This window comes from Carassius auratus, unplaced genomic scaffold (assembly GCF_003368295.1).
Source record: "Carassius auratus strain Wakin unplaced genomic scaffold, ASM336829v1 scaf_tig00020865, whole genome shotgun sequence".
Lineage (NCBI taxonomy): Eukaryota > Metazoa > Chordata > Actinopteri > Cypriniformes > Cyprinidae > Carassius > Carassius auratus.
Window position 1 is genome coordinate 1 of NW_020525065.1, and position 58,220 is coordinate 58,220.

Consider the following 58,220-nt stretch of genomic DNA (forward strand, 5'->3'; position numbering starts at 1 on the left):
ATGGAGCCAGGCCAGGACCCATATAGTCTGTATGCCTTCAATCAAAGAGAGAGCGAAAGAATCCCCAGCAACAGAGCGCTTAGAGACACCCGACATTACAGGTAAGTCCTGTGTGTGTGTGTGTGTGTGTGTGTGATCTATATATAATATCCACACAGTTCATATTAAATTAATGAAGGTGCATCTATGAGTTCTTGAAAACTTTTCGAAACTGATGAAAGGTGTACTGAGATAAAAAAGTAAGGTTTAAATTTCATGAGCAACAGTTTTATGAGTGGTTCATGGCTGGGTAGTGAGTGCTTCTCAGGTTCTCTAAGGTCGACATGCTATACTAGATCATGAAGCATTTACACTATTATAAATAAAAGTTTGGGTTCTGTAAGATTTTTAAAATAAGAGGATGCATTTATTTGATCAAAGATATAATAAAACAGATATATTGCAAAATATTATTACAGTTGAATATTTTAACATTTCATAACTTACTGACCCCAAACTTTGAAATGGTAGAATAAGTTTTTGGTAGAATTATTCAATCATTTTGAAATTGCTCTGCTGTATTATCAGGTTTTAGTTCTAATTCAGTGATTGCACAGACAAAACTATATTTATTTTTCTGTACTTTTGCCACAACAACATTTTTCTCACTCTCTGCCATATGCAATAGCCAGCAAATCAAAACTAACTAAAAAAAAAGAGGTTGATTGGTGCTGTTTCAGAAATTCAGGAGATAGAATTGTTTGTTAACATGCTTTCATTTGCATTGGAAATTGAGCTTCTTTATGACTGCTGTATGTGATATTTGGCAGCTCTCGGTGGCAACATGACCTTGTGGTATTTGTAGCTCATGAAATTAGACTGCTCCTGGCCACAGTACATTTTCACTCTCTGCAGCACTCTGGGAGGTCACTCACTCATTAGTGCATGTCACTTTCGTCAGTCAGAGTGCCACATTTCGATTTGCATCTATTTCTGGATTCTTTTCGTGTTTATCATGTTTACAGCTGATATTAACATCCATCTCGGTTAATCAGATCGCATGTGCTCAGCAGTGACAGATTTTCTCAGGTTTGCACCCCATGTGACCACTTGTGAACAGATTTCTTTGAAGGGAATGTGTCATGTTGATAAAGTGCAAAAAAAACAAACACATTGTACCTTACAAAAATACGTAACTTTTTAAACTCACTTCTAATGTTATGCTTACAGGGATTCCCAGGTACTGTATTTTCATGAATTGAATGGGCTTTTCTAAGTTATTCTTTCAAAGCTACACTTAACCAAAAGTTTAAATCTCTTTGTTTTATTGCAATGGATGGGTTGATAGATGAGTAGGCAAATCCAAGTATAAACAGTGTCCAAAGTCTCCTGTATACACATCTGATGAATCTTTTATTTGCATTCCCTAAATAAACAGAACTTTGATCAAACCTTTTTCAGCATCATAGTCTGAGTTCATTTAGTCTGAGTCATTTACCTTTATATTAAGTTTATAGTATTTATTAGGTTAGGCCCAGATGAAGCAGAGAATTGCAGATGTATTTCACAATGTGGGTCCACAGACCCACTCTTTTGTCAACAGAGAAAATTTATTGATGAATGTGCCTTGTCAACTAACACCTAAACATGGGTTATTCTCAGTTGCACAGTCTCCAAAAAATATGCAGGTATGTGTCAGGTTTATGAGAAATCATCTAGAGAGCTTTCGGGGCCTCTATAGTGGTGCAGTACTATTCTCTGTAAAATAATTCATGCAGGGGCTTGGAGACAGTAGAGAGAATCTCCGATAAAAGGTGAGGAGGCGGCTCATTATGCAGACCCAGTGCTCTAATGCTATACTCTCTTTCTCTCTCTCTTTCTTTCCCTGTGTTGACTATTTTCTATGTAGCTTTCGTTTCTTCCTTCCTCTTACGTGACTCAAATGCCTTTGTAATTACAGTAGGAACACCACACTCATTGTTCATGCTGTTGTTGACCAGTAGCAATATTGAAATTTCCAGGGAAATGCAATCAAAGTGCCAGCGTTACCTCTTAATTAACTTAAGCTGAAATTGAACAAAGGATAATTCTACAGTTCCAGCAGGAACCACTGTTTCACTGTGGCTTTGGACGTCAGTATAGATGCAAGGTATTTGTTAGTGTTGACTGTATTTGGTCAATAAATATAACCTTGCCAGATTTATGTTCTCGTTTAACAAGCTTCTCGGATCTTGCTGCATTTTCTCATATAGCATGATCAGATTAGAGTATATTAAGCAACCTAACACGAGTTATGCTTCTGCACTGAACATTTGCACTCAGTTTACAAATTCCTTTAGTTGTCTTCAGGCAAGCTTAGTTCTATCAATGTGGAGAAGGCAAAAATTGCTACATCTCAGACTAAGCTGGCAGAGCATTCTATCAAATGCAGAATGAGACTTTGACAGCCATCTGTGGCAAGACCCTGGTCCTTTCACTTACCCTGTTGCCTGAACCTCATTTTGCTACAGAGAAAAGAGCCACCAGCAGAGGAAATTAGCATGAACCTCAATTCAGAAGGACTTCCATTCCTCAAGGACTAATAACAGATAAGCTCAGGTGCCAGGAGCTTTGCAAATGTTGTTCATTAAAGCTGCCATTTATTCAATTCAAAAAGAGGCTTCCGAGTCACCATGATGAAACACCAATGAGGTGGTGGACTATAACCATAGCCAAGATGGTTTTTAGTTTTTAAGATTAGTAAAACACAATACACTATTCACTGAAGGTGAAGATTCTGTAAAGTGCACTTACGTTTTTACAGTCTACTTGGCACCTTCTTCCAGAAAAACAGGATATTTTCAGGATGTCCAGTTACAAGTTATTGCTGGTCTTTGAATCCTCAAATGATTGGTCATATAGATGCTATAATATACCACAGCACTGGAACTGTGGTTTTTCAGGTACTCTTTCTGCTTTTTATGAAATCATTAAATGATTCATTCTGTTGATTTGTTCAAAACACTGGTTTGTTCAGGAATAAATAAAACAATTTTGAGGGGGAATGAATGAAGGTGGGGCCGTTGCTTGTCATCTTGTCATATGACACACAGCAGCCATATATTTGTATAGCTGATACAGGCTTATGTATATTTATTAATTTACTTTTTTGGGGTGTAATATTCCCAAACATGCTAACTACATTATGAGATATCTCTATTCTCAAATATGTGTAATTAAATGCATTTTGCACTTTTATAGATTATGTTGGTTGATATATAATGCACGATGGGCAGCGCTTTAATACAGAAAGATGATTAAACTGAACAGTTTTAATTAATTGACCTTGTCACACACACACACACACATACAGTGGTGTTCAGTATGGTCACTGTTCGTCAGTATCTGTTATTCAAGAAACTTCTAAAAAATGTAAAAAACGATTTATGAAAAAATCCTCAGAAACTATTTGCAAGAAAATCAAATAGGTCTACAGTTTTTTTTTCATTGTATCAATTAAAAATGTGTATGTACTGTATAAATACAGAATGCAGTAAAAGGGACGTGGAGGGGGTATTGGCACAGTGGTTAACCAGAAAAATTTAAAAATGGCACGTAATGCCAAAAATGTTGCCAACCCCCTGGTGTAATCCATTAACTACGCATAAAAACCCAAGTACCAGATATGGGTGTCAAGCCATAAAATATTTTTAATACAACTGGCTTTTATGTTTAATGTGAATTTAATGAAAACATTGTAATTTACTAATTATAACACTTTAATTTTACAGAAAGAACATTTACAGTATCAAAGAACATTTGAAGTAATCTTAAAAACTCTCATTATAATCACTAAAGCGGTTTACTACTTACATCGTTCACACATCTGGACTTTGTTGTTTCTAATGAGAGAATTCGTCAGAGAGCAAAATTCCTTCAGTGAGCAAATGAACAAAACACTGGCATTTCAGCAATGACTCATCTGATTGCCTCTCATTGGTCATTGCATTCATAAGCTCAACAGAATCCTGTGTGATTGGTTATAATGTGAAAGTGACATGACATTCAGCCAAGTATGGTGACCCATATTCAGAATTTGTGCTCTGCATTTAACCCATCCATAGTCCACACACACAGCAGTGAACAGCCATGTATGCTGCGGCGCCCAGGGAGCAGTTGGGGGTTTGGTGCCTTGCTCAAGGGCACCTAAGTTGTGGTATTGCCAGTCCGAGACTCAAACCCACAACCCTAGGGTTAGGAGTCAAACTCTAACCACTAGGCCACGACTTCTCCATGTGCAGTGCTGTCAAAACGTGTCTGTCTCTGGCTTTGCGCAAGCCGGTTTGAATTTAGCAGCTGATGCTGTGCCGCACTGCACATTCTAATCTCGCAGGTGTGATTGCATTAAATAAAAAAATATTATTCAGCTATGTTTTGCCTTTTGGAAAAAGAAAGAAATTATTTTTTAGTTTGTTATAATTAGCGATATGTTCTTCCTTCTTCAACACCTTTATGATTTGGATTTTGGCTTCATATTAGAGAAGCATCACTCTTTCTCCACCCTGTATCTTCTCCCACTGCTGAGGGATGATGGTCATGTGGCATTCCTGAGAGGAAGTGCCTCAGATCATCAGCAGTAGCCAATTAATCAGTGCACTCACACCAGCATCCTTCCAAATCAAGCACAGGCCCTTTAAAAAACCGAAGATCTCATGCTCATTATCAACTCGAGAATCCATGATCTTTCCAGTTTTCCCTCTTGTTTCCTGTTAGGTCTCCAGTGCCTTATCAATAAAATGGACAAAACTGCTTATTTTTTTGAGGTCTTTGGATATTTTGGGCCATCTACTGCATGTGAGCGTGTTTAATTTTCATTGTAGCTAAAGCTTAACGAAAGACATGCTGCCTCCTGGGCCTTTCAGGCTTGCCAAGGTTGAAACAGTGTCACTCGGTTCCCTAGAGCTCTTAGACATCCTATTGTGTGTATAACAAAAGCAGCACAGGAATGACGTTTGCATCTCCGCAGAGAATCTGAGACATGAATACATATTTTTGAGATAAACTTCCTTGTCGGGTCCTATCATTGTTCTGTGTATTATTAACAATAAAACATATGCATAGCAATTACTCAGTAGAGCACATATTTAATTAGCTTTTACTGCCTTTTCCTATTTGTCATATGCAGTATTTCTATTGGTGAGGCCATATGCTGTGATTTTTGTCCAGCAGTACCAATCTCAAGGAAAGTGAGTTGGATACATCATAATGAGAAACACTAAGACCACATTCCCAATTCCCAATTTTCTCAGGGACGCATCCATCATTTTGGCGAAATATCAAGTACACAATAATATGCTTCCCCTCTCCCAGATGTTGTTTTCTGACAGAAACTCTAATGATGCTCTGTGTTTTGCTGTTTAAAGCATCCCCCTATCTCAAAAGACCTTGGGCTATAGCTGCATTGAGCGATGGATCCCGCTCCCAGGCTGCCTTCAGTAGAGGCTTCAAACAGCATATAAAGCTGTGAACACAGCCCTTAGCTCATAAAGTGTGTTTAAGGCTGATCTATCTGTATTCATGAATAAGCAAAGTAGGAATATATATGTACTTGATTCCAAAGCAAATTTATCATGACTGTTTAACCCCCAAAAGTTTTGTCATGAAACATAAATAAATCTGCACTTTACAGTATATGTGTTCCTCCACCCGAGCGCTGATTCTCATTAAACCATTTAAAAGGCTCTGCTGTCTAATGATTGGTGAAATCTATATCACGTTATTTTACAGTTTAACTCAATATTTAAATTATCCATTAGAGTTCTAAATTGCACTCTGCTAATGCAGTAAACAGTCAATTTCAGTCAGTTTACACTTTTTCAATAGCAGGCTTTCCAGACAAATTGGCTCTGTTTCAAAACCATGTGAACTGCCTACGTAAGCAGCATCACAAAACATCATTCACAAGGTCCGTGATGCGAAGCTAGGCAGCATAACTTGGATAAATAATTTACAGTTTTGCCCCAATATTTGTGTATGTTTTGTATTTTATGCTTATTAGAGTTTGATTGTGAGTTTAGTTACATATTAACGGTAAACCTTTTTTGAAAGAAACTTAGCGTCCAGTATCCTCTATGTGGTTTGCGTCAGAAAGACTATTTGTAAGACTGCCTGTGTAGGCAGCAGACAGCAAGGCAGCTTACCAGGTTGGAATAAAGCCATTAATTAAGCAAGCCATATTGAGCCCAAAATTAAATATACATTCACTTAGGTGATTATGATGTTAGTATGCTGCTTCTAATATAACTAATTTAAGAAGGTTTGAATATTGGGTTTACATGAGACTATCATAAATGTTCGGTTTAGTAATGAAAATTGTAGTTTAGAGATGTTCACAGATGTATGTGCTTGTGTAAATGTCATGCTCTATTATGTTTAATGTTTACAAAAGCCATAAAAATAGAACAACGACTGTCCATTTGTTTTTAAGTGCCATTGATTCTGGAAATGTTTTTCCCATTCCCATTCCTAAGAAGTCTAATATAAGGAGCCCTCAGTGATGAACCAAAACAGTATTTCCAAGATTAAAGGGTTACTCCACACCAAAATGAAAATTGTTAAATCACTTACCCGATGTTGTTTCAAAACCGTAAAAGCTTTGTTTATCTTCAGAACACAATTTGAGATATTTTGGATGAAAACCGGGAGGCTTGTGACTGTCCCATTGACTCCCAAGTAAATTACACTGTCAAGGCCCATGTATGAAAGACGTCATCAGAATAGTCCATCTGCCATCAGTGGTTTGATATGAATTTAATGAAGCAATTTGATTGATGACAAAATTTGGGGTGGAGTAACCCTTTAATCAAAACCTTTTAAATTAACAAACTGATGGAAATTACTTGTCACGTGAAGCAATTTTGTGGGATGTGAATCATTCATTCATTCATTCAATCATTCACTTTAATTAAAACATAAATGTTAAATTATGAAAGTACAGTATAAAAGCTATTAATTTTAAATATTGTTTTACAAATAGAACATTTTTAAATGTTTCGTTTACATAACTTCACTCTCTCTTACAATGAGCATGGCATGACAATGGGTGGCCAAAGCATAACAATGTCTTTCATAAAAAAATAAAAAATAATAAAAAAGTACAGTATATTAACTGAAATGACAATTTTAACAACCATTTCTAAAATAGGCCTGTTTCTAGAGATCATCTTGCACCCCATCTTGAAGGTCAGATGTATTTCTCTCCATCTGTGTGAAAATGAAAAAGATAGTTGAAGAACAAATGTGTGTATAGATTGGGAGCATCCCATACTGTCTGAATGTGAACACAAGCTCCCTACAAAGGCTATCCTCTGTCTGTTTTTACTTTCTGTAAGCTGTTCTTACACCAAGGCCAAATGGCTCGGTGGGTAACCTGTTTTTTCCAATTCCAGTAGTCGTTACTAGGGTTGGGTTCCGGGTACCTATGTAACCAGTATGTACTAGAACTGAAACAGAATGCGGTGCCTCATTTCAGTGCCACTTAAATACCTAAGCGATCGATTAAAATATTTTTCCTGGCTCTCCAATATGGACGTAAGAAGCATGGGCATTGCTAGGCCATTTTTAGCGGGGCTATAGCAATTACAGCAAGACTTTGTCTCCTCTATATCTTTTAATGCACTCTACAATCCGTAGACCGTGGTGGAGTAATGTGAGCAGACTCAAACAGAAATAGAAGATAGAAGAAGGTGTGTGATTATCAATAGATTGTTATAATATCTGTATCTGGGCAGAACTTTGTCATAAATACAGTTTACAAAAGGTCACAAGGAATAATTTGGTTTCCCATCTACTGTAAAGTTTTCTCTGTGTTCACCCCTCATCACACTACAGCTGTTTCCTCCAGCAAAAATTTAGCCCTTAACACATAGGAATGTATACTTTATAAAACGATCATGTTGCTGTTTTCATTAGAAAATTTAATATTTAACATAAAGCATATGTGGCATACCATACAGTCATTCACAGAACTAATTAAAGGTGGGGTAAGCGATTTTTCAAAAACGCTTGTAGCCAATCAACAGTAATGGGCATGTCTACTCATGATGTGGAGGATAGAGTGTTCAGTGCACAGGACAGACATTAGCCGAACCAAGAAGGAAGAGATAGAGATGGCAGATAAAAAACAAAAGAGGAAAACGTCTGAGGAACAAAAGAAGACTTAAAGCAGTAAGGCAAGAAGTAGGACCCGTGTAAATATCGGAATATCGGAACAGATTTCGTGAGTAACACGATGTCTGCGCCGCAACAGCTAAAGCCTGTCTAAGTACACTGGACCCGACAAAGTGACCGTTGAAAATAATTACATTTTTTTTGTCAATATGTCATAAATAGAACGCAGCAGCAGTTTTCTGTCTGGGATTTGTCGTGTAGTGCCATGACGCATCCAGTGTAGACCATATGTATATGTGATGGATGGATGTATCTACATTGTAGACAGCATCACTGATTAAAATGAGTTCAATAGTATTTTGTCACGCCGCCCCATTCGCGTCCAGTTTAGACATGGTGTAACATTGGTTGTCACCTTTATCAATCAATCACCTTTATTTATATAGTGCTTTAAACAAAATACATTGCGTCAAAGCACTGAACAACATTCATTTGGAAAACAGTGTCTCAATAATGCAAAATGATAGTTAAAGGCAGTTCATCATTGAATTCAGTTATGTCATCTCTGTTTAGTTTAAATAGTGTCTGTTTTTATTTGCAATCAAGTCAATGATACAGGTTGTATTAAATATTGTTTTTTATAAATAATGACTCGGATCGTGAAATATATTTATCAGCCTTAGAGTAAGGGAAGCACAACTCTGGAAAGGAGAGCATCCGAGGAGCATGTGAATGCTACAGTATGTTTATTTATTTTAAATATTTTAAATTTTCTTTAAAGGGGGGGTGAAATTCTATTTCATGCATACTGAGTTTTTTACACTGTTAAAGAGTTGGATTCCCATGCTAAACATGGACAAAGTTTCAAAAATTAAGTTGTACGTTTGAAGGAGTATTTCTGTTCCAAAAATACTACTTCCGGTTTGTCACAAGTTTCGGAAAGTTTTTTTCGAGTATGGCTCTGTGTGACGTTAGATGGAGCGGAATTTCCTTGTATGGGTCCTAAGGGCGCGTCTGCCGGAAGAGCGCGCGCTCCCGTATAGCAGAGCACTGAGAGCACAACAGGCATTCCCTGATCGGAGCGAGAGCGTCGCGAAATGTCACAAAAGGAGTGTGTTTTTGGTTGTCAGGGCAAGAGAACCCTGCACAGATTACCAAAAGAGAAACAGCATTAAGGGACCAGTGGATGGAGTTTATTTTTACAGAGAATCAACGGAGTTGTGCAAGTGTTTGTGTTTGTTCCCCTGCATTTCGAAGATGCTTGTTTTACAAACAAGGTGGTCCAGTTTGACGCCGGATTTGCACATCGTTTATTTCTTAAGGATAATGCAATCTCAACGAAAAAGGGTCACGTTCGTGTGTTGGAACCGCAGGCGGTGAGTAATACTGCTTCAAATATCTCTGTGTTGTTAACTTAGCTATCGGCGCGTAAGCACATCAAGTAAACAACATGCGATGTTGTCATCAAACTGCACTTTCCACATGTACAGCTTAAAAAAAAAAAGACGACAAAGTGGAACTTTGTCATTTTCCAAAACCGCTAAAATATATACAGTTTCAGTACATACCACATAGAGACTGACTGCTGATGCTGCTCTTGTTCAATTTCAGCCTCTGGATCTGATTCTGGTTCATAAATATACGCTGAATCTGACTGTTAGCCATGGTTTGTTTTGGTTGGTTTTGTCCTCATGGTGTCACAGCTTCCAGACGCGCTCAACAAAGCTTACTGGCGCTCGTGATTATTTAGCTCCGCCCACACGTCATGCCTCCAGCCACTCGTGTTTTTCCGGGAAAAATCGGTACAGACTATCTTTCTCTTATGAATATAATAAAACTAAAGACTTTTTGGAGTTATGAAGGATGCAGTACTACTCTATAGGTACTCAAGATTAACAGGATATTGAGTGAAAACGAGCATTTCACCCCCCCTTTAAAGTTATCCATCGTTAACTTTTTTTTTTTTTTAAGTATCGGTTCAGGCACCGTTTAGGCACTGGTACCATTTTAAAAATAAGGATTTGGCACCGATATCGTAAAAAAAAAAACAATCGATACCCAACCCTAGTCGTTACAGTAGTTTTATGTTTTAGGCCGGAAAGCTATGTATTCTTTATTACATAATGCTGAATTGGTCATTTTGATCTTTCGTTTTTTCTTGTCCACTGACACTCTTTACAACCAAAATATAGAGTCTCTAGTATTTCTGAGGTGGAGCACTGCAGGGCAATGGTTGGTGTTTACCGCAAGTCAGAATGTTCATCCTCAAAACAAAGTGCTTTTTACTGGCCCACTCCTTCTGCTGTTGGGGTGAAGCAAAAATGCTATTTATTTTTAATCAGATTCTCCATTATTGATGCTTTCACTCCTCTGGGTTCTGCCTGCTGTCCTTTCCATTCTAACCACATGTTCCCTCTTCCTCCACACAGCGGGGTGCTGTTGGCCTGTTAACACAGGCAACATCTCTCTTAACCATGGCCCATATTTTATGTTGTTTATACTTATGTACTCACTGGATACTAAAGTACCTCAAAAACGCTCGCTTTACACATTTCAGCAGTTGCTGTTGTTCAGCATATGCTAAGAGATGACTTGAACTCCAACAGATTTGATTATTAAGTAGGTGTAAATTCAGCAAAGGTTTTGCCACACATTAAAGTTGATGCTTAATTAGTACCACAGAGTCTCATTATTTTGACTCCCTTCTGTCTCTCCCAGGTGTACAACACTGCACTATGACCCCGACCTGCCATCCACTACCATAGTGATCACGTTTCACAATGAGGCACGATCTACCCTGCTGCGCACAGTTCGGAGGTAAGACTTAAATCCATCAGTTTCATTCTCATAGGCTGCCGCTATGCATATTTTTTCCTTTTCCTTTTGTGTCACAAAAAAAAAATATGTAGCTTTTAGCCCCGATTGAGCTACATAAACCTGGGTACTATTATTTCCTTATTCCTTATTATTGCCTTATTCACTTTCAGACAAAATGTGAAAAATTACACCTTTAGGGATATGACTGGTTGTCACTGAGGTAGTATTCTCTAAGGAATTACTTTGTACGTTATTTATCCATGAAAGGTTCATAGTAGTACCTTAAAGGTACATATTATTATTCTAATTTGCGCCTTTTAATGTAGATAAGGTACAAAGTAGTGACCCAGAGGTACAATTATTTGCATATTTTATTTCTGACAGTGTTGCTGCAGATGTTTTTCCCCTTTCAATGTTAAAAAACCCACTTCACTTTCAGTCTTGACCTTTGACTTACTGTAGGTTGATAGAGCACCAAGTAAGTCTTGGTGTAGCTCTAGGGCAAGGCACATGTCGATATAGCTTAGAAAAGGCCACACAAGACTAAGTGTACATTTTAATCATCAGTTCCTAAACCATTACTTCATATATACATAAAAGTGAAGCCTGTTTTTAGGACTAAACACATGTGTACCATATAGTATATTCTGTATAGGAAAATTAAGCCAATTTTTTTTAATCACTTGATTTTTTTATTGGATTAAGACATTATTATCCCCATCTTCTAATCATCACAATGCATAATAATAATACTAATAGTAATAATAATGATACATTTAAATTACAAAATTAAATTTTACTTTTAACTTATATTTTTAGGTTTGTCTTAAATTTGTGCTGAAAGATTTAAATTTATTATTTCAATAATGAGAAACTGAGTTTATGGATTTGCATGAAAATAATGACTCAATGTGAAATCATCTCAGTGTTCACATGACTAGGCTTCATTTTCTTAATGGTTGTTAATATTAGGGCTGGGTGTTGCCAAATACCCAATGATACAATACATATCACAATGTCACAATTCTGAGTTTACTCTTTTTTTAGATGACTTGCTGTTATATGAATTGAGCTGTACAAAGGATAAAAATTAACATATGAATAAAAAATATATTGATTTATGCATCTGAAGTGTCAGTGCAATATTGATGCATTTTCTGTATTCTAACTATAATATGAAAATTCAAATATAACTTCTTTTTAAATCATATGTTTTTGTTAGACAAAGTCAAAAACTGTTTATGGAGCATTAACAGTATCCAGGTGCAGTTTGGCTCCTGAGGCTGCAGTTAAGGGATGTGTTGTGAGGTGTTTCGCCCTGGAGGGTGTGGAATCTAATGCCGCGTTTCCACCGAAATTACCCGGAACATTTGTACCAGGAACTTTTTTTCCCAGGAACTTTTTTCCCCCCAGACCTGTTGCTTTCTGCGTTTCCACCGCGGTGTAAAGTACCGGGTAGATTAGGCAAATAGACTGGTGACGTAGGTCTGCGCGCGTTTCTCAATACAAAGTACCACTGATTAAAAAAAAAAAAAAGTACGCTGATTTTGGACGTGCATCCTCAGTAGTTGGTTCAGACTTTGTGCATTCCTCTTGGGAGTGTGATGTCCGCGACGACGCAAGTCCCGTAAATCTATAAACAGCAGCATAACTATATACTATATATATATATGATAACTTCAGTCAGCTGGTCTTGGCTACTGCAATTTTCCCTACTGTATATTTACAATAAAACCAAATATGATATCAAATACCACTGCCTCCTTTCGTTTTCATTTAAGCATAATAACAACTGCAGAAATGTACTTAGTTCAGGGAAATGTGTATATGCAGCCATTACAATGAAACGAAATATTATATAAATTTGCCTTTTTTATTTTCATTTTAACATATAGATAAATTGAATACAGACCAAAGAAAACCTGTTAGATTTACCCCGCAGCTGAATTATATTTTATGTTTAACCACTAAAGACACATCGGAGCCAGCGGGGCATATCAGAAGGTCTATCCCAGGAGAGGCTGCTCTCTGCGGATACATGAGGACTGAGCTCCCGCTGATTGAGTGGAGCTCACCGTCTACGAGATCGGCGAAACACATTTTTAAATAGGCGCTGTCTTTATAAATAAACCATAGATTTGAGTTTTAGACAACTACATTCTCGCCTGAAATACTTTTAAAATTACATTTCATGACACAATAACAGTAATATTTGAAAATTATCCGAATAAATGGTGGTTGAACTCAACCAATGCTGCGTGAACTCAGATCGCTTTGGCTACTGCAATTTTCCCCTCAGTATATTTACAATAAAACGAAATAGGATATAAAATACCACTGCCTCCTTTCATTTTCATTTAAACATAATAACAGCTGCAGAAATGTACTTAATTCAGGGATAAGTGTAACGTTATATACAGCCATTACAATGAAAGAAATATTATATAGACTTGCCTTTTTATTTTCATTTTTACATATAGATAAATTGAATACAGACCAAAGAAAACCTGTTAGATTTACCCCGCAGCTGAATTATATGTTATGTTTAACCACTAAAGACACATCAGAGCCAGCGGGGCATATCAGAAGGTCTATCCCAGGAGAGGCTGCTCTCTGCGGATACATGAGGACTGAGCTCCCGCTGATCGAGTGGAGCTCGTCCTCTACGAGATCGGCGAAACACATTTTTAAATAGGCGCTGTCTTTATAAATAAACAACATATTTGAGTTTCAAACAACTACATTCTCGCCTGAAATACTTTTAAAATTTCATTTCATGACACAATAACAGTAATATTTTGAAAATGTTGATCCGAATAAATGGTGGTTGAACTCAACCAATGCTGCGTGAACTCAACCAATCAGCATGTTTAGCGCCAAAGTCCCGCCCCCGAAAGTTCCGGAACTTTAAAAAAGTACCACCTCGCCAGCAGGGACTTTCTGAGGGGCATTTTTTTACCCGGAACTTTTATTTAGTTCCTGGTTCCTGCGGTGGAAACACACCAAGTACCGGACCAAGTCCCTAGTTCCTGGGTAAAGTTCCTGCGGTGGAAACGCGGCTTAAACTACTCTCATCACACATTAGTCAAGGCAGCTCCCGTACACAGCATAAATGACTTCTGCCCTGCTTTAACCCTGAACCTTTGTTAAAGTTACCAACCATTTATCATCAGCTCTGATAATAACGTCAAAATATCCTGTTGACGGACCAGATATGCTCAGACATCTTGATGGCAAAGCAGTATTAAACCTTTTCTTTCTTTAACCTTTTTCCTATGTGGGGCTTCTCTATCTCTCATACACATGAACGCACACAAACATCTCTTCACATGAATGCTCTCATAGACTAAGCATTTACACAGAGTGGGTTTGAAGTGTAGGCCCCAGGCAGTTTTTGATGGGTGTTGCTGCTGACAGAGGTTATTACTACAGGGGAGTCCTAAGAGGTGGAAGAGAACTTTCTGGAGCATTTCCTGGTTTCCTCAGTCTCTCCTTGAGGCTACTTATCAAGCAAAGGAAAGCGAGTGAGAAAGATGTGAGAGGAGGTATGCGGAGAGGCTGTTTGCTTTCCTTAACCCCTCAGGTATAGAGAGGTCTGGACAGACCTTGGTGACGTCCATGCAACAAAGGCTCTTTTTCCTCCTGTCTGAAGATGAGCAATTCCTAATGTAAACTAAAAAAAGCAGTTCAGGAAATGGATAAGAAAGGACTTGAATTGATTTGCCAGAATGGCCTTGAAGAAACTTTTAACATTCTTGTGTCAGTGAGATGGATGGCAAGCTGCTATGTTGCATTATTTGCATCCGAAGGCAGCAAAGAGTTTATGCGAACTTACTATATAAATTGTTGTTGAATAATTATTTATTCAGAATGATTAATTTATTGATGTTTTTATTGTATAGCTGCTGTAACCATTTTATAAAATCAATTAAGGAGGAGACACTTTATATCTTTCAAGATTTCAAAATCTTTCAAGCAATAAATTACTTGGGTCATATATCTTTTTTTTTCTTCCACTTATCCATTTAAATTGCCATTTTTACAACTTTCGAATTAAATGGCCTTTTTGGGAATCAGAGGGATGTTTTGAGTTTTGAATGTTACAGTATATTTTTAATTTTAGCTTTTAAGAATCTCATGTAATTGTTGTATTTAATCTCATGGTTTGATACACTTTGTGTTATATAAATTGCTTTTGTCCCTCTTGTGTAGATTTGGATAAAAATGTCTGAAAAATGCATACATGTAAACTGCTTTAACATAGTAAATTCTTTCATTGACTTTTAGCCACACAATTTAGGGCCACATTTTCTGTTTTCTTACCTGGTTTTATGTTTCGGATAGACTTCAATGTTTTAGATGGGCATCAAAGCCAATGCGCTACCCTGCTCCTGCAAAGCCACCAACAAAACCAAAAATCAATAGACTGACATTCACTTACACAGTCAGTACAGCATTGACGGGGAACAGCAGCAGAAATTGGTGTTAAAAGTGCTTTGATTTGTAATTAGTCTTTGAGCAGGTGTAAAACGATAAGAGGGACAGTATTCCAAATGAATACTTCAATCAAAATAAATCAGCGTGCAAAGTAACTGTCACTTGAAAGCAAAAAAAAAAAAAAACATCTCAATGAAAAGTCTGAAAAGCCTTTATTTCCAAGTAGTATATTTTCCCTGTTTGAGAGAAGCAAGGTAAGCCTGAAGAAGGTTGATTGATTAAAACGTTGAAAATACAATTTTGTGATGATGCAGGAGCTTATGTTGGATGTGTACTGTACTTTCTATAGGCATGATATTTTCTATTTCTGCTTGTGGGAAGAAATTTATTTTTTTTGAGGTGATTGAGGGAAATATGAGGATCCTACAGCTCTGTAGAGATGCAAAGTGAATTTGAATTGTGCTAGTGTTTACTTGTGTATGTGTGAGTGTTTGTATCTGTGCGCATGTGCTGTACAGGGGAGAACTGTGATGAATGTGTCGTACTGACTCAGACATGTGGAAGCATACCTGTGAGCGTGAGTGCAATGCAATCAGTCACCTAGTGTGAGGACAAAGAAAAGAGGTTTAGAGGAGGTCTGTGCTCTTCAGCTCCACAGCAATGCAGCCCCAGTGTCTCTTTCCATACCTGGCTAACAACATAACTGCTTAATTATCTCTGGGCTTTTTGTAAGCACATTTTTTGTGGTACTGTTTTACAGTATTATGCATTATACTGTTTAATAGATTGAAGATAGTCAAAGTATAACAAATTAATTATTAGTAATTAAACTTTATTAAATTTTGGTAGCTAGTAAGACTTCCTCCCCAGAAACAGATCTCACATGATGTTAAATTGAATGTGAATAGTGACCCATAAAGAACAAATTATGGGTCATGTTCTAACAGTTTTTATTATGTTCCTCTTCAGTGTGTTGAATCGGACTCCTGTGCATCTGATTCATGAAATCATACTGGTAGACGACTTCAGCGAAGATCGTGAGTACTGAGCATTATAGCATTTTTTGAAAATATTTTTTTTATATTTAAAAAAAAAAATACATTTGTATATTTTTTTTACTTTCAGCAAATGACTGCCTTCTTCTCACCAAGTTGCCCAAAGTAAAGTGTCTTCGCAATAAACGCAGAGAAGGTAGGCCAGTGATGATGTCTCTGTCACTCTCTCCCTATCCCTATAAATTAAATATTTTGTTTTGGGCTGGCAACATGCCTGTTTGTAATACCATCCAGACTCTAAAAGCAGCTGTTTGCTTTTCGCCCGTGTGCTGGTGAGTGTTTTAACAGCAGGTGGTGCGTTACTCGGAGGGTGATGGTGAACAGACTGTGAGGAAGATTACTGCACATTGACTGAAACTCTGGCCAGTGTTTCACTCTTCCTTACATGTACCGGTTTTACAGGTGGAAAATAGAGCAGATACACCACACACTCATACTGTCATCCGTATCTTTCCGTTCGGATGAACAGATATATTGAATCTGGAGGGTGACGGAGCATGGATTAGTTTGCAAACAGCTCGCATACACAGATTTACACTCGTGATAAAAAATAAACGTTTAAAAATCCATTTGTAAGCAGAGCATTTTGGTGTGCGTCTAACCGAAAACATTGGTCTTAAACCGTTATAGCAAATATTGATTTTGCCACTGCTGTACAGCCTGTGGCAGATTTTATGCTGGCCATTGTTTGGAATGGCTGTCCAAGCCCTTAGAGAATGACGTTGGCTAAAATGGCCACTTAATATTCAATGAAATCCCATTAGTATGGTTTAACAACATTATGGATGTTAAAAGGTTTAGTCATCTTTATGGCTGGTTACCTTTTAGGTCATTAAGCAGGTCAAGCTTTACATAAATTTCCATGTCCAATTTGGATTTAAATTTCTCATTTAGTTTATTAGCACTATGCTTTGAATGGCACTGGGTCGTAATGCGTTCAAACGTTAATAACTACATTTTCATAAATACTTGAAGGTAATAAAAGTAAGGCTTTCTCCTTCAAAACCCACAGTCAGAATGGAAGAATACAACTCTCCACTGTGTTATGGATGGATGCATGATTACTATTTGTACTGTATATTATTGTGGTATTTATAAAAAAATTGAATATTTTGAGCTTTTTCATTTCGTTTTAGATAAAAACACTGGTTCTGAGGGTTTTGCTAGGTGGTCAAAAGTCCCCTATGAAAGTCTGTATGATATGCTGCTCCTTAGATAAGGCTTGAATCCTTCCCTCATTTTAAGTCTGTTGAATTAATTTACTAATTTCATCATCTGCCAGATGAAGTCCAATCACTTAGAAAAGTAATAGCACAGCTCTTCTAAATAAGCTGCAAATAAGCTAATCAGTCATGTCCCTAGCTAGCTATGCACAAAAGTTTAATATCAGGGCTTAAACCAAAGTACGAGCAAGCAGCCTTAACAATGGTAACATTAATAAGAATGATAATGTAATATTCAGTCACCACAAGTTCTTATTAGTAATGATCATCCAGTCGCTGCCCCCTCCCTGTTTATTCCAGTGCTCCGAGGTTCCATTACACACTGTCACACATTGTCGCTTAGACAGCATTGATTAATGCATAAAACCCCTGTGCAGCCAACTCTGTACAAGAGAAAATTGTTAAAAGGTTTAAGGCATTTAAACCCTATTGTCGTCCCGGAGCTACAAACAGGGTGTGCAGTTCTGCTATGTTAACTCTATTAGCTGTAGGTGAATGTAATCTCTGCCATTCACTCACTCTCTCACTCTCTCTTTCATTGTCTGTCTTTCTCGCTCTCTCTTTCCTTCTCCATCTGCCCAGCGCATACACAGAGGGGCCACACTAGCCCAAAATGCATGCACACACAAACACAGCCTGCTCTCAACAACTCTGTAGAGGGTGCGCTCACCCATCTGGAAAATACAGCCTTATTGAGGATGAAATGGGATTTTTAATTGGCTGAAGTTGGCGTGCAGTGTGAAACTTTGCACGAGTCTTGCACGTTTACAATTATTATGCGTCCTCAGTCAGGCTCTACCGATTTAACAGCCTTGCCTTCATGGAAAAGCTTCTTGCTCTGATTCGATAATAACCATAAGGCTTTAATTGTCCCTTCAACTAATCAGATTTAAATGGCTCTTCTCGTGTCTTTTTCTGTGAATGAGATTGTTGAGATGAGAATATTTGTCAGTTTAACAGGCTTCTCAACAGATGTAATGTGCAGCTCTGATGGACAGTGAGTTCTTCAGTGTCCCTGATCTATGTGTGTATGTGTGTGTGTGTGTGTGTGTGTCAAAGGACTGATCCGGTCCAGGGTTCGAGGGGCGGAAGCTGCAGGAGCCGGGATCCTGACCTTTCTGGACAGTCACTGTGAGGTCAACAAAGATTGGCTGCCTCCACTGCTGCAGAGGGTCAAAGAGGTACAATTTTATACTTGTTCATATTGTGTCAATAGCCTATTGAGCATTTCTACCTGTGCAAGTGTCTTCTTTTTCAGTTCGTTTTCAATAGAAGAGAGTCAGCAGGCAGAACGGAGGCGGCACTGAATGCAGAACCAGTTACCTAGCACATGCATGAATATCCTGATGCTTTGTACTGTTTGCTAGTAGAACTGTTATTTGATGTATTTTAGCAGCATATTTCAACAACAAAAACTTTAAATATTGTGTGCATATAAAACTGCTAGCAGCACATATCACAAAAAATTAAAATATTTTTTTCACCACAAAAAAATGGTGACTGTATTCAAAATCATTGCATACATTTACTCAAAACTGATTTTTGTTCTTAGCCAGAACAAATTTCACAAAATTGCATTTTTTTAAATGCATTTCATAAGCAATTTAAAGTAGTTTGAAGTATTCATCTCTTTTAGCAGGACGGTATTGTGAGGCATGAGAGAGTTGAGTGAAGAGGTCAGAGTGTCTGGTGTATTAATGTTGGATGAGAGTGTGTGCACATTAGTAACACAGATAATCCCAACGCTCGCTGATTTTCCACCTCCTTTGTTGTGAAATCAAGCTGAACAGACAGAGAGTCGAGCCGTTCACATTCCTTTTTTAAATCTCTTGTTCTTTTGTCTCATTTTGTAATATTTTCATTTTTCAGGACCCGACCTGTGTCGCCAGCCCTGTGATTGACATCATTAATATGGACACATTTGCCTATGTCGCTGCTTCCTCTGACTTGCGAGGAGGTAAAAGCTGCAATTATAATCCTTCATTCACTGTCCCACCAATGACATCAAGGGGCGCCGGTCACAGTCCCCAATCAGCGGTGTCAGACAGAAACAAATCTAACAATTAGCTGAGATGAAAGCCTTGGCCTATCATTGGCAGTACTCTGCAGTGTATAGTTATGACTTATAAAAATTAAAGTTACATGAAATTAAAGCAAAAAAAAAAAACTTCATTGATCTTCTCTCTTTCTTTTTCTCTTTCTCTATCTCTGCTGCAGGCTTTGACTGGAGTTTACATTTTAAATGGGAGCAACTATCAGCCGAAAAGCGATCCCAGAGAGCTGACCCTACAGAGCCTATTAAGTAGGTGAAGAGAAGCAGAAGGGCTTTTATTAGAACTATTCTGCTAAATGAGGACAGGTTTGGTCCAGCACCTACTGGGCTTTGAGCACCATGTTTAAAATCTACAGATAATTTTGAAATTATTTGTTTACAATCCAGTTTACTTTCTGGGGGAAAAAAGGTTTAAAAGGAGGTTTAGTAACAACATGAAATGGCATTCACATTTAACTTCTGTCAAATTAAGGGAAACTGGATTTCTATGTCTGAAATTGTGATTAATTTTATTTATGTGATATTTATTTATCACAATAACTATTGTTTGTATTTAGACTTGGGAACTTGAACAAATTGCTAACCATAGTATTAAACTAGCACAATGGTTCTCAATTACAATGAAAAAAAACATTTGTTTAGGAAACAGTTTCACTCAGAAATTCCTAGAAAACCTCACAATTAACTACCAAGAAATGGTGATCAACTAACCATAAGATTTTACAGTAGAAAGCCTGAAATAGTATTTTTTGTAAAAACATAATCCAATAAGCTTCAGAAGAATTCCAAGGGGGCCTCAGCATGACTTAAATGTATTTAAACTTAATTATGTTATTTAGAATTGATATATTAAAATTCTATATTATTATTAATTTATTAAAACTCGTTTCTAAATTAAAATGCTACAAAGATACACAAATTCACTGCAGTGCCCATATCTAGGTTTCAGAATATCATAGAAACTTGGAGGTGATCTCTATTTACTAACTTAAGCCGGTAGCAAGAAGTTACCTGGAGACACCCTAGCAACCACAAAGCAACATGCTGAAACTATAGTAACACCCTGGCGAAAACCCACAGCTTGGTTTTATTATTATAATTATGTAGTATTGAATCTAAATTTTATGAAGTCATTAATTTCAGATTAATTTCAATTTGATGATTATTGCGCTGTGGTTGGTGAGAATTGGCTTGGTCTTAAATACACAGGCAGTGAGAAGACTGGAGCCTCTTTTACACAGTGTGGGGGAGTTTTACAAAGGCAAGAATCAATCATTTTCTCCAGGAAATATAAAAATCTACTTGGTTAATATTGTTTTCCTCCCTCGTGCAGCCTTGGTAACACAAAAAAAGAAGAGCTTTAGATGTGGAGAAATTTACTACATTTTGATTAAAACATTTATTTTTTTAAGAATAGCATGCACTGATCAATCATTTCCAGTTGGAACGGGCATTTATTAGAAGCGTAAATAGTATTTTAATTTCATGTTGTCTTTAAAGGAGAAAGGGTATCTGAAGTATTGATTTCTACTGGGAAGTTCAGCATGGTTGATCATTAAGAATTGAATTATTATATCATAATTAAAATTTTTAGTTGCTATTAATTTCTTTAATCAGTTTTATTTATTTTATTATAAACAAAATAACATCAACATTTAAATCCTGGTTGTTTTTTCTCCTCTTTCATTGTCTTTCTCTCTCTCTCTCTCTCTTCTTGTTATGGTGTAATTCACACTGTGCCTTGCGCTCTCAGAGGCTGTTGTAATGAAGGCTGTTAATAGCTCAGATAAGCAGGCAGTCAGGCTGAGAGAGGCTCAGATCCCGTCTGCTCCTGTGGGTGCTGTGCACCGGCCTGGGTCTCTCGCAGCCCATCCACCAACAGATGCAGAATAGATCAGTGGCAACTGAGTCACTGAAAGCTGTGTGTATGTGTGGACGCAGATGGAAAGCAGTGGTATGAATTTCAGGATGATATGTGAGAAGGACAGCACAACCATGACCGCTGACTGACAGCCAGTTTTTTCCCTGACTGGCAATAGTTTATGTATATTTGTGACGTAATATAAAAAAATTAAACTTTTGTGAATTCTGAAATATATAGAGGAGTCTAGGATTGGATCATTATTGAAAATAATTAATGTTTCTGGCATTTTATATGATTTCCAACAATTATTTTTACCTGAACTACTGTCTGCAGTGTGTTGCTTTACATTTTTTAAACTGCCCCTATTATGGGTAATGAAAGGTTCCTATTTTGGTTTTGGGAGTCAGGTTGACATGCATGCAAGGTCAAAAAACACTTTCATTATCTTAAAATATGCATTTATATTTTCCTTTTTTGCTCAATGACTCCCAAACGATTAGTTTAAAGAACATTTTTTCCAAACCCCTCCTTTGTGTGACGCTAAACTGTTGTGATTGGTCTGATGACCCAGTCTGTCATGATTGGTCTACTGCGTGCAGCGTATGTCAATAACAGAATGCCCATCACCATTACTTAACCCACAGCTCGATGGTAAACACCCAAACAGCCATGGTACTGTATGTGTTAATTTAATGCCTACATGCTATATAAAAGTAGTAATTTATATTTAAAAAATCTTATTGACTTTTTAATAGAGTGTAATTATTTAAACAGAATAAATTATTCCAAATACAGCAGGAGTGTGCAGTTAAAATCCAGAGTGGGTTTGATGATGCTAAAAGTAGTTCCTATATGAGCGTCCCATAAGATAGTTATTATGTGGTGTTTGAAAAAGCAAATATTGATATTGCTCATACTTGGTATTCATATCTGTTCAAACTCGTAACCATTCCCACATGTTTGTGCTATGGACAACTCAAATAATGCCACTTGTGCACTATTATATAGGAGATGTGAACAGTTTTTTTAAGCGATCTGATGACAATTGGTACATACTGTGAAATTTCAGTAGCCCCTCAAAATCAATCCAGGTTGTGGAGATGGTAGGTTTAGGGATATGTAATTTGGGAGGCGTTGGATCTGGATCTTGTGTTCTGCAGTGAGGACCATCTCTCAAATCTGGCAATAACATACATTTGATTTATTTCCATACCTTTGTCCTAGAAATTATTTGAAGCAATTGTAGAAGCTTTTGGGCTTTGTTTCTGCCTTCTAAAACGAGATGAGAACAGATTTGTGAAGAGTAAATGAATCTGAAATGAAAGTATGTGAGCCGCCCTGAGAAGCAGCAGATGAAACAATGTGTCCTACCACTTCACAATGAGAGATTACGGCTGATGAAATTCAAATGCTTCGATAATACCACAGCCGTTTCCTCCAGTGTCCTTAATGTTTGAAGCAGCTCTCTGGGTACAGTGATTTTGAAGGGCAAACTGAGCTTCATCCAGAGAATGAGAACTGGGCTGTACTGTTTCCACACACACTCGCTTCAGTGGCCTTTTATTCTCTTTCCTCATTCCAAGAATCTTCACCGAACCCCATTCAAAAGGAAATGTTTTCAAACATCTATCCTGAGTGACAGCAGTATTTTAAGCAGTCACCTGGATTGAGGTGTTTAGTGTCAAGACTTAATGTTCACTCTTTTTTCATTCTTTCAACCCTCAGAACGCCCATCATAGCAGGAGGACTTTTTGTGATTGACAGATCCTGGTTCAATCGCTTGGGAAAATATGACACAGCCATGGACATCTGGGGAGGGGAGAACTTTGGTGAGTTATTACTATGCATGAGAGCACCTGTCTGACAGCACATAAGCCTCAATCACTTTCCTTCCTCGATCAAGCTCTGACAGAGGATACTTAGAGTTGTTGTTTCATCACGGAAAGGAAATGGCACACAATGACATTTGAACTTAGAAATAGCTCTGGAAGCAATTTTCTCAAACCATATTTTGGTGCCTTTATTTAACTGGTATATTTTTTTCTTGGCTCTATAAAATTCTTAAGAGCAATGCACTGTGGAGGAATTGGAGGGTTCTCTCTGCACTGGGTTATACCATCATTAACCATGCATATGTGACAGAATTAGACTGGAGCAGGGCTTGTTTATTCAGACTTAAGTAGGCTACTGTGCTCATAATTGCAAATGAGCATTGGGCAGTAGCATATTTAGACAGGAGATTTCAACTGTATGATCTAATTCTTGGCGTAAGAGTGAAGCTGTATCCTGGAGGGCTCCTTTAAATTACATATACACATGTCAGCAAGTTATATTACTTTACATGACATACCATTCACATACATTTCTGCAATATTAGCTACTGTTTGGGGTCAATAAGATTTTATTAAAATAAATTAATACTTTCAATTAGCAATAATGCATTAAGTTGATCAGAAATTAAGGGAAATACATTTAAAATGGTACAAAATAGTTTTATTTTAAATAAATGTTGTTCTTTTAAAATGTATCACAGTTGTATCCAAAAAATATTGATAATATACTTTATAAGAAATGAGCATATTAGAATGATTTCTGAAGATCATTTGACACTTAAAACTGGAGTAATGATGCTGAAAAATAAATAATAATAGTAGCAATAATAAGTCAAATAAATGCAGTCTTGGTAGGTAAATAAATACATTTTACTGACTTTAAATGTTTGCTAGTGTATGCTCTCTACAGCCATAATGCTATTAAAATACCGTATAGCCCACCGTGATTGGTGTTTATTGTGTTGTGTTTTAGAGATTTCTTTTAGAGTATGGATGTGTGGAGGAAGCCTGGAAATCATTCCCTGTAGCAGGGTCGGCCACGTCTTCCGCAAGAAACATCCTTACATCTTCCCGGAGGGCAATGCCAACACCTACATAAAGTAAGAGTCCTGAGAAGTGCACATACTTATTATAATAATTCATATCCAGCATATCCAGCTGTGTTTTTTAAAATATATTCCTGCTGATAAAGGATGTAACACTTTTTATCAACATCAGAAGACCTTGTTTTGTCCTTGGGGGTTGCTAACCTGTAAATTTGAATATGTTAATCATTTTTATTTTAATCTCTGTTCGGATGTTTTTCTGTGTTATTTGTTGGATTTTCTTGCCAAAGATAGAGATAATACTCCAACTTCTGCCTGGAAGAAAATCTGCAGTGTAAAATTTGTTTGCTTTTATCACGTTTCGCCTCCAGGGAAAAACCTCAGCATGAAACCGAATGAAATATTAAGGGCATAGCACAACATTCTTTCTGAATCTGAATTGCTATGCAGTGTGCTCAGTCAACAAAATCTGTTTCCTCGTATAGTTCAGAGGCGCTAATGAATAATTGCTGAAAGCTTTGGCTGGCTTTACTAGATAATCTTAAAAATGGTGTCTTTTTACATCTGTTAGCAGAGTTATGTTAGATATATACAGTATAGAAATCAGATATGGTTCATATATGTATAGTTTTTTGTGTATAACCTGCAATAAAATGTCTTGACGAACCTAGATGTGCAGTGCATGACACCAGTTTTCATAAAAGAAAAAGTGACTGTATATATAGTGTATATATCACCTTCACTCCCTCTTTAAATCCATAAAAGCCATAGAATGTGGCAGCGAGTTTTCTGCTCCGATTTTCTCAGAATTACAGTTGCAAGTGTATAATACCTGTCTGTACACAACTTTTTACTGATGAAATGGCAGGTCATCCAAATGATCTTCTTTAGGCTGAAGTGTGAATTTAGTATGAGACACTTTCAGTGCTCACATTCAGTGCTCTTTCTGTTTCAGGAACACCAGAAGGACTGCTGAGGTTTGGATGGATGAGTTCAAACTGTTCTACTACTCAGCTCGACCGGCTGCCAGGGGAAAATCCTACGGAGAGTGAGTGACTGATAGCATGTGTGTGTTTATGTGCATCTATAATGGGGAGGCATTAGGGAAAAGATTCATCTCTTATTCCACTCATTCTCTTCCTCTCTTATCAGCATTCACGGCAGGCAAGAGCTCCGCAAGAGTCTCAAGTGCAAATCCTTCAAGTGGTATCTGGACAATGTCTATCCAGAGCTCAAGTGAGTTGAGGAGTCAGTGTGGTGTGGGTATTTGAGTGTCTGCGGTTGGTGATTGATAATTATAAAGTGCCATGTTGTTTAGTATGGCAGTATAAGGCCCCTCTGTGTCTAAAGCTGTTTTGTTGTGCACTAGTTGCTTTCATCTGTCTCGAGGGAAAGATTTTCCACCCACTATGGCAGATTTCATATACTTTCAGTATTTTTGCCCTTAAAAGACAACAGTTTTTTTATGCCATTGTCGTTAATACGGGATCTAAATTAGTTAATGTTGATGCACTTTTAACTAAACATTTAACTAAACTTTATTTCTAAAAAAATATTTAAATATTGAGATTTTGCTCTTGTAATGTAAGATTAAAGTGGTTTTCAATGATGTTTCATTTGAGTCTTAATTTGAACAATTAAATTTTTTATGCTTCCTTTTATCCTTCATTTAATAAAAGTAGACACCAATGAGAGTTGAAATCGAGTATATAGAAATAAAATGAACATATACCATATATATTGGTTTTAGTATCTGATGAGAAATATTGTCCCAGACTGTGCTCAGATTTGCCAAAGTCTTCAATTAAAAGTCAGTAGACTCAAGCGATTTTTAATCATTTGCATTGGAAACTGCCGAGATATTTAAGGACCTAATTTGTATTATTTCCCCTCTCTTTTTTTGTGGGGTATTTATTATCTTATGATAATAAAGTCTGTGCTGTTTCATTCACTAAATCTAGAGTTCCTGATGATTCCGATGGTAAGTCTGGTGTGATCCGGCAGAGACAGAACTGTCTAGAATCTCGTATAGTCGAGGGTCAGGATCTCCCAGTGCTCACCCTCGCACCCTGCAGCATCACCAAAGACGAACCAGCAGCCAACCAGGTACAAAACTATCTGACATAATATTAGAAAAACCATGCTTGAAGTATTAATTGATCAGCTCATTTAATTTTGGTACCACCATTGCTGGAAGAAATAGCACTGTCTGTATTATCCACGTCTATTTGGAATTCACAAAACTTGCATTCACAAAACTATCTGTCTGTCACCTCACTTTCACTTTTCACTTTTTTACACCGTAGAAGTCAAATTATAACAATTTACAACATATCTTGCCTTTAAGCACTGCACTCAAACATTTGGTGAAAATCAAAGTAGGAGCAAAGGTAGTGTGTATTTTTATTCTCACGCCAGGAATCAGTGACATCTTGCAGGGTTAGGCTGCGACTCTGAGATGCTAGATTACATTAAATACTATGCAACCAGGGGCATGTTGAAAGGGCAGCTTTTACAGCAGGGTGATAAAATATAATTCAGGTCACATTTGTGCACTCCTGTGTAATTATATTAAACAAAGAGGTGCCCTCTGGTCTCTGAGCAGCTAATCTGCCCTACTGTCACCCTTCATGGCTCCCTCACCTGCACATGAGCCTGGAAGAAAAAACACAATTGTGCGTCATTCGGAATTGAATCATGAATGGCTATTAAAGTCCATTCAGTTGCTGGATTTTAATTTGAGCTAGCAAACAAGATACAGAATTGAAATGTGAATTTTTATGGTACTATTTACTATTATTAATAGTATTTAAAGAAATAGTATGAAAGTGCAGTGAAATTAAAATAAATTAACATAACTTCAGTTCTGCCACTAGGAATTATCAGTTAAAAATGAATGGGATGTTTTACAAGGAACAATAAATTCTGTAAAATTATCAATGTATGATATTTAAATTTAGATGGATGGATGGATGGATTGATAGATAGACCAAACAAAATAAACAAAACACTTGTTTTTGCCCCCATTTTTCATGAGCTGAACTCAAGGATCTAAAAATTTTTCTATGTACACAAAAGGCCTATTTCTTTCAAATATTGTTCACAAATCAATCTAAATCTGTGTTAGTGAGCACTTCTCCTTTGCTGAGATAATCCATCTACCTCATAGGTGTGGTATATCAAGATGCTTATTAAATAAATACATTTATACATTTAGCAGACGCTTTTATCCAAAGTGTAATTTATTTATATGGCATACTATTTTTATTCTCACTGGTAAAGCTTTTTTAACACCAAATTTAAAAACTAAAACAAATATTGAAAGCTGATTAAGAAACATCTTATTGAATGTGTGTTGATTGTCTTTAATTTCACATGGTTACAGTTAATCTTTTAATTTGAGGCCAGTTCTATGTTGTTTTCAAATTCAAAAACAAAAGCTAAATGTTGATGTCTGTACCATCTATGTTTGTATTGAATGTAGGCCACTTGCTGTGCAGTTTCTGCCGTTAATTTCAGATGGTTATGGTTATTGTTTTCAATAGCCAAAAGCCAGTTTGGCTTATTAAATACCAAATAAACATCTTGTTTATGCATACTTTCCTTCTTTCTTGTTTGTTGTTTAAAGAAAAAAAAATTGGATATCGGAATCTGAATCGGCCAGTTTGCTTATAAAAAAATCGGTATCGGAATCAGCCATGAAAAATCATGATCGTGCATCCCTAATATTTATGATATTTTTTATATGCTGTGATGGAAAAACAAAAATAAATTCTTAAATTCTTAAACTGAAAATATGGTTCAGCTAAAGCCACCAACTACTAGTCATAAAAACTTCACGACCCTCATTCTACTCAGAAAATATTTATTTAACTGAGTCTCTCTCTTGTTCCTCGTAAATGTTTTCTGCATTTTTCAGATGTTTGTTCTCTAAATGATGAAGCCCAGAGATGAATGTAGAAAGTAGATTTGGGGCCGGAACACCACAAAAGTGATTTCAGAGCTCTTAAGTGTGTTCATAACACCACAAGAGCATGTTTCCCTGCTGCCTGCTGTGCGTGACCTTGTTAAGCGTCTGTAAGACTCACCAGATGGGAAGCGGTTCATCAGCATGGCTCACAAAAGTACATTTTCACACTGCCCTCATGCGTCATTCTCTCCCAACGTGTCTCAGAACTGCAAATGAGACCACCTTCTCAAAGGAATGAAAAAAAGTGTCTTTTTTCCTCCAACATCTCTCTCTCTCTTGCTCTGTGTTTACCATTTAAGTAGAGATGACATACTAGAACAGACATCTTTAAATGAACAAGTCTGTAAATGCTCTACAGTAGCTTGTTTCCTAATCTAGTTTTCTAATAAATATGCCATTGTATAATATAAATATTGTTGGCTCCGTGATGAATTGCTTATGTTCCGCTATTAAAAAATCGCTTTGAATAAGTGTCTGGTAAATGCAGAAGTGTAATGTAAATGCTAAATGCTAAATCTATGAAAGATTTTTTTAAGCTAAATATTGACAAATTAATGAAAAAATGTGACTCATTAGAAGACTTCATTAAAGACATTTCGTTTGCCATTTTAAAGGTTAATTTGGTATCATTCCAATCTGTCTTATAACATTTAAAGGAAAATTTTGCTGAAAATTTTGTCACCCTCAGGCCATCCAAGATGTAAATAAGTTTGTTTCTTCATCAGAACAGATTTGGAGAAATGTACAATTTTATTGCTTTGCTCACCAAACTTTGTTATACATTAGTTCAGTACCAGAAAAGCCTGTTTTTTCCCCACACAGGAGTGGATCTACACCCATGGACAGCAAATTCGCCAGCAGCAGCACTGTCTGTCCGTCTCAACCACTTTTCCTGCCTCCCAGATCCTGCTCGTGCCGTGCAACATCAGCGACGGCAAGCAGGTAACTCCACTGACGAGAACACAGGAGACATACGTGACAGACCATAAATCAGGCCACACTTAGAAAGCTTCTGGAGGAACACACTGACATCAGCTCTATGAGTATCAGTCCCAGCGTTAGACAGCCCCTCAGGAGAGGCTTTACTCTCAGGCCGATGTCAGCGTTTCCATACTTCACATTAGTCATGTCAGTGTCGGATGTGCAGCATACTGTAGCATCAGAAAACATTCACTTTGTTTGTTGTGCAGGGAGGCGTACGTATAAGTAGATATATGTGAAGTATAAATGTGTACTATACTTTACATGCAAGATAGTTTATGCTGTCCACAGCTAATGTGCACTTACACATTTGCTCATATGCCCTGTGTTACTGCAGCGTTGGCAGAAATCTGGCACTCACCTGGAGCACCTGGCGTCTCGTTTCTGCGTGGACAGCGAGATGGCTCTGGACGGCATCGAGAGCAGTAAAATGCTGGTGATCAGCCCATGTGAACTGTCAGCGCACACTCAGCGATGGGAGATGCCTTTCTCGTGATCCTTCCTCCTTGGCCTCTCCTCACCTTTCAGAGCTCAGCTGGAGTCAAAGATGGATAGAGAGGCAGTGAGAGTGAGTGTGTACCTCCAGGAGGGGCTACATCTGTGTCCTGCTGTTCTGCTATGTCCACTCCCTTTGTCTCTTCGGCACACCCCAGGTATGCTGGGATTGCAGGATGTTCTGATTCAATGACATGACCTCATTACTGCAGCTATATTAATGCTACATTCTACATTATGGGTTTGTCTGATAAAAAAACAAGTGCTGTCAAGTACTGGAGGTAACTCTTAAGCAAAACAAACTCGAGTGAGCTTTACAGATAATCAAGCAAATACTAAAAGGTGAATGAAGTATGTCATTTTCTAATGGTAATAATGCTTCCTATCCCAGTTTAATATGAGTCAACTAAAAGTGAACTGCTTGTTGGCTGATTCCCCTAAAGACAATGTGACTGTCAAAACATTGCTCTGTTTGTTTGAGCATCTTAAACAGGGCAGCATTTCCAAAAAGCATTGTAAACCTAAGTAGTAGACTGTAGAAATGCACCAATGGTCTGTATGATCAACTGAGACTCACAAGGCTTCTGGGCAGTGTCATTACAGTGAACAAAAACTATTAAACATGGTTTTTATTCATTGACATAAAACAGAATATGCAAACAAATAAGTAAAAATGTAAATTACTGATATTTAAGTGAAATAATTCAAACATAAAAAAACCATACTAAAATAACACTGCTTCTTTGAAACGCAGCCCAGTCTGAAATAGCAACAGTGGCTCAACCATTGGGCAGGGTATAATTTTTTCATAATAATAATAATCATTTTTTTTTTCTAAATGAGTAAAATTTTAACAAAATAAATGCCATTATTGTTTTATTGTCATAATTATATTTAGCTGCAAAGAAATGATAAATTTCACCTATATTTACTGTAATATGTGTTGGATAATTTTTGTAAGTATATTTAAGCATGTACTTCTAATAAAACATTTTTTTTTACAAATTAAATACTTTTTTTAATTACAGTAGTTACTTTTGTATGGAAGCCCATTTCTGCCACTGAATAAAAAAGACAAAGGTAATTGCGAGATCTGAACTTGCAATTTAGAGAAAAAAAAGTCTGAATTGTGAGATAAAAAGCAACAATAACCTTAATTTATGTATTTATTTTTTCAAGTGGCAGAAGCAAGCTTCCATACATTCGTGCTTTATCTTTGAGCTGTAACTTTTTCTCTCATTAGTTGGCTGAGACTCCTCTTCCAAAACATCAGTGTTGAGTTTGGCATTTTGGTGTTTTTTTGCTGTGTTTGTCCTTCTGACAGTCTTGCAGTGTAGATAACGTCATCGATTATAATGGGGGTGGCCTAGTTTTGTTGCTTTTTTGCATCATGTCACCCGCTTGCAGTATAGACACTTTGTTGCACACAATGGACAAAACTTGACTGCAATGTGGAGAAGGAGGAGAGTTACTTAAAAAGCAGCTCAGGTATTATGTTATATTATACGTGTAAGAAATATCACATAATCTTGCTTATTATGCCCAAAATGTGCAACATGCATAATTTGTAATGTGTTATTCCCAATTATTTTTTCGTTCAAATCTAGTCTGAGGTTGGAAAAAAATTCATCCATAAATGTATAGCTTATACTGTATATAAAAATGCAATGTTTAAAAAAGGCATCTCAGTAGACAGTAGTGAAAACCAAATCAGACAGTATTTTTAATGTTTTGAACACACCCTCTATCTTATATTTCAAAAACTGATATTCCTCATACTAAAGTTTGACATACCTGTACATGCATAATAACCTACCCTGTCTGCCTGTATGTGCTTTGGCCGATCTTCTCTTCTGTCTTCCTCCCTAGGTTCCCCAGAGTGTCAATCATACTGATGCTCTCCAGAACAGAGTTTGGCAGCTGGACGCACACAAACTTGTGGAACACACACCAAATGTGACACACCAACTCACACTGGAGAACAGCGCACAACCTTTTCATTTGTTTCGCTTGAATTTACCCCAATACGAAGCACTTGTGAGATAGATCTGCTAGCACATCAACATACAATAAATACCCTATTTTTTCTTAATGGCCTGCTGCTTGCGTTTATTCCTTGTCGTCTGGTTGCATAAGTAAACAATGATCAAAGTATACTTAAGGTAGTTGTTTACATGGTCGTCAAAATTAGATGAATCCCAAACGAATCGCACAGCCAGCCTGCTTTAATTAGCATGTCAGCACAGCCTCATTAGTCCATAATATAATGGCATATCTGCTGCATGCAGTTGCAGAGAGCAAACTTCTGTTCTGCAAGCGAATGAGCTCGAGATGGGCAGGGGTGGTTTGTTCTCATGAGCTCTGCGGTTGCTGCTGGCAAGTGGAGAACTGAGACTGTTTGCCTAGAGGATCTAAATAAAGCACAGCCACATCGCCACACATGCCCGGGCGACAGGACAGGGAGGATCCAATTACCACTTCCTCAGTCTGTCCTCCTCTTCTCATTAGAAGGCTGAGCTCTGCAGGAGCTGGGAGAATACTGAGACTCAGACGTGGTGCAGCTCAGATGCCCTTATCACTTGCTGTAGTCTGGCTGCCTGCACCCGGCAATTACATCCAATTAGGTTCTGGTGTTTTCTTACATAGCCCTTCCTGATGCTGCAGTGATTTTGCCACCAGTTTTTCGTGCTGAACTCCTCGGCACTGCAGAGTTTGAACCTAATAGCTTTGAAGAATAAACCACTGGGTCGTTATTTGATTCCTGATATTGTAAAAGTGTGTGCTCTGAATAGTCTGCACGAGTCTCCACATGCCTACTTTGTTTTAGTGAGGATGAGTCATTATGAGGGAAGATCAAGATGAGAAGGGTGAGAGCAGTAAGATTTGTCTCAGACGTGTTATCTAATGATATGTGTAGGAGACCTGCACTAGTCAACACAATGCAGAGGAGTCTATTTTTAGGGAATCTCGGAATCCTGGTGGTTAAGGATGCTGTGTCACAACAGAAGAGCTTCTTTATGTTTTAAAAAACATTATATCAGATCTCTTTCAGCGGCACCGTAACCGTGATGCTTTAAAGCTGAAGTGTGTCATTCTTTTGATGTAAGTACTTCTTATTCTAGTGTGGTAATTATAGGCCATTCAAATGTTGATTTCTTTTAAATGTGTAATCGCTGTGGTTCTGTGGAGGCACTATCAAAATGTTTGTCATTAGCTCACAATCATCTCAGTACAGCAACATTGGCTCAACCAACAGAGTGCAACAGCTGGGTTCCAAGAGTAAAAGTCCCATTCATTTTGATTGATTAAAAAAAAAAAAAAAAAAAAGATTAAATAAATACAGATATACTGTGCACTACACGGTTGTTAATCAACTGTATATTATTTTGTTGAAGGTGTCTCTCCACACTATTTTACCTTCTTTTTTTAAATAATTGTCTTAAAAGCAGATGTCCTGGTGGAAAAACTACACTACACATGGCTCTGCAAAGAAATCACTTTTCAGACACTTGAAAATTTTAGCACCCACTCCCATGAATCACTGCAAGTGATATAATCGAGACAAAAGTCTCTTTGCTCAAAAAATACTTAAATATTTGAGTGTGTGTATGTGTGTGTGTATACAGTATATATATATATATATATATATATATATATATATATATATATATATATATATATATATATACATATACACACACACAAACACACAATTTGTAACAAATGTAAAACATTTTGATATTGATCAATCATTTTTACTTTGATTATGTCAAAGCTGTAAAGTACATGGTCTTGTACCTTTGCCTTTTGTCTAATTTTAGTTTTTTATAATGTTGTGATCCACCTTGTAGCTGGTTAATTTGGTTCTTGGTTTGTAGCTGTATAACTAAGACTTAAAAATCCCTCTGGGAAAAATACTTCACATAAAAAGTGGGTGGGCACTCTTAGTGCAGGTTAGGGGTCTTTTTTTATCCAAGAACAGAAGGAAGCAGTGTGTTCAGAAAATTGTTTATTATCTGGCATGCTTGATTCCACATGACCAACTCGAACCCATTCGCTTTGAGCTTTAATTAAGGTTGAGTGGATTCCTATTGAAATGACTGCATTTCACCTGCTAAAATCTCTCACCAGCATGAGTCTTAAGCATAGATATGACTGTAATATGTTGCTGGACCAATTGTTCTGTACATTGTAGTGAACTATTTTTCTTAGCATGAGCTTTAAGATAATTACACACGTCATGTCTCAAAATGTCCAGTGTGTTAAGCTTTAAACTTTTCATGGCAGAAAGAGGAAACACTGCATCACCGGAGGGCTGGAAACTGCAGCCCTGCATTAGCCTGATAAAGACAAATTCAGTGTCTCTCTGATGCTAAAGAGAGAGAGCAGCCCCTGTCACGACCTTGAGCATCACTCACCCAAGGTGGATTAACTTCCACTGTATTGAAGGAAAGGGGCTTGGGTCCAGATAGAGAAACATATTAACCAGCTTTATTGTGTCTCGGTGGACAACAATTACTCCAGCCTTGGCATCGCATGAAAATGAAATGTAATCACTGAAAAGCAGCAGCAGGTGTTTCATTCCTCTTGTAAGTTCACACTAATCGACAGAACGGCTTTTGTCTCCGTGTGCATCCCTCTGTCTTAGAGAGATTTTCTTGTCTTGAAGACTCATCACTATCCAGCTCTCAGAATGGCTATCAAGGGGCCACTAGCAAGCTGCCGCTGTGGGTTATCACAGCCAGTGACCAAATATCTCAAAACTACAGCCCCTAACACTTATACTACACCGATGAGTGCTTCACATCACACAATATAAAGAACACAATGCAGTGCTCTTCTGGAGTTGTGAATAGAGATTAATTTTAGTTTGTTTCGTTTTGGTATTTTGGTTTTTAATGCAGGGCTGCAAAAATGGCTTGTCTCGTAACAGCTACATAATATAGTTAGTGCTTCTAAATAAAATGTAGAGTTCCGTAAATGAAAGGGAAACTAGCTTTTTAACACAACACATTTCATTCATTTACCGGAGTCTGAAAAACATATTTTTAGGTCACTTTCAGATCATGCTCGCTTTTCAAGATGGCTATATTCAAAATCAAAACAGACACCTAGAAATGAAGCTATGCCAGCTGTTCTGGGACTAATATAGTTCAATGCTGATAGAAGGGCGAAAAACATTTCCAAAGTCATCTGTATTTTTAAGAGAAAACACTAGGATGATCCCTTGGCAGATTGTGAAGAGAAAACTGCTCTCAAATAGAAGCCAGGCCAAGACCCCTACAGTCAGTCTGCCCTTCCTCAGTCATGGAGAAAGAGAGAGTGAAAGGATCCACAGCAACAGAGCACTTAAACACTCCACTAAAGAGCGCACAGCCTCTGGACACATTGCCATTTTAAATCCCACTAAAGTAATTGTTGGCTATTTAAGACTGTTGTCCTTAAGTAAATACCATTTGAAACCCATTTACATGATTTGAAATGCATATGTAAGGGGCATAAATGTGTAGTCATACAGTATATGAAATAATGATATGAGAAATTATTTTACAATTTTACCTGTATAATGTTCCTGCAATAAGAATTTTTTTCTTTGCATTATCAAAAATGCTTTCTGTATGAAATCCCCCTTACATCTGAATTTTGAGAGGTGATTAGCCCCTAAGTTCTAATATTTGTTGTGGTTTCAAATGGTAACGTTAATGCAACGCTGCAAAGCCTGACATGAAATAACTAAACTGGAAAATCAAATAATAGTAAATTGAATAGAATAATATATAAATATTTCTATCCACCTTTCTTCTTGCCATAAAAATGGGCATGGCCATTTGTAAATTCTACGGGTCTAGCTTCCGGTCTCATCTGCGTCCATCTATTTTTAGCTGTAGGCTACTAAACAGTTGGTTTTGCTGCTTGATATTGCTGCTTATCATATTATTTGAATGTTTTATTTTAATTATGAACACACTGCTTTGTTGTGCAAACAGTTTTCACGTTTAATGCACGTTTTTATTATTCTCGTTGTTTACCTATAGTGACTAATGAACTGGAAGACTCACCCATTACTTTCGTGTTCAAGAAAAGGGTGGATATATCAGTAAGATCTTTATAGACTACCTACATAAAATGCTTACAAATATTTGTCACTTTTATGGTCAAAGATCTGTAGTTTTCATTGTGGGGGCAAAACAAATAATGCAATGCAATACAATGAATAAAATATGATGCAGTGGGCTTTATAGGGTTAAATGCTCGATTTGTCTTTCCAAAAGCCTCTGCAGGATCATAGAGTTCTCTGTTTTTCCCAGTAAACAGTTTGTATTAAAATAAAGCCTCCCCTGCCACCACTGTCAGCGCAGGCTTCTGTGCACTTGAGGGGGAGGACACAAAAGATTCTCTTCTGGGTTTGTGTGTAAGCCTAACCCCGCTGACTCCACAATGCTAGTCGCTCAAGAGGTCAACAGCAGAAGATCCACGGTTCAACTTTTGCTTCTGCTATGTTCAGCTCTGCCAGCACCCACATCTCCCATCAGTCCACATCATTCAAAAGATCAGGAACAGTGGGGCCAGTATCGATTTTCTCTGTTATTGCTAAGTTCATGTCTAGGAGTTTGGCAGTGCTTGTTATGTGCTGGCCCCTTTGTCAACTGCATAACCCCCCTGATATTTCTCTGTGATATTGGAGGGAGGACGGTGAAATTGCACTGCCAGAGAAAGGTCAAGAAAATTACCGCCGCAAGAAAATGTAAGATCCTGCCAAAAAAGACCAAGATGAGGCGGGGATGAATTGCTGTCAGGAGATGAAGAATTGAAGAAGGCCTTTGTTCTTCGCCCCTTCTTGCTGATCAATTCGCTCATGTTCAAGAGCGCATGGTTCCCCATCATTGATTTTGCCCCAAACTGTCAGTCACTCTGAAGAGGTTAACGATTATCTTCTGTAAAAGGATAGTTGAACTAAAAAAAGAATTTAGCATATGCATCATAAAAACATGGATCCATCGTGAATCAATGGTTCAGGCTGGTGGTGTAATAGTGTGGAGTATATTTTGGGGAACTGTTTTCTATGTTAATATATTTTAAAATGTAATTCATACCTGTGATGGAAAACTGAATTTGTACCCATTACTCCAGTCTTTAGTGTCACATGATCCTTGAGAAATCATGCTGATTTGGTGTTCAGTTTTGGAAACAGTTTCTTTAAGTTCTCTGTAATGGAAGGTGACCTCTGCAGAGAATGCTGCTTAATGCAAAAAGATGGCAGTATCATTACTATTTTGTGTTTTAACTGATATTGTGTTTAGGGTGTTGTGCAATGCCTAATTTACACCTGAACATGTTAACATAATGAGAATGAAAAAGATGCATTTTAATGATTCGCACCAGCTTCTTTTCCTGCTTGCTAAATGAAATTAGTTATCCGCACAATGCCAAACTCTAGAGAAAAAAATCCCTCCCCATTCCCCATCAGTGCTCCCTCTAGAATGAAATTAATACTGTCTTGATTCACCCTTGCATTACCTCTCTCTCCTTTTCAGCTCTCGCCACCAAATTTGACTTTGCTTGATGCCTGAGCCGCAGTGAATCTTCCATGCTTGAAGCTTTTCCCCTTGCATGACTGGCTGTATATGTATCTTGCGCTTTTGACATCAGGTAATCTTGTTTTGCGGCAGACACGGCGTGTTGTGACATTTTATTGCGCAGACATGGTATTTCAGATGTGCAGCTGAGCGTAAGCCTTTTCTCTCTCGCTCTGTGTTTTCATCGCTCTGCCTCTCGGTCAGCCATCGATCTCCATTTGGCTGCTGTGGTTTAGTAATTACACAGCAAGCACAGGGGCACTAAATGAGTTGATTGCGCTCTGATGCCTCCTGGGTCCCTCCGACTAATGCGGTTTTCATGCGGCCTGATGTTTAACTGCTTAGGAACCAAGTCAAACAAATAAATCATTTCATAATTGCATTATATGATAAGTTAATTTATCAACACCTACACATGGAAATTTTGCTTGCTCAGTAGAGGCCTTCTAATAGAACGCAAATACACAAAGGGTAAGATTACATACAGTAAGATTACAAAGACGTGTCCAGTTGGTATAAAGCTTTTGGGGCAATAGTAATTTTTTATCAGCTTTTCTCTTTTATAAATTGCCCTTATGTGACATTCTTCTGTAGAAAATAAAATTACAGTACATAATTTGGGAAATGTCTTTGTGTTTTCCCCCCATGCAATAGAATTCAGTGGTAAATAAAGCTGTTTGATCAGTACTATTTCTTCAAAATATCTTCTTTTTTTTGTTGGCACTTATAGCCTCATGGCATATAGCGCCATTGCGCTTTGGGCAACCCAAGTCCCAGTTTGCAGTCCTTTCTAAATTCTGTACCCCCCTCTCTATCCCACTTCATTTTCTTCCCACTTCTTATATACTGTCGTCTCTTAATAAAAAGCAAAAATGTCATAGAAGAAAAAAAACATACAGTTTGGAATGAGGCTGCATAATTTATGACAGAATTTGTATTATTTGAACTCTCCAATAAGGATCTAGTAGAAGCCTCCACCAATAGAAATTAATTTATTAAATATATACACACACACATTATGAATATACACTCTTATATTTTAAATTTAATAACAATTATATACCTTTTCTCTTTTAACAATTGTTTATGTATGACTTTTTTTCTACTGTTGATCATAAAAGTAGATATTTTGGTAATTTTTTCTATGTTTTCAGAAATGTAATTTATTTATATTTGGGGGGTGAACTAATAAGGATCCTGCTGAAGCTTCTGCCAACTGGTTGCATGGACCTTTTTTTTCAATATTGGAAAAGTAGCCAAACCAGACAAAGAGACTCCAGAATAAACCTGCACAAGAATGTTCTGTAACAAGAACTGTTCTTTCCTAATACCACCAGTAGACAGTGTGAACATGTACAGTACATTGTACACAGTACACATGAGACACTGACCTGTCAGATATGAAAGCTTTTTTTCTGCTTTGGTGCTTTGTGTTCACTGCAAACATGCGACGTCTACAAGCACCTCAGATCACAGCTGCTGTTCAACACTGTGTGTCAAACTACACATCTACCTTCTCTTCTTTTTATGTGCAGCTGCTCCAGCACATCTCACAGGACCTGAGGAGCTGGAGCTGATGTGGATGAAAAAATAAAGACAAAATTTAATAATTCAATAATGTGGTGGAACAGTGCAACATGGATTTTTTTATTTATTTATTTTTTGTATAAGAAATGTAAAAGTGTAAGCATCATTAACTGCAGGTCTTCACCTTCTTCACGAATGCTGATTCTGTCTTCTACCGTTGCATTGTTGGTGAAAATGTTCTTCGATTTTAATTAGACCATAAATTATGTCTCATCCATTTAATGACATCCAAATGTCCTTCACGGCCCCTGTAAAATCTTCTATTTGAAATCTATACACTGCCGAGAGGCTCTTTTAAGATCCCGCTAACGATGAGACCTGAGCTGGGTTCAAATTAAACTAGACAATCTTAATAACATTTGTCACCTCTCACAGCACACAATGGGCAGACAGAGACACAATGGCTGAATAAATAGTGTCCGCCTAACTACTGTCTGCTTGACATTGAGGACTGTTCTTTCATTTAGCCCAGTCTGTCAGGTCCATCACATCAGCCGCTGCTTCACTCCTGCATTATTTAGACCCGCTCCATGAGTGCTGGCTGGCCATTTGGGCTCTCGCAGTTCTTCGCTCTTCTCTCATGCTGCAAAATAATGCAAATACAAAGATTTTCATTTACAAACGAATAAATTATTAATACTTATAATAATTTAAAATTCAAAATGTTGGGATAATTTTTACTGTTGTTTGAATAAGTCTTTTATGTTCATTTAGGATGCCTTTAAAAACAATTTGTCTCCCTTTTAAAATAACGGTTTTCTATTTTAATATATTTAAAATATGATTTATCATTGTGATGCAGTGCTGAATTTTAGTCAACTATTACCCCAGTCTCCAGTGTCACATGATCCTTCAGAAATAATTCTAATATGTTGATGTATTATCAATGTTGTGTGATTTACAATCAACCTGTGATACATTTTTCAAGATTCATTGATGAACAAAAAGTTTCAAATGAACAGCATTTATTTAAAATAGAAATTTTCTGTAACAATCTTTAACAATCTTTTCTAAACAAGTCTTTACTATCATTTTTTAGCTCAAAATAGTTATTTTTTTAATAGATGTTGCTCTAAATTTCTATTTTTCAAAACATCTTTAAACGTACAGTAGAAGCTCTGTTTTTCCTTGCTTGCTGCTTGTTTATTTCACCACAATATGCTATTCACGGCTTCAGATTTTAATGAGATGTCATGATTCCATTATAAAGACTTTTAGCTTTAAGCGTCTCCTCTGAGATATTGTGACCTGAATTTCTGAGCCAGTGCTCACCTGTGATCTTTTAATAGCTTAATGCATGAAAGAATGTGAGCCACGTAAAGGAATCGGAAAAGATCTGTGAGCCATTCTCGGTGTGGTGCGCCTCATCTGATGTCGCTCCCAAGGGTTTGGGGGGGGGGAGTCTCAAGCGACCCCCAGCTGTGCGTGTGGAAAGAGTGTGCTATCACATCAGTAGAACAGAGGATGTGTTCCTTCACTCCACCCGTTTAGAAACTAGGACGCATGTATCTCAAAAGAGCCCACCAGTGGCACCACAGCACTGTTGTCTGTAGTGTCTCCAGGGTTTTCTCTTATATCTGACATCATCTTGGTGCACTTTGCTGCTTGGCATCAGTCAGTCTGCTGGTTTGATCTACCAGACAGCTGTTTCTGTCTCTTGTTGCTTCTTCAATATTAAATGTTAAGCCTACTGCTCACTTGGGTGCAAACACAGTTATTTAGTATATGAAACATAACTAATATATATATATATATACTAGTATATAAATAAAATACATTGATAAAATGGAATATCTAATAATTTTAATTAGAATAGTTATTAATATATTTTTTTACAAATGAATGAATGCATCCATTTATTGTATTCTAATGTTCTCAAAAAATGCAAAAATCTGTTATCTTCATCAGGAGGCCTAAACTAAATATAGAAGGAGATTCATTTAAATGCATCTATGATTGGAAAATTGCGATAATTGTGAAGTTGTCAAAAAGGAAAGGAATATCATCATGTGGAGATACATTCAGAATGCAACAAAAAAAAATATAGCTCTTCATTATTCATGAGATTATGATCATTTATGCAACATATATATTGAGGAAGTGAGAGCAGTATGACACTAATTGTATCTCATTTGATAAAATGGAAACTTGATCCATTTCTTTTCTAGATATAATCTATGTTAAGATGATAATGTTATAGGATAATGTTAATCTAATGTTTAAATTACATATATATAACATCTTATGGCATTCGAAAATTTTGCATTTATTTATAATATTGAAAATTTACATTGCACATGTGTATATGTGTTTCCTGGAAATCAAATTCATGACTTTTGTGCTGCTATAGTACATTTTTGCATTTACATTAAAAGTGTCCCGTCATTTTAGTAGAAAGGAAATTCTGGTCTGAATAATTTACTAAATGACACCATCTAAAGTATATATATATATATATATATATATATGAAAGTCGTGACATTTGCCAAGTACGCTAACCCATACTCAGAATTGGTGCTCTGCATTTAACCCATCCAAGTGCACACACAGCAGTGAGAAGTGAACACGCTTTGAACACACACCCAGAGCAGTGGGCAGATATATATCCAGCTGACCGGGGAGTAACTGGGGGTTCAGTGCCTTGCTCAAGGGAACTTCAGTCATGGGTATTGAGGGTGGAAGAGAGCACTTTTCATTCACTTCCTCCCACTTACAACTCTTGTCAGCACCAAGGCTCAAACCAGCAACCTCTGGGTAACTAGTCCAAGTCTCTAACCATTAGGCCACAGCTGCCCCAAATATATGCCTATATATATATATATATACGTATTAAAGTCTTTTTCTTGGATAGTGAACATCTGCACTTCTCATCTGTGCTGTGTCTATTCAAAATGACTGACAGTTTGCAGTTCTATCGCTGTAAATTTTAATGACACTCCTTGTCAAAAATAAAAATAAATAATCTCTTTTCAACATATGTCTGTGTGACAAATTTCCCTCTATTTTGCACCTTTTGGCAGGTGATTCATGACTGCCTGCATGCAAGTGGATTTTAATTAAAAACTGCCTCGACCCGAGCGCCAGTGGAGCTGTTGTTCTTGAGAATATGAGTGTACACAACATCTAAAACATGTTGACAGCTGCTTGCTGAGGACTAGAACATTAATAAGGTTGTCTAGCTGTCTTGGCCACCATCTCAACATTGAGGGTCTAAAGTTTTCCCACCATGACAGCTTATCTCAACTTGAATTCTGCGGTAACTGCGAACACATTCAAACACAGCTCACCTTAAATTGGACGGAGAGTGGATTTGAAGAGAAGGCCTTGGGCATTGTTTGATGGGTGTTAGTCTTGACAGTAACTATTACTACACAGCTAAAGGTGCGAGAGAACATTCTCGTAGAGTCGGTACACACTTTCTGTCGGCTTCAAGCTGCTGCTGGCTAAGGATCATGGCAGAGGACAAAGAGAGGGGTGGGAAGGTGAAGTTTATTGAAGGTTAAGATTTGAAAGGCCATTTTATTTCTGGTTTGAAAAACAAAGCTAGTGAATTCATTAAACAGTTGCTTCTTTTTTCTTTTTTTAAATCTATTCAGGCTGAAAACAAAGTTCGATCAGCATGTAAAAATGGCTTTTGCATGCTAATAAATAGAACTAATATTAACTTTGAAAGGCAAGCCTACAACAGTTTGATTTCATAAAGGAATATTTCACCCAACAATAAACATTTGCTGATTTGCATTGAGTTTATTCACCCTCAGGGCATCCTAGATGCAGATGATTTTCTGATCAATTGACCAGATTTGGGGAAATTTAGCATTACATCACTTGCTAACCAGTGGATCCTCTGCAATGAATGGGTGTGAGTTCAAAAACCTGAAGAAACATCCCAATGATCCACAAGTAATCCGCACATTAAACCGTCACTTCTGGCCAAAAGAGAAGTCCATCATCCAGTAATCCTTACTGTAAAATCATATCAAAATCCACTGGACATATTGGTTTTTGAACCATTTTGGACTGTTATCGGTTGTACATCATGCTTGATCTACATATTTCTTTCCTGATTCAGACCAGAGGTGAGACTGTTTTAATGGAGAAAGCAAAATTATCGATAGTTGACTCATATTTAAGATGGAAACAATGGTTTGAAGTTTAAAAAACAAGAAAAAAGGTCATGTGGATTATAGTGATGTTTTTATAAACTGTTTGGACCCTCATTCCGACGGCACCCATTCACCGCAGGGGATCCGTTGGTGAGCAAGTGATGTAATGCTGAATTTCTCTAAATCTATTGCAATGAAGAAACAAATTCATCTTGGATAGCCTGAGGGTGAGTAAATTGAGTGAACTGTTCCATTAATAATCAAATCCTGTTTTATCCTTCCTTGTTTAATGAATGTGTGAAAAGTGCTATGAGTCACACTGTGTACTCCCACATTTTAAAGAAGACACGAAGAAAACAAAAAGACTAATTGTTTCCTCTGTTGCTATCTTTATCATCTTTAAGGCTATGATCATTTTTCTTGTTTTCTGTGAAAACAAAAGGATGGGCTAAAATGACATCCAGTTGGCAAACTGAGCTGCAAAAAAAATGACATTCTTCAGTTGAGTGCTTCAGAGGGGTTCAGAGACATTATGCTTCCACCCACTCTAATTGTGTTGCACTCACAAGCTGTCCGACTATTAGACTTAACTAGCTCAGGCTTATTATGCGGCTCCCAGGAATACTGAATTCTGATTGGTCAGTCGGGCTAAAGATATATATATATGTTTTATCTCACTTTGTCTCCCATTTAAAAGACTGAGTCAGTTTCAAACATGGTTATTCTGCTGCACTGGTGGACCACTGAGATTTGTCCATTAATTTAATTAAATTTACAACAGAGGGGAAAGAAAATGCAATCTGCATGGTCTGTGGTCACAGCTTGAAAAGATTAATGGCTTCCAAGACATAAAAATAATCTAATAATAACCTTACTTTCTTGGGAAAGAATGTTCTTATCCTTGTAGCTCAAATGAAATAATGCAATCTGTGGCTTCTAGCATTTCCAAACAGGGCCCTGGCAGTGCGCCTGTTGTAATGTTGTTATGGTTCTCCTAAGCAGCTGCTAGCTTGTGAAGTGATCTTACAGCAGGTTGGATTTTGTTTTGGAGAGATAACAACAGTCTGTGGTGATGACTGCGGTGTGTTGGCAACAGATGCCGTCAAGTCCAGTGTATTCACAAGATGCATTAAGTCTTCTGGACAGAAGAAAGTCGCAGGGTTTCGGAGGATGGACATTGTTTAATTTGCTGTGCAGAAGTGGCGGTTTGGTTGCGACGGCTTTTGTCTGTCTGTATCAAATATTTATCCAGCATCGCTCAGAAGCTCTTCATAAAAACCAGTTTAAAGTAAACGGTCAGTAAAAGATTGAGAAGATCTCATTAAACGTGGAGCCAGCTGTCTCTGATGATAGTGTCTGCCTCCTGTGCAGCCCAGCAGAATTAGGTCTTAATGAGTATGTAGATTGCTGTATGTAGAGGTGTCCATAAAAAGTCTTTGAAGTTTCCTGCAGAGAGCTCACCAGCAGAATTAATCAGATGAACTTCACGCAACCTTCTGCATTGCTGAGAAAAGGAGGAGGAAAAATAACATTGCACTGTGCCCTAACAGTTTAACCAGTACATACTTTCATCAGAAACGAGAACAGTCTGGGGAAAACTGATGCCGTTCTTATTACTAATTTTCTTCGTTTGTTATGAATGTTTTTCGTGATTATCTCAGTCTTCCAGCTATTAGAGGCATTCAAAATATGTTAGCATATGAATCATTCGACATGGATATAATGTATTGTAAGCATTACAGTGATTCTACCACATATAAAGTATTAAATAAGGTCTACTTTCTTTCCGACAAAAAACATCAACAGGGCTTATACAGTAAAAAAAAAAAAAAAAAAAAAAAAAAAATATATATATATATATATATATATATATATATATATATATATATATATATATATATATATATATATATTTACTGTATAAGCCCTTTTGATGTTTTTTTGTATATACACACACATACAGTATATATATATACAGTACAGACCAAAAGTTTGGACACACCTTCTCATTCAAAGAGTTTTCCTTATTTTCATGACTATGAAAATTGTAGATTCACACTGAAGGCATCAAAACTATGAATTAACACATGTGGAATTGTATATGGAATTATATACATAACAAAAAAGTGTGAAACTGAAAATATGTCATATCACTCCCCCATCACTCTCCTTCTTGGTCAAACAGCCCTTGATGCCTTCAGTGTGAATCTACAATTTTCACAGTCATGAAAATAAAGAAAACTCTTTGAATGAGAAGGTGTGTCCAAACTTTTGGTCTGTACTGTATATATATATATATATAGTAGCCAAATTTATTGGATAAAAAGTAACAAAAAAGTTTTGTTTTATCTTTCCCTCAAAATAAAGAAAAAACACCGGTAATTATTATTATTATTATTTTTTTTTTAATTTAAATTTACAATTTCAAATATTTTTTAAGGATAAAATACCAAATCAACAGATATGAGAAAATTATGATGCTGTATATTTGATTTGATAGAGTCAGTCAAGAAGGCCAAGATCTATAAAATCTAGATAGTTTATTAAACATTATGGGATTTAATCTTGGGAAATACACTGAAAACTGAAAAAAAAAAAAAAAAAAAAAACGGAATTTTTCTTCAGAGACTGGCAAGTTTCGCAAACAATTCCAAAGAAATGTTAAGTAACACATTGATTCAAATGAGAAATTTTGAATTCGAATTAATTGAACAGTAGGCTATATTCTTGTAAAACATATTCCAATAGATTTTTACCATGCAAATACACTTTCTTTTAGGACAAACAACATGGTAACAATATGGTACTCTCTTATATTCAACTTAGCTTCAACATCTTCACTCTGAAAGGAGAATGCAGGATGCTTCAATGTGTGCCTGGCACTGCTAAGCAAATTAGCGGTCGTGATGAGTGGCAGTTAGTGGGAACATAACACAGTAATTCATGCTATTTTGTTGTGTTACCTCATAGTAGGAGGATCAGTCTGTTACTGGCACTGTCTGGCCAGATTAGACCTCTTAAACCTCATCTGATAGAGCAGAGCATGTACTGCTACACAAAGTCACAGTGTGCAGGGGAAGGGGAAGTCACTCAACCAAATAATAAAGTGTTATTGAGGGTGAAATGGGAATTTTAATTAGCTGGAGTCAAAAGTGCCATGTGGAACTTTAACAATGGTTGTGCACTTTCACAATGACACCACGTCCTCTGTCAAGCCCTGTTGATGTGACTGCTCAGCCCAAACGTACGTCCTTCAGCCATGAAATGCTTTAATAGGGTAAAATCCCTTTATATTGCAGATGCTACTCCCCTAAAAGTCTAGTTTTACTAATGACTGATTTGTCATTTAGCTGACACTTTCAACTAAAGTGACATACAGTATAAGGATTGTCATGGATAGTGGACATGGCAGGTTAGTGACAAGGACAGGGACAAAACTGCATGCAGAGTACAGATGTGCTTCATCGTTGACAAATGACAGAAGACATTTCCAAGGTACGTTTTGTTACTTTGTGTTATAAATTATCCTGCTCCTTTCCAAAATTACAAAATATGTAATACAAAAAGGCAATGCGAGTAAATACTACATTTTATAATTCTACACTGGAGTTTTATCGATCACATGTATGTGTTTTTTTATACTTGAACTGATGTCTGATGTGTTAATGTGTGTGTCATTGTGCCATGCAAGGCATATGAAGAGAGAGACATCAGAAATGAGATGAATGAGATCTATAAAGTACACAAGCTCATGTTCGTCTTGTTGACCCATGCGGATCATCCTCGTGCTCATTGATTTTCTACTCTTTAGTTGTGAAATCAAGCTGAACAGACCTGAGGCAATCTGACCAGCCCTGTAATAACCAAGGTTACATTCAGAGTCACTTCAGAGTCACTGTGAGGTCATGTGAGACAGATTTGATGCAATGACCCATATCACATCATCTAAATTAGGTGCAATTAAATACAGCAGCAATCTGAAGTGCTTGTATTGAACTACACAATTTAAGGTTACAGCATCAACTACAATACAATACTGCTTGCACAATCAATGTGAAGTAAAGGAACTGTTTTTGTTCAATTTGTAGCTTGAACCAGTTACAACAACACTAGTCAAAATAGCTCAAACCTTTGAATTTTTAATAGCAGCTATTTCATGTCCCCATAATTTCCCGTGCTTAATTAAATTATTAAAATGCAAGGACTTATGAGTTTCCCCTACAGCCTTGAACATTTATTAAATTATTAAAACTTACAATTTTTATTATTTTGAAGCCAAAAAAGGTTTATGGAAGGCACATACACGAATTCTTATTTTTTTAAATAAATGGCTGCAACACTACTAACAATAATTCAAAAATTTCCAATTCTACTTATGACAGATCAAATTAATGTTGTCTTAATGTATTAAAGAGTTAAGTTCTTTCTTCTCCAGTTTCTTGTTGTTTAGCGGTCTTCCTCTGGCCCCGTCAACATAAACCCGTGTCTCAAAAATAAATCCTGCTCTTCATACTGTCTGAAAGAGACAATCTCGCCATCTATTCAGACGCTCAACAGTGCTCATAAAGAAATGTCAGAGTCAATAGGGATAATAGCTCTTGCCCAGCTTAGATTGATCAGTTTAATTATTCATGCAGCTATAGCTCATGACATGAAAAAGATGTGGTGTCAATAGAGCTTCATTGATCCACTGAGCTTCTTAGCTGCTGACTGCAGCAGAAACATTATTGTGCAAGACTGGTGCATTGTACCTACTGTGCTTTAATGCATCGGTATGAATCCATACACTTCATCTGACTTTTTAATGTGTTTTGGGACTGGTACAATACAGATTGAAAGTGTGCAAATGGATTTCCCCTTTTTTGATATGGATGTTCATTATTCTCTGAATGCAGGCAAAATTATTGGCTTTGATTGCTTTATTATGCTGTTAGAAATAGCCTCAAATACATGCATGCATTCTCCTGAGCTCATAATGGGCCACTTTAAGGCAATATTCATTCTTTAGCTGTACTTGATAAATCTATGCAGGAATTCAAAACCATTATCCTGCACAGCCCACTCTGAACTTTTAAAGAGAGATACTGTACAGCAACTTTGTCAAAGTGAGTTATTAGGACCTGTGTATATTACATCCTATACTAGCACTACTGCAGTTTTAAATTCAGATTTGCAAGCCTATCATGGCGGAAAAGCAGTTACTGCAGACAATAATAGCACATAGTGACACATTCATGCTTTCAATACTGAATCGGCCAGGAAGAAACTCTCTCTCTCTTATTGTAGGTGCATATGCAGAGAAAAGCATGAAAGAAAGAGACCTGAGCCCATCTGTGCTGTGCAGCTTTATTATTTTGAGCTTCTGTCCATAACATATGTTAGGCAAAATGATAGATTAGGGACTATTTATAAAGCAACAATAATTCTTAAACATAGCAGCTAAAACATTGTACAGTGTTTTTTTTTCCTGAGGGGGTGGGGGGGGGGTAGTTAACCCAAAATTTTTTAATCTGGCATCATTTACTCACCTTGATGTCATTCCAAGCCCAAGGCTTTCTTCTATGAAACTAGAATTAAAAGTAGTTTTGAATATGCGGGTATCTTTTTTGCATGCAATAATAATTAATGGGGACTGCCATTTTTAAATAAACATATTGTAACCACCATATCTTTGTAGACATCAGATATTATCTGCAGATGAAATCAAACCTGAGGGGTGTTTTATCTTAAAGATTTCACAAAACAAAAATAGCCCATTACAATGTACAAACCAACTGACCTATAAGCAAGATGAAGACAGTAATATTGAAGTTTCTCAGATCATTATTTGAGATGCAAGTTGCCACCAGGTGTTTTTTTTTTTTGTTTTGTTTTTTTTTTTTTTTTTTTTTTTGCTGGATGTTGCGCTTGACCAATATAATCAAGTATTCCAGACAGAATATCAATAATCCTTTATGTCATTAAAATATTTTCATTTCTAGGCTGTTAACCGAGGCGACCGAATCACTGAGTCGTTCAGGTGAACAGGGAATCAATGCGATTCGTAAATGAATCATTCACACACCTAAATGAATCAATAATTTTAAGAACTGGATAAACTGATTAATTCATCAAAAATTACTGTTTTGTTTATGAACTGTGAACGGTGGGCTAGAACACGCTATTCAGTAAAACTAGTTAAAAATGTGAGCTAGTTTCAAAAACTAGGCTACTTATATATTAGTACGTTATTGTATTGCTCCAGAAGATTTATTCTTCTGGTTAAGTCAATTCTTCAACGGTTCACCTTTTAAACACAAACAGTGTTAAGTGTTATGCATACTACATTCTTTAACAATTCACCTTTTAAACAGAATTGAATTCAGGTCTCCAGCATATCATTTCTACTGCTGCACACAATTTCTGGCCTTTTTTTATCATGATTATCTGGTCACCTCATGAGCCAACTGATTATTTTGAACATCACCTTCTCTATTCTCAATTAGAATGTCATCCATCACGGCTGTAGCACCAAAGTCCCACTCCAGTCAAAGCGGTGACAAAGAGCTGAACTGTGGGAAGAGTGCCTGTGAGTGTCTGACAGAAGGAATCACTCCGCATGAGTGCACCTGACTGGCAGGACGTCACCCTTAATCTCTTTACTGACAAAACTCCTTGAGTTTTTGAACAACAGCTCATTTGAATCATGCTTCATCTCCTATTGAAGGCATAAAAACAGTTGTGTTGATATTTAAGAGCTAAAATTGTTTATGTAAAACTTTGTATTCCTCGGTGAGATTGCTAGGATTTATGTAGCTCCTCTATTATTTACAGGTGTTTCATCTCTCTCAGTTAAAGCTGTCTTGTTCTGTGTCAGATAAATTAATGTGCCATTCAAGCCTCATTCATTCCCACATTTCACATTTTCTTGAAAGCGGCCTTTTTGCAGATATTAGTAACGACCCATCTAACAGGGAACATTCTCAGAATTTCGGCCAAAACTTTTAGAACTTTGGTTTATGAAATATGTTTTACGTTGGACTTTGTTCACATAAAAGTATACAAAATGATCAAATGGAATGTTTTGTTCTCATTACCAAGAAAAAATGCTTTGATGCTTTGAACATTCAGAGAACATTCTGACTTCATAACTTGACTAAAATGTTCTTAGAAGATATTTTTGTTAGCTGCAAAAGACCAAACACATCTTAATTTAAATAGCCATGAAGGGTGACCTTTACAGTCCAAGGCTTGAATGCATTTCAGAATGACTCATGTCTTCATGCATAGGAAGTGAATCTCCACTAGAACCAGAATAAGTAATTTCTGCAGTTATTAGACTGAAAATGCCTTCATATAAAAACTGGAATCTCATTAACCGCTAAAGAAGCACAATGAGATTATAATGTAACCATCTAAAATGGAATTGAGAATTTTGCATAATAAAATCAGCATTATTTCTAAGATTGTGAAAGTCACAGAAAATCAGAGGCACAAATCATGCAGCAGCAGGCGTCCATAGGAAGTGATTCTGGACATTGTGGGAACACTGAATTGCCTTAATGGCCATAATAATGTTCAGCTATTAGCGTAGGGCAGTAATATTTGATACAGGCCACACATTTACAGTGCTGTTTAATCCTGCTGTGCAGTGGACGGGAGTGCGCTATGACTGACCCACTAATCTGCCTGTGGTTCTGACCCACCTGCAGTTTAGTCCATCAGTCCATTAGCTTCCTCACCATTAGTGATCACACCAGATGATTTTCACGTCTCACTCTGTCCTCCTTTCAAATCCTCCATGACTCCCACCGCCATACACTCATACATCTGCATGCATATTATGCTTTTTATATCTTATTTTATCCCTTTGAACACTATTCACCATGCATTCATTTTGATTTTGGTCCAAGGTCTGTTAAAGAGTGTGACTGAAAAACCATCAGTCCTCTCAGAGAAAATCGCTTAAATGTTGTGTATTGCATCGCTCAAAAGTTGTTTTATTCAAAGTCCACATGAAACAGCATTAATAATCATCTTAATTCCATCATATATTTCTAGGGAACAGGATATCAAAAAAGAACAGACACAGGGTGGGACTGAATTTCATCCACTAGGAACTAATTTGATCATGAAAAATAAAAAGTAAAACAGCGAAATTCTGTTTTCAGAGGCAGAGCAAGAAAATGTTTTACATTCTGACAAAAAATTAAGAACACAAACACACAAACTTTTTTTTTTTTTTTTGGAATATCATGAACTTTCACAACAAGCTCAGCAACATCATATTTGTTGTGATGTTGTTTAACATCATCTGACGGCACCCATTCACTGCAGAAACTCCATTGGTGGTGTAATGCTAAATGTCTCCAAATTTGTTCTTGAATGAGCGGGAGTAAATTTGCCACAGATTTTCCATTATGGGTAAACTATTCCTTTAATCTCATTGATGTCTAGAAGCAACTGTGATATTACTGTAAAGCGATCTCATTTCTGATATTTCTTGATACTGGATTGTCCAGAGCTAGGTGCAAAATGCCCAACACCTGACATGGATACAATTTGAACAGGATTGAAAAACAACGCCTTAGCATTTATGCTATTAAACACTCCACTGTATGGCTTAATATGTGTGTATAATTGGATCCTTGTGGAGATACTCAAACTGTTAAGTGCTCAGAATGAGTCGCCAGCCCACATCACAGCTCAAGAGGAGCGAGTAAGAGAGAAAATTATGTTTTTTCCTATCAATACATTAAGTCTGTATGTAATGCTACACATAAACTGTAAGAAATCTCAAGAAGATAAATGAAGGGAGACAGATTCCTTTAAGTAACCTCTATTTGTGGTATCACTATGTACAGATCTGGCCAAATAATTCAAAAGTGAAATGGCACAAACAAGCAGCAGGTTTGCATGGCCTCATGGGCTCCACCAAAGTGACAGAATCACACAAACACACGCTGCTGCTCATAGATGCTATGCCTGTTGAACTTGTCAGGATGTATGACACATTATAAATCGAATCTGTGCGAGCTGCCCCAGAGATTTAGTCCTTAAATATGATAAGACAGATGAAGCTCCCTCTCTGCTTCACGAGACTGTCTCCTTTCATTGTTCCCTCAAAATGTACTCAAATACCTGCTGCAGTTTCAGTAAAAAAAAAGTTTACTGCTGCTTTAAAAAAGAAAAAGTATACCCTGCAAAAATTAAAATGAATACGCAACTCTCTACAATACATGATTCTGACTGGTCAGTAGCAGCATTGCATTGTCAGAAATGTTGTCATACTATTTCAATACTTCATATTTTCATTTATTTTTTTATTTTATGCTAAGTTGATTATTTTGTATAATTAAATTGATCATTTAGTTCATAGCAGAGGTTTAAAGACAGTAGGCCTATTGGTAAATTAAAGGACAATAAAAAAAAAAAAACTTAAATGAGGATATTTTATCTCCACTATTGTGTCATGTAGTAAAGTGAAAAATGCACAGTGGTCATTATTACAAAATGAATATGTTAATATTTTTTATAAATAAGCTTTCCATTGATGTTTGATTTGTTAGGGTAGGACCATATTTAGCCAAGATACAACTATATATAATTCTGGAATGAGGGAGCAAAAAAAAAAAAAAAAAAAGTTCTTAGCAATGCATATTACTAATCAAAACTTAAGCTTTGATGTATTTACAGTAGGACATTTACAAAATATCTTCATGGAACATGATCTTTACTTAATATCCTAATGATTTTTTGAATAAAAGAAAAATCTATAATTTCGACCCATACAGTTTTTTTGGCTACTGCTACAACTATACCTGTACTGTACTGACTGGTTTAGTGGTCCAGGGTCACACATATGATGTAGCATGTACATTATTGAAAATATTGCCTTTTGTGTTTCACAGAAAAAAAAGTCTGAAGGGTTTGCAACAACATGAGAATGAATCATTCTTGGTCGGACTATCCTTCTAATAATAGCTTAAACAATTCTTATAGGAAACTTTTAAAACTAGGGTCTAACTTTCTTTCTTCCTTCCTACATAAAATAAATTTTTCTGAAAAAAATGTGGGAGTTTTTTGGGCCATACAGTGCAAATTAATGGAAACCAAAACTGTTCTACAGTTTGTTTGTTTTTGTTTTTTGGTAAACTGTCTATTCAATAGCCATTGGTAGTTGTTTAACTTTGTTTAGCAACATTGCACTTTTCTCTTTGCACAGTGCTACGGGGGCAAAAGTCATCTTATCATGTGTAACAAGTTGCTTATTTTATTTAATCCATTATACAAAGTGCTGTTGTGTCACGGTATTACTGTACTGTACAACAGTTAGCTCTTGTAACGGGGATTCAGAGAGCAATACAAACAGCCTCAGGCCTTCATGCACATGAAACAGAAGTGCGTGTCCATATCTGTTGTGCTTCATCAGTCACTAACAAGGACAACAGTGGGATACAATACAGGTCCTGAATATTAAATAGCCCAGTTTCAATTATCTTTCTCTTTCAGTTATATAAAATGCAGCGACTTGTCTTGAAAAACGTGTCATGGTTGTTCGCTTCCATGTTCTTTTCATCAAAAACACAAAGGAGAGGAATTTGTTTCTGCTCTCCATTACATTATGAAACTGCTTCACAGAATATTGTTTGCAAGATATCTATTATCTGGCTCTGTCTTTTAACTCACAAGAATGGAATAATAATGTGATTTAATTACAGCTGGAGTTTGTTTCATTTGGTTCTCCAGTAATCCTATGTTTGTCCTCGACTTGAATTAAACTTTGAAATGAAAGATCACAAACTATTGTGTGAGTGAGAGAGACATCTAGTGGTGAAAGATAATTATTCACAGTTTCCACTCTGTTCACTTACAGTACTCTTTGTGAGTTTGAACTTCATTTCGAAAGGACACTGACTGAGTGTCCACAAAAGCAATTGTAAATGATTATACATTGTTTATTTAAGTAGAGATATTTAGGAATGAACACTCAAAAGGATGAAAAATTTAAAAACCGTTTATTTACAGCAATAATATTTAATGGGGCTTATTAGGTTATTGTTTCGTTGTCTTATTGCACCACCTAGTGTTGTGTTCTGTTACACTCGTATTTGGATCATTTGCACAATAGCAATGGAACGTTTGATAGAATGTCTTGCTTTTTATTTTCTGTTGATTTAATACATTCATCTTTTGAAGTGCTTTGAAGTAGTGCTTTTAAGTAGAGGTACATGGTACCCTCACTATGCTGAATATTACCTGCAGACTTATCTTTCAGCATAATTTAATCATGCTTTGACTACACAGTCTTGGCCCATCTCAGTCATTCTTTATGAAATAAGTTATTACAATCACATTAAACTGAACACACCATTATATACGTATCTATATTTAGACTAGATATAATTTAAAATAGACTATATTATATGTGTATAATAACCTTTTTCTCTTCTTTTTCACATGCTTTATTATCAAGTTTATTGTAAATGCTTGCCACTAGGCGAATATTTCCAACTGCACTTGGTTTGGGTTATTTTTATACATTAAATATGCAATTATGTCCTATATTATTGCTTTTTATATGATTATATTATATTATTTTGCGTAGCGTTTGCATTTGGAGGAGAAGAACACTGCGAATGCTGTTTGTGGATTTCCCCCCAGCATTTAGTAAGCAAACTCGGACCTTTTGGGCCTTGGTATCCCCTTGTGTAACTGGATATTGGACTTTCTTAAACTGTCATGACAACTCCAGTGTCATGTCTCTTTGCACTGGTTCCTTTTAGGGCTGCGCAAACGAGTAATTGTTAAACCTTTGGAACTAATGATACGCTTCAAATAGATTCAAATAGATAGATTGTATAGCCTGTGTTACATTATGCCAGTAGGTGGCAAACATTGACTGTTAAATGTATTAGATATCTGAATCATTCAATAGATTCGTTAAAAAAAATTCAGGACGAAACAAGTCTTATTATTTTTAAATCAATGTTTTTTTTATTATTATTAAATAAATTCATTTATAACATTTTTGACATTTATATTTATAACATTAAAACATTTTGTCAGAAACTTAAATTAAATTTTTTGTCTGGTTGTCTAATGTTTGTTTTCAGAATCGTGGGAGGATAGCATAAAAATACATTGGCTAACATATCTCAAAATCGAACTAATACCCATTAGTACTGTCGTTAATAGCCTATTGTGTTACTATGTTTATGAGCTATGTGTGTATTTATATATTATATTACATTATATTATATTATATTATATTATGTTATGTTATATTATAAAAATAAACATTCTTAAAGAATGTTTTTATTCACCATTCACTTGGCTGATGTAAATGGAAGTCTCTGGAGGACAGCAGTACTGCAGCAGTACCAACCATCACCCTCCGCTACAGCGGCGCTGCAATCCCTGACCGGAGGATTATTGGACTGAAAATCTTGTGTCCTGGGTGGGGCTTTACCAGGGGAGCGTTTCCTCCAGTGTCGGGTTTCTCCAGCGCACTGGCATTTAAATCTGCTGCAGTGGGAAGCCTCTGGACGCCTGTCACTGTGAGTGAATCTGCTCTATTGGAGGATTTGGCGCTCGTTTTCTCTTCTCTTTCATAATAGCAATTGTATTTCTTGCATTTGCTGAGTGATACATTGTAGCCTCTAGCGACGCGCGCTTTTATTACAACAAAGCCTGAATGAAAGGCTGCCCGTTGGGTCATGTTTTCGACCTTAACATATAAACAGAATATTATATAATTCATCATATTTTGTAATTATGGTCTAATCTTTTGCGCGTTTTGTGTCGTGAGTGGCCTATAGAGACAAGGGGACAGTTTCAGCTCTTAAAATACATCGACGTCATTACAAATCCATTCATTTGAACACACCACAGTAAGACCAAGGCGCATTTGTGCGTATTGTGAAATAATTATCCAAAAACAACAGATATATCGTCTAAGGTTGCCTATACTCGAGTTGCATCATGTTCAGCTGGTTGGGTACCGATGAAAGGAGAAAGAAAGATCCAGAAGTCTTCCAGACTGTCAGTGAAGGACTCAAGAAGCTTTACAAAACCAAACTGCTTCCACTGGAGGAACATTACAAATTCCACGAGTTTCACTCACCCGCTTTGGAGGATGCAGATTTTGACAATAAGCCCATGGTTCTCCTGGTGGGACAGTATTCCACTGGCAAAACCAGCTTCATAAGGTAAGATGTTAGTTTTAGTGTCCTGAGCTCTATAAAGACACCAGTCAGGAAACATTATAATCCAGCACTTCATAATATTTTTATGAATAAGCCATACATGCACAATGTATAATATAATGCATTATGTGAATTGTATGTAGTGAATATATAATATACTTTTATAATATGTTCTGATTATTTTTTGTGTGCATTTAATTATGTTATATGTAGTATTTGATGTAATGATATAATGTCACTCATGATAATATATTATAATTATGTACATATTATTTTAACACAGATCTAGTTTTGGTAAAGCATTTTTCAAAAATGTGAGAAGGTCTCAAGAACACAGTGTTTTCAGTAAAATCTGACAACATTTTTTTCAATATATTTGAATAACTGTAGTAATCACATTCGTAACATCCGAAATATCCTAAATGTATATAGATTAAAAATGAAATTGATGAGAAATCTTAGCAAAAATATTAAATAACTTCCACGCTATAGATATCATTAATCTGTTTACATGAGAACCTAATCTCTGTGTTCACTGAATACAGATCTTGATGTTACATGCTAAACAAAGTTTTTAACATAGTACTATAATTTTAGTTTAGGCAGACACGGTTCCCTTGTAAACAGACCAGGCCTGGCTCCAGCTCTAAGATGTATCTGTATGACACAATGTCGCTGCTGTGGTGTGATGGTTGTCTGCTGGGTGATTTAAGGCTTACGGGTCTACTTTGGACCAAAATGAAAGGCAACAGATCACCAGGCAACGAGAGACCCTTCCAATGACTCCAGCACTGCCATAGTAACTTGTCCCTAATAGGTTCCAGAATGTAGAAAAGTTAATAGGTAGAAATGTGAATGGAGACATATCAATATGCTTTTTAGAAGAACTCTTGTGGTCACTACAACAACAAATTATTTATACAACTTATTAAGCAAGCAAGTGATAGTAAAAATTTTATGTGATTTTGAGTTTAATGTTAAGTTGTAGATATTTTAGCAATTTCATTAAGGAAGCAGTCAATAAAGGTCAATGAAAGTTTTTAAACTAAATTAATGCTTTTATTCAGCAAGAATCCATTGTGTAATAAAAGTAAACTGTAAATATTTCTGCATTGCAAAAAAAAAAAAAGCAGTAAGGACCTTTGAAAATTAAGCTTTGTCATTACAGGAATAAATTATAATTTAAAATATTAACATACAAAGCAGTTATTTCAATTTGTAATAATCTTTCACAGCATTGCCATTTTTACTGTATTTTTTATAAAATAAATTCAGCATAAAAATCCCTATACATTAGTGTATGTATTTTTTTTTAGTTCTTTACCATCATTAAATGCCATGTCATTTGTCTGTAGTTAATTTAATCACATTATTTTCTATTTTTGGAGTGAATGAGTGACTGTGCTGAGTTTTTGCTCCAGGTGAGTGTTAAATGTGAGAGTGAGGTATTGCCTGCACTGGCAATAACAAATGTGCCTGCTCATTTTCGCACTGGCTCTCTTTTCTCCTGTGCATTATTCATCGGGGTCATGAGAGCCTCAGTGGACACAGCGGCCATTCTGCTGACTGAACACATAGCTATGAAAGTAAATGAGCTCAACTTTCTGTGTATGCTTCATGAATGTGAGAGAGCCCATGAAACACTTCATTATAATATCAGGGGAAGTTTCATGCTTAACGTTCAATCTTTTCAACATGGACACATAATACAAAAGCTTGGCTCATTGCCATTTAGCACATTGTTTTAAGAAGAGCTGAAGACACTTATGTCCAGTAATTTTGTCAATGTATAATGAATTGCACTCATAATAGAGTGATATTTTGGAGCAGTCATTCTAGCTGACCATGTCACATAATATTTTA

General features: G+C 36.6%; 1 protein-coding gene across 1 annotated transcript; it reads left to right on the forward strand.

Moving 5' to 3' along the window:
- LOC113076636 (polypeptide N-acetylgalactosaminyltransferase 14-like) lies at positions 1–31,989 on the forward strand. The gene is made up of 15 exons (XM_026249326.1): positions 1–101; positions 10,846–10,944; positions 16,351–16,418; positions 16,507–16,572; positions 18,719–18,840; positions 19,529–19,616; positions 19,877–19,961; positions 23,302–23,405; positions 24,382–24,508; positions 25,410–25,502; positions 25,607–25,690; positions 26,416–26,560; positions 29,247–29,366; positions 29,743–30,058; positions 31,770–31,989. The coding sequence occupies exons 1-14, from the start codon at positions 1–3 to the stop codon at positions 29,899–29,901; spliced, it is 1,461 nt and encodes a 486-aa protein (XP_026105111.1). The 3' UTR covers positions 29,902–30,058; positions 31,770–31,989.
- Positions 31,990–58,220: the final 26,231 nt, after the last annotated feature.

Bases quoted from the DNA above. Each gene is read 5' to 3' on its own strand.
- LOC113076636 (XM_026249326.1), top strand. From the start codon at position 1: ATGGAGCCAGGCCAGGACCCATATAGTCTGTATGCCTTCAATCAAAGA. The intron at 24,509-25,409 runs GTAAGAGTCCTG...TTTCTGTTTCAG, and splicing joins AATGCCAACACCTACATAAA to GAACACCAGAAGGACTGCTG. The intron at 29,367-29,742 runs GTAACTCCACTG...GTGTTACTGCAG, and splicing joins ACATCAGCGACGGCAAGCAG to CGTTGGCAGAAATCTGGCAC.